Here is a 70,842-nt window from a genome sequence, read left to right as displayed (position 1 = left end):
GTAGGCAGACACAGAAGGGGGCTCTTCTGGCAGCACGTGCGTGATTCGTTTCATGTGCGAAAGCGCATTGCACCCTACGACATGCACATCATCCAACAACGCAATGTGAGATTGTTATCGTATCGATGATGCTAGGCTGGAGGCAAGGTGACCATTGCGCGTGACAGCAGAGGAGATTGTAAGTTTTGCTTCTTCTTGCTCAACTTGTTGATTGAATCATTCATTCACTCAATGTTGCTCTAGACATTGTGTAGCCCGTACGCGCTACCATGATGTACCACAAGATAGAGGAATAGTATGTGCGGGACGACATACGCTATTGTATGAAGCTCCACGGACAGTATGTGCGGCACGACATGATCCGTGTTGGGGAACGTAGTAATTTCAAAAAAATTCCTACGCACACGCAAGATCATGGTGATGCATAGCAACGAGAGGGGAGAGTGTTGTCCACGTACCCTCGTAGACCGAAAGCGGAAGCGTTAGCACAACGTGGTTAATGTAGTCGTACGTCTTCACGATCCGACCGATCAAGTACCGAACGCACGACACCTCCGAGTTCAGCACACGTTCAGCCCGATGACGTCCCTCGAACTCCGATCCAGCCGAGTGTTGAGCGAGAATTTCGTCAGCACGACGGCGTGGTGACGATGATGATGTTCTACAGACGCAGGGCTTCGCCTAAGCACCGCTACGGAATTATCTAGGTGGACTATGGTGGAGGGGGGCACCGCACACGGCTAAAAGATCAAACGATCAATTGTTGTGTCTCTAGGGTGCCCCCTGCCCCCGTATATAAAGGAGCAAGGGGGGAGGTGCGGCCGGCCAGGAGGGGCGCGCCAGGTGGAGTCCTACTCCCGAGTGGAGGGGAAAGAGGTGGAGGAGAGGAAGGAAAGGGGGTCGCCCCCCCCCCCCCTCTCCTTGTCCTATTTGGACTAGGGGGGAGGGGCACGCGGCCCTGCCCTGGTCGCCTCTCCTCATCTCCACAAAGGCCCACTATGGCCCATTAAGCCCCGGGGGGGTTCCGGTAACCCCTCGGTACTCCGGTAAAATCCCGATTTCACCCGGAACACTTCCGATATCCAAATATAGGCTTCCAATATATCAATCTTCATGTCTCGACCATTTCGAGACTCTTCGTCATGTCCGTGATCACATCCAGGACTCCGAACAACCTTCGGTACATCAAAACATATAAACTCATAATATAACTGTCATCGAAACGTTAAGCGTGCGGACCCTACGGGTTCGAGAACTATGTAGACATGACCGAGACACGTCTCCGGTCAATAACCAATAGCGGAACATGGATGCTCATATTGGCTCCCACATATTCTACGAAGATCTTTATCGGTCAGACCGCATAACAACATACGTTGTTCCCTTTGTCATCGGTATGTTACTTGCCCGAGATTCGATCGTCGGTATCTCAATACCTAGTTCAATCTCGTTACCGGCAAGTCTCTTTACTCGTTCCGTAATACATCATCCCACAACTAACTCATTAGTTGCAATGCTTGCAAGGCTTAAGTGATGTGCATTACCGAGAGGGCCCAGAGATACCTCTCCGACAATCGGAGTGACAAATCCTAATCTCGAAATACGCCAACCCAACAAGTACCTTCGGAGACACCTGTAGAGCACCTTTATAATCACCCAGTTACGTTGTGACGTTTGGTAGCACACAAAGTGTTCCTCCGGTAAACGGGAGTTGCATATCTCATAGTCATAGGAACATGTATAAGTCATGAAGAAAGCAATAGCAACATACTAAACGATCGAGTGCTCAGCTAACGGAATGGGTCAAGTCAATCACATCATTCTCCTAATGATGTGATCCCGTTAATCAAATGACAACTCATGTCTATGGCTAGGAAACATAACCATCTTTGATCAACGAGCTAGTCAAGTAGAGGCATACTAGTGACACTCTGTTTGTCTATGTATTCACACAAGTATTATGTTTCCGGTTAATACAATTCTAGCATGAATAATAAACATTTATCATGATATAAGGAAATAAATAATAACTTTATTATTGCCTCTAGGGCATATTTCCTTCAGTCTCCCACTTGCACTAGAGTCAATAATCTAGATTACACAGTAATGATTCTAACACCCATGGAGCCTTGGTGCTGATCATGTTTTGCTCGTGGAAGAGGCTTAGTCAACGGGTCTGCAACATTCAGATCCGTATGTATCTTGCAAATTTCTATGTCTCCCACCTGGACTAAATCCCGGATGGAATTGAAGCGTCTCTTGATGTGCTTGGTTCTCTTGTGAAATCTGGATTCCTTCGCCAAGGCAATTGCACCAGTATTGTCACAAAAGATTTTCATTGGACCCGATGCACTAGGTATGACACCTAGATCGGATATGAACTCCTTCATCCAGACTCCTTCATTTGCTGCTTCCGAAGCAGCTATGTACTCCGCTTCACACGTAGATCCCGCCACGACGCTTTGTTTAGAACTGCACCAACTGACAGCTCCACCGTTTAATGTAAACACGTATCCGGTTTGCGATTTAGAATCGTCCGGATCAGTGTCAAAGCTTGCATCAACGTAACCATTTACGATGAGCTCTTTGTCACCTCCATAAACGAGAAACATATCCTTAGTCCTTTTCAGGTATTTCAGGATGTTCTTGACCGCTGTCCAGTGATCCACTCCTGGATTACTTTGGTACCTCCCTGCTAGACTTATAGCAAGGCACACATCAGGTCTGGTACACAGCATTGCATACATGATAGAGCCTATGGCTGAAGCATAGGGAACATCTTTCATTTTCTCTCTATCTTCTGCAGTGGTCGGGCATTGAGTCTTACTCAACTTCACACCTTGTAACACAGGCAAGAACCCTTTCTTTGCTTGATCCATTTTGAACTTCTTCAAAACTTTGTCAAGGTATGTGCTTTGTGAAAGTCCAATTAAGTGTCTTGATCTATCTCTATAGATCTTGATGCCCAATATATACGCAGCTTCACCGAGGTCTTTCATTGAAAAACTCTTATTCAAGTATCCCTTTATGCTATTCAGAAATTCTATATCATTTCCAATCAGCAATATGTCATCCACATATAATATTAGAAATGCTACAGAGCTCCCACTCACTTTCTTGTAAATACAGGCTTCTCCAAAAGTCTGTACAAAACCAAATGCTTTGATCACACTATCAAAGCGTTTATTCCAACTCCGAGAGGCTTGCACCAGTCCATAAATGGATCGCTGGAGTTTGCACACTTTGTTAGCTCCCTTTGGATCGACAAAACCTTCTGGTTGGATCATATACAACTCTTCTTCTAGAAATCCATTCAGGAATGCAGTTTTGACATCCATTTGCCAAATTTCATAATCATAAAATGCGGCAATTGCTAACATGATTCGGACAGACTTAAGCATCGCTACGGGTGAGAAGGTCTCATCGTAGTCAATCCCTTGAACTTGTCGAAAACCTTTTGCAACAAGTCGAGCTTTATAGACAATAACATTACCGTCAGCGTCAGTATTCTTCTTGAAGATCCATTTATTCTCAATTGCTTGCCGATCATCGGGAAAGTCAACCAAAGTCCACACTTTGTTCTCATACATGGATCCCATCTCAGATTTCATGGCCTCGAGCCATTTCGCGGAATCTGGACTCACCATCGCTTCTTCATAGTTCATATGTTCGTCATGGTCTAGTAGCATAACCTCCAGAACAGGATTACCGTACCACTCTAGTGCGGATCTTACTCTGGTGGACCTACGAGGTTCAGTAACAACTTGATCTGAAGTTCCATGATCATCATCACTAACTTCCTCACTAATTGGTGTAGGCGTCGCAGAAACCGGTTTCTGCGATGAACTACTTTCCAATAAGGGAGCAGGTACAATTACCTCATCAAGTTCTACTTTCCTCCCACTCACTTCTTTCGAGAGAAACTCCTTCTCCAGAAAGATTTCGAATTTAGCAACAAAATTCCTGCCTTCGGATCTGTGATAAAAGGTGTACCCAACAGTCTCCTTTGGGTATCCTATGAAGACACATTTCTCCAATTTGGGTTCGAGCTTATCAGGTTGAAGTTTTTTCACATAAGCATCGCAGCCCCAAACTTTAAGAAACGACAACTTTGGTTTCTTGCAAAACCACAGTTCATAAGGCGTCGTCTCAACGGATTTTGATGGTGCCCTATTTAACGTGAATGCGACCGTCTCTAAAGCATAACCCCAAAACAATAGCGGTAAATTAGTAAGAGACATCATAGATCGCACCATATCTAGTAGAGTACGATTACGACGTTCGGACACACCATTACGCTGTGGTGTTCCGGGTGGCGTGAGTTGCGAAAACTATTCCGCATTGTTTCAAATGAAGACCAAACTCATAACTCAAATATTCTCCTCCACGATCAGATCGTAGAAACTTTATTTTCTTGTTACGATGATTTTCAACTTCACTCTGAAATTTTTTGAGCTTTTCAAATGTTTCAGACTTATGTTTCATTAAGTAGATATACCCATATCTGCTTAAATCATCTGTGAAGGTGAGAAAATAACGATATCCGCCACGAGCCTCAACATTCATCGGACCACATACATCTGTATGTATGATTTCCAACAAATCTGTTGCTCTCTCCATAGTTCCGGAGAACGGCGTTTTAGTCATCTTGCCCATGAGGCACGGTTCGCAAGTACCAAGTGATTCATAATCAAGTGGTTCCAAAAGTCCATCAGTATGGAGTTTCTTCATGCGCTTTACACCGATATGACCTAAACGGCAGTGCCACAAATAAGTTGCACTATCATTATCAACTCTGCATCTTTTGGCTTCAATATTATGAATATGTGTATCACTACTATCGAGATTCAACAAAAATAGACCACTCTTCAAGGGTGCATGACCATAAAAGATATTACTCATATAAATAGAACAACCATTATTCTCTGATTTAAATGAATAACCGTCTCGCATCAAACAAGATCCAGATATAATGTTCATGCTTAACGCTGGCACCAAATAACAATTATTTAGGTCTAAAACTAATCCCGAAGGTAGATGTAGAGGTAGCGTGCCGACCGCGATCACATCGACTTTGGAACCATTTCCCACGCGCATCGTCACCTCGTCCTTAGCCAATCTTCGCTTAATCCGTAGCCCCTGTTTCGAGTTGCAAATATTAGCAACAGAACCAGTATCAAATACCCAGGTGCTACTGCGAGCATTAGTAAGGTACACATCAATAACATGTATATCACATATACCTTTGTTCACCTTGCCATCCTTCTTATCCGCCAAATACTTGGGGCAGTTCCGCTTCCAGTGACCAGTCTGCTTGCAGTAGAAACACTCAGTCTCAGGCTTGGGTCCAAACTTGGGTTTCTTCTCCTGAGCAGCAACTTGCTTGCTGTTCTTCTTGAAGTTCCCCTTCTTCTTCCCTTTGCCCTTTTTCTTGAAACTGGTGGTCTTATTGACCATCAACACTTGATGCTCCTTTTTGATTTCTACCTCTGCAACCTTTAGCATTGCGAAGAGCTCGGGAATCGTCTTATCCATCCCTTGCATGTTATAGTTCATCACGAAGCTCTTGTAGCTTGGTGACAGTGATTGGAGAATTCTATTAATGACGCTATCATCCGGAAGATTAACTCCCAGTTGAATCAAGTGATTGTAGTACCCAGACATCTTGAGTATATGCTCACTGACAGAACTATTCTCCTCCATCTTGCAGCTGTAGAACTTATTGGAGACTTCATATCTCTCAATCCGGGCATTTGCTTGAAATATTAACTTCAACTCCTGGAACATCTCATATGCTCCATGACGTTCAAAACGTCGTTGAAGTCCCGGTTCTAAGCCGCAAAGCATGGCACATTGAACTATCGAGTAGTCATCAGCTTTGCTCTGCTAGACGTTCTTAACGTCGTCAGTTGCATCAGCAACAGGCCTGGCACCCAGCGGTGCTTCCAGGACGTAATTCTTCTGTGCAGCAATGAGGATAATCCTCAAGTTACGGACCCAGTCCGTGTAATTGCTACCATCATCTTGCAACTTTGCTTTCTCAAGGAACGCATTAAAATTCAACGGAACAACAGCACGGGCCATCTATCTACAATCAGCATAGACAAGCAAGATACTATCAGGTACTAAGTTCATGATAAATTTAAGTTCAATTAATCATATTACTTAAGAACTCCCACTTAGATAGACATCCCTCTAATCCTCTAAGTGATCACGTGATCCATATCAACTAAACCATGTCCGATCATCACGTGAGATGGAGTAGTTTCACGGTGAACATCACTATGTTGATCATATCTACTATATGATTCATGCTCGACCTTTCGGTCTCCGGGTTCCGAGGCCATATCTGTTATATGCTAGGCTCGTCAAGCTTAACCTGAGTATTCCGCGTGTGCAACTGTTTTGCACCCGTTGTATTTGAACGTAGAGCCTATCACACCCGATCATCACGTGGTGTCTCAGCACGAAGAACTTTCGCAACGGTGCATACTCAGGGAGAACACTTATACTTTGATAATTTAGTGAGGGATCATCTTATAATGCTACCGTCAATCAAAGCAAGATAAGATGCATAAAAGATAAACATCACATGCAATCAATATAAGTGATATGATATGGCCATCATCATCTTGTGCTTGTGATCTCCATCTCCGAAGCACCGTCATGATCACCATCGTCACCGGCGCGACACCTTGATCTTCATCGTAGCATCGTTGTCGTCTCGCCAATCTTATGCTTCTACGACTATCGCTACCGCTTAGTGATAAAGTAAAGCATTACATGGCGATTGCATTGCATACAATAAAGCGACAACCATATGGCTCCTGCCAGTTGCCGATAACTCGGTTACAAAACATGATCATCTCATACAATAAAATTTAGCATCATGTCTTGACCATATCACATCACAACATGCCCTGCAAAAACAAGTTAGACGTCCTCTACTTTGTTGTTGTAAATTTTACGTGGCTGCTACGGGCTTAGCAAGAACCGTTCTTACCTACCCATCAAAACCACAACGATAGTTTGTCAAGTTAGTGCTGTTTTAACCTTCGCAAGGACCGGACGTAGCCACACTCGGTTCAACTAAAGTTGGAGAAACTGACACCTGCCAGCCACCTGTGTGCAAAGCACGTCGGTAGAACCAGTCTCGCGTAAGCGTACGCGTAATGTCGGTCCGGGCCGCTTCATCCAACAATACCGCCGACCAAAGTATGAGATGCTGGTAAGCAGTATGACTTATATCGCCCACAACTCACTTGTGTTCTACTCGTGCATAGGACATCTACGCATAAAACCTGGCTCGGATGCCACTGTTGGGGAACGTAGTAATTTTAAAAAAAATCCTACGCACACGCAAGATCATGGTGATGCATAGCAACGAGAGGGGAGAGTGTTGTCCACGTACCCTCGTAGACCGAAAGCGGAAGCGTTAGCACAACGTGGTTGATGTAGTCGTACGTCTTCACGATCCGACCGATCAAGTACCGAACGCACGGCACCTCCGAGTTCAGCACACGTTCAGCCCGATGACGTCCCTCGAACTCCGATCCAGCCGAGTATTGAGGGAGAGTTTCGTCAGCACGACGGCGTGGTGACGATGATGATGTTCTACCGACGCAGGGCTTCGCCTAAGCACCGCTACAGTATTATCGAGGTGGACTATGGTGGAGGGGGGCAGCGCACACGGCTAAAAGATCAAACGATCAATTGTTGTGTCTCTAGGGTGCCCCCCTGCCCCCGTATATAAAGGAGCAAGGGAGGGAGGTGCGGCCGGACAGGAGGGGCGCGCCAGGTGGAGTCCTACTCCCACCCTCCTTTTCCTAGTTGGATTAGGAGTGGAGGGGAAAGAGGTGGAGGAGAGGAAGGAAAGGGGGGCGCCGCCCCCCTCTCCTTGTCCTATTCGGACTAGGGGGGAGGGGGGCGCGGCCCTGCCCTGGTCGCCTCTCCTCTTCTCCACAAAGGCCCACTATGGCCCATTAAGCCCCGGGGGGTTCCGGTAACCCCTCGGTACTCCAGTAAAATCCCGATTTCACCCGAACACTTCCGATATCCAAATATATGCTTCCAATATATCAATCTTCATGTCTCGACCATTTCAAGACTCTTCGTCATGTCCGTGATCACATCCAGGACTCCGAACAACCTTCGGTACATCAAAACATATAAACTCATAATATAACTGTCATCGAAACGTTAAGCGTGCGGACCCTACGGGTTCGAGAACTATGTAGACATGACCGAGACACATCTCTGGTCAATAACCAATAGCGGAACATGGATGCTCATATTGGCTCCCACATATTCTACGAAGATCTTTATCGGTCAGACCGCATAACAACATACGTTGTTCCCTTTGTCATCGGTATGTTACTTGCCCGAGATTCGATCGTCGGTATCTCAATACCTAGTTCAATCTCGTTACCGGCGAGTCTCTTTACTCGTTCCGTAATACATCATCCCACAACTAACTCATTAGTTGCAATGCTTGCAAGTCTTAAGTGATGTGCATTACCGAGAGGACACAGAGATACCTCTCCGACAATCGGAGTGAAAAATCCTAATCTCGAAATACGCCAACCCAACAAGTACCTTCGGAGACACCTGTAGAGCACCTTTATAATCACCCAGTTACGTTGTGACGTTTGGTAGCACACAAAGTGTTCCTTCGGTAAACGGGAGTTGCATAATCTCATAGTCATAGGAACATGTATAAGTCATGAAGAAAGCAATAGCAACATACTAAACGATCGAGTGCTAAGCTAACGGAATGAGTCAAGTCAATCACATCACATCATCCCGTTAATCAAATGAAAACTCATGTCTATGGCTAGGAAACATAACCATCTTTGATCAACGAACTAGTCAAGTAGAGGCATACTATTGACACTCTGTTTGTCTATGTATTCACACAAGTATTATGTTTCCGGTTAATACAATTTTAGCATGAATAATAAATATTTATCATGATATAAGAAAATAAATAATAACTTTATTATTGCCTCTAGGGCATATTTCCTTCAATCCGTTCATGAAAAACTTGTTGAACATCTGGTTAATATCGTTCAATTTGAACTATTGTTGTATTAGACTTATTTGCATGCTATGTATGGATGATTTGTGCTATTTTATATCCGAACTTTGATGAGTTCTGTCGGATTTGCATGAATTTTATCCGGTCTATTTAAATAAGATTTTAAATATATGCTGATAGCGTTGAATGGTCTGCTCCCGTGTCTGTGCAAACTGATCCCCTATTCGTAGATGGATGCACGGGCAAATTTACGGGTTAGGAGATTCCCTAACGGTCCACAAGCCAGAACCAATTCACTTGTGAAGTGCTGAAGAGAAGTGCGCGTCCCGTAGTCAGCACAAAACACAAAATGGCTCGTTATAATCGATCGCCCGGTCGTCATCCTCTCCTCTTCGTAACCCGCAAATTCCATGGAATCGAAGCAGGCTCCACTTTCTGGACCAGCGAGAAGCAAATCACACGCAGCTCCCTTTGGCCTTTATTAGGCTGGGCAACAGCACGCTCAGCGCAAGCATCAAACCGGGTGACAGGGCAAGCTCCCAAGGCTGCGCGTCGAAACTTACCAAAGCACGCGCCGGTGCATGCGCGGCGTCTCAATTCAATCCGAATCCATATAGGAGTAATTTTGTGTGATCCCTCGTCTGACCAACCAGCGACTGGACAGTTTCAGTTCGCCATCAATGGGCCACCCGCGGAAAAATATCTAGTGCTATCAAGGCTTAGGTGCTATAGTACTATCTTCATTTCATAATGTGATGTGTCGTGTTCTCCGAGTTCTAAATTTGACCATATATTTAATTAACGAGACCGACTGTGGCGGAAGCAAAAAATATACCATTGGATTCATATTTTTGCTCCCGCCGCAGTCGGTTTATGAATTCGATGGTATATAATTTTTGCTCCCGCTGCAGTCGGTCTCGTTGGTTAAATGTAGGGTCAAATTTAGATCTTACAAAGCGCAAGCGCACTAGTACATTGTGATATGAAGAGAGTAGGGGTTTGAGGGTTTGCTTTAGAGATGAAAGAGAGCCGAGGAGGGCCCAAAAGGGCAGCTTCTTTGCTCCTGTTGGGTACACTCGCCTAAACAAGTCTACATCGATTCCATCGGTCGCCCGAAACGCTTTGCCACCCGAGACGTAGGTAGGTGACGCCCCTACCCCTCCTTGCACTACACCGGCATTGTCCCCCGGACGCCGTTTTGTGCGTGTTTTATCTCGTCTCCGAACAATGGAAGCTGACTTAATTCCAGCACTACTTTTTCCCAGCACCACTAGCACATCAGACATCACTGTGAGTGAGCATTGGCACATTTAAAAACCTTAATTTGTTCCCCGGCGCAAGCAGAAAGGCTTGGCGAGACAGGGTCACAGGGGGCTGGTGGAGCAGTAAACTAACTGATCCTCTCATGCAGTTGCGGGCGTGCATGCTGAGCTCCATCCGCCTCCCATCTTTTTATGCCCAAGGGGAAGCTGGCAGGAAGCTTCCTCCGGCGCCGAGCTGCTGATATCCGCTCGCCGGCCGGCTCTTTCTTAGCGCAGTGGTTCAGGTGGCATAACGCACGTCTTTGTCCATTTCATTGCCAGGTTTCTGCGCGTGATGTGGAGTTGGGCTCAATTGATTATGTACTCCATCCATTCACAAATATTAATCGTTTTTAATATTTTAATATAAACTACATAAAAATTAAAAATGCTCATAAAATAAAATGAATGAACAAACACACTAAAATGTGTCTATATGTATCTAATTAAAGAAATACTAGTCACTCCGATCCATATTAATACTCGCTAATTTAGTAAAAAAAAAAGTACCACTATATATAGTGTTACATTGCGTGGGCAGTGCCATAAATAAATAAACATGTATGTACCGTCAAATAAATACTCCATGGGGTGCATGCGAATGAATTGCATGGGCGGCTTCTTATCTTGGACCTGGCTTCAAAATGAGAATGTGAGATGATGTAAGGGCATTTGTAGCCGATCCCTAAAAGTTCGGGGAGGATCCGGCGGAGTAAAATTAGTGGAGGAAAATTTTACTCCATTAACGATGGCCGCACCTAGCCGATTCCCTACACTTAGTGGAGTAAAAACAAAATTACGTAAATTTTGTGTCCTAGCCATATGAACTTCAAACACTATATATATATATATATATATATATATATATATATATATATATATATATATCTTAAAAACATTTAAATTGATGCAGGGCAATGGGCAGAAGCTAGTCTAGGCCGTTTTGTAATTCACTAGTTAGCTTTAGTTCATTGTTGGTAGTCTGGTGGACAAGATTTGGTAGGTTGTTTTGGTTTGCCATGACTTCACTGCTTTTCTGCTCTGGTTTGTTTGTAATTCTTTTGGTCTTCTACTTTCTTCCTCTCTTCAATATAATAAATGCCACTCTCCTGCATAGTTAAAAAAAGACATTTAAGTTAAAACATGCATAGCATAACCGTCATAACATATAGTTTCATCATCGCGTTTTTCAAATTAAAATACGCAAAGTTCACCCAAAAGGCATCACTTCAAACATAAAGTTTGATCCAATATCACCACAAGCATAGCATGTATATGTTGCGGATCGAGGCAACCAATGGCAGGCACCACCACGGCCTCGGTCACCTCCTCCTCTTGCTCCATGTCTTGGGCCGCATCCGAATGATGCCAAATGGAGTCGTAGTTCAGCTCATCAAGTCCCATTGTGGCCGACGACTCCAAAGACGCTCAAAACTCGGCCGTGTTCAGCTCCGCACTACGACAAGGAAACAAAGAAACTACATCACCATCGGCTACAAATAATCACCATTGTCGATGATTTTGTTTACCCTGTAGGCATTTCATCGAGCACTCGATGGACGCGACCCTTGTTGCCGGCTGCGGCCACCGCCCGCGCCGGAGCAATGGTCGTAGAGGGCGCCGGAGTAGCTACACGAGGCGCCGGTCTTGGACGAGGCGCCGCTATGGCCTTCTTCATCTTCTTCTTCGCAGCTGCCTCGGCGAGCGCTGATGCCGCCGCCGTCGGCTTTCAAGCTCGTTTTGTTCCGGCGGGAGGGCAGCGGGCCGTTGCCGGAGAGGCGGTCGCCACCCCGGAGGCCATTGCCACGATTGGAGGAGGAGCTTGAAATCGGCGGTTTTTTTCATCCCCAAACTTTTCTTCGTCGCGGGCGGCGGTGCGTGGGTGGTTTCTGGCGGCGGTGGCCGACTAGGCGAGGGAAGGGTCCGGGCTATCCATTCCGGCAGGAAGGACGGTCATCGGTGGTGGCGGCGGGAGGCAAGGCGCCGAGAGGGTGGGAGAAAGAGAGGCCACCACTTTTACTCGGCCGCGGCGGGTTGGAGTATGTTTAGGGAGATTGGATGGGATTTTCCGTGGGAGGATAAATTTGCCTTCACTATTCGGTATAGGGGGTCGGTCAGGTGCGTTGTAAGGGAGGATGTTAGAGTATGTAATGGGCCTAATGGCCTGGGCTGGCGGTATAGCCCGTTAGTTTTAGGGTTAATTAGAGATAAGGGTCGCTTGCTTAGGGGTCAAGTAAGTCTTGCTTGGGAGTCAAGTAAACCTCTCTATATAAAGAGAGGAGATGTATCAATCTAATCAAGCAAGAATTAAGAAGGAAATCCCTTCCCTCTTGCCCGGCCGTGGGCAAAAGGCCCCCGGCCGGCCCTCTCACGCCCTCCTTCTAGCAGCGCCATAACAATTTGGTATCAGCTAGCTTCGCTTGTTAGAGTATGTGATGGGCCTAATGGCCTGGGCTGGCGGTATAGCCCGTTAGTCTTAGGGTTAATTAGAGATAAGGGTCGCTTGCTTAGGAGTCAAGTAAGCCTTGCTTGGGAGTCAAGTAAACCTCTCTATATAAAGAGAGGAGATGTATCAATCTAATCAAGCAAGAATTAAGAAGGAAATCCCTTCCCTCTTGCCCGGCCGTGGGCAAAAGGCCCCCGGCCGGCCCTCTCACGCCCTCCTTCTAGCAGCGCCATAACAATTTGGTATCAGCTAGCTTCGCTTTGATCATGTCTTCACCGCCGCCCAACCCGTATCTTCCGCTGCCGGGATCCTCCGTCGCGCCCGTCCCCGCCGTCCTCACCCCGGAGGAGGTGTCCGGGGTGCTGCGGGACCTAACCCAGGCGGTACATGAGATCCACCTGTTCTTGGCTGGGTCCTACGGGCCCCACCCGGCTGCGTCGCCGTGGCTGCCGCTGCACCAAGCGGCCTCCGCCGCGCTCACCGGACGGCTGCAGCAGCCGCTGCAGCTGCCATCCACCGCCCCGCCCTGGCTGCAGTGGCAGCCACCGCTCCTGGCGGCCTCCGCCATGCCCGGCGCTCCGCCGCAGCCGCTGCCCCAGGGCGTCCCCGCCACGCTCGCCGGGCTGCTGCAGCAGCTGCCATCCACTGCCACCACCGCCCCGCCCTGGCTACCGTGGCAGCCGCCGCTCCTGGCGGCCTCCGCCGCACCCGGCGCTCCGCTGCAGCAGCCACCGCCGGTCAGCTCCGGCCCCGCATCGACCGCGCCGGCAGGAGTCCCGATCCACCAGATCAAGTTCCCGCCGTTGCCATTACCGCTTCCCCAGGGCGTCCCCATCCAGCAGATCAAGTTCCCGCCGTCGCCGTCGCCGTCACCGCTTCCGGCTTGGATCACTACCCGCCACGTGTCAGCGGCGGTGAGGCTGCAGGCTGCTGCGCGCGGCCTCCTAGCGCGTCGGCGTGTGCGGGAGATGCATGGTATGCAGCTGCCGCTCCTCCCAGCTGCGTTTCGCTGCGCAAAGGACCTCGATCTCGTCCGCTGCGTCGGGGATCTTGGGCATGTTGTTTTCCCCGCGGGCAGCGACCTCAAAGTCTGCGACATCGGCGGTTGGGGGGCGCACTCCTCCTCGTCATTCTCCATCGCAAGCCCTCCACTCTTCCCTGTGCGGTGCAGACCAACAGCCATACACATGCACTCCTTTTGTCCAGGTGGTGTCCATGGGATCCAGGTGGATGTACACGTGCACGTCCGACATGCTGATGGTGTCCACTTTTTGTTAAGGGGTCCAAAGTAAATCGTCCTAATCCATTTCAGGTTGAGAGTAATAAAACAAGCAGAGATGTAAAAGGCTTGTTTTTAGGTGTTAGGTTTGTGTTGCGTCGAATCATGGTTATAAGTTGGTTAGGCTGCAGCTCGAGGACAAGCTGCATGTCCAGGTGGGGTGTAGTGTTAGAGTATGTAATGGGCCTAATGGCCTGGGCTGGCGGTATAGCCCGTTAGTCTTAGGGTTAATTAGAGATAAGGGTCGCTTGCTTAGGGGTCAAGTAAGCCTTACTTGGGAGTCAAGTAAACCTCTCTATATAAAGAGATGAAATGTACCAATCTAATCAAGTAAGAATTAAGAAGGAAATCCCTTCCCTCTTGCCCGGCCGTGAGCAAAAGGCCCCCGGCCGGCCCTCTCGCACCCTCCTTCTAGCAGCGCCATAACAGAGGATAACTGAATTTATCCTCCCTTGCAGCCTGATATAGGAGATCAGTTAGAAATGTCCCGAAAGCATGCAGCCAAGGAAACGACAAGCAGCTAGGGGCGAAATGTTCAGTATTTAAGAACTCATAAAATTGGCATTTCGAAGGTTCTCAGAAAGAGCAGGGGACAAAATGAATGGAAAAAACACAGCCATGCTTCTGCCGTCATGGTAGCAATAGGAAACGGAGCTAGTTACCTGAAGCAGATCGATTAGAGAATTGGATCTGACACTCGATATCACTACTCGCTAGTCTCACCACTGCCATGCTGCATCTTGCATACGACGACACGTACCTATAGCTAGCTTACTCAAGGCGGTGCTATCCATGTTTTCTTTGGATATCCGATCGAATTACTTGTATGTTCTCTCCTTACTTAAGCTCACGTACGTGTATACCTATGTTTCAGTATCTGCAAGGCTTAGCTATGCCAATTTTAAACCAGTTTGAAACTGACGGCGATCTGTAAAATCACGCTAAAAATGTCACTCCTGACTCCTCCCACACAGGCTAGCGATCCGTACGTGTAAAACGCAAGTCAGCAAGCGAGCATGGAGATGGGGCATGGGTTCGACCGATCCTTCCACCAGAAAGCAAGAAGAACCACAAAAGTCGGGTGAAATTTCCCCCGCTGCAGGCCGTAAAATGCTGCCCATCGCATTGGACTGCTTCGCCTTTCTCCCCCTAATATATAGGCCCGCACCTCGAGCCTCACCCCTCTCACCGCACGCGCGCGCAGACGCAGACTTCACTAGCTTAGCTTTCGCACAGAGAATTCCAAAGCTTTCCAGCTTGGTAGCGTCGCGGGCCGACGGCGAGCATGGAGGTCGCCAAGCCAGGGTCGTCCAAGTGCATGTCCCCGATGGGGAGCTTCAAGCTGAGCCTGCTCGCCTGCGGCCAGTGCAAGGCCACCACCGTGTCGCCCCCGGACTCCCCCACCGGCGCTGGCGCGAGGTCCGGGCGGTCGCTGTCGTCCTCGGCGTCGTCCTCCGCGGGGACGTCCCGCGGCCGCGAGCGCGACCGACAGGCGGAGCTGCGGGAGATCTTCCGCCACTTCGACCGCGACATGGACGGCCGGATCTCGGGCCGGGAGCTGGGCGAGTTCTTCGCGTCCATGGGCGACGGCGGCGCAAAAGCCGCGCTGGAGCTGGACGCGGCCAGCTCCGGCGGCGGTGGCGACCTCATGCTGGGGTTCGAGGACTTCGTCAGGATCGTGGAGCGCAAGGGCGGGGAGGAGGAGGAGCGCGAGGACCTGCGCCGCGCGTTCGAGGCCTTCGAGGCCGTCAAGGGCTCCGGCCGGATCACGCCGCGCGGCCTGCAGCGCGTGCTCAGCCAGCTCGGCGACGACCCGTCCGTCGCCGAGTGCGAGGCCATGATACGCGCCTACGACGACGACGGCGACGGCGAGCTTGATTTCCACGATTTCCATCGCATGATGAGCCATGACTAGCTGCCTGTGGCGCGGCTGGGCATCACTTTGTTCCTTCATCCGTGTGTTTCCAGTTTCCAGTGCGTGAGTGTGTGTGGTTTGTGTGGCGCGCGCGCCAGTTTGAACGTGCTATGCTGTTTGGGTGTTTCTGCTTTTACAAGAGAGCTGGATAACGTTGACATATTGGAGATCACGGCCTCATGCAAATTCAGATGATATGCAAATCTGTAATCCATGCAAATTTTAATTGACCAAATAGCATCATGATTTTTTTTTATTTTGAACTATCTCGCGAGGAGGGGGGTGTTCCACCTAGATCCACTACTCAAAGTATCACGCAGTGGCAAGTGCTACAAGGCCTTGTCAGTGCAAGAGGAGTTGTTTTTCTGATGACATCGACGAGGTGGCGGCGGCGAGGGCGGAGCCAGGATTTGGACATGAGGGAGGCGAGGAAGATAATAATTGTTCAAGAGACACAACACAATAATATAGTCTCAAACGTATAATTAGCATATGTTTGTTAATACATAAAAGAAAACTGCATATCAACTGGACTGGGGTTGGAATTAGCATTTACTCCTTCCATTCCTTTTTAGTCTGCATATAAGCTTTGGTCAAAGTCAAACTTTGTAAAGTTTGACCAACTTTATAGGAGAAAATATCAACATCTAAAATACTAAAGCTATATGGTATGAAAATTAATTTCATGATGCATCTAACAATATTGATTTCATATTATGAATCTCGATATATTTTTCTACAAACTTAGTCAAAGTTAACAATGTTTGACTTTGACCAAACCTTATATGCAGACTAAAAAGAAATGGAGAGAGTACAAAGATTTGTATTTGCCATGACAATTTGAGCTAGATGCAATGGGCTTGAAAAACGAATATGTTTTAGTTGTATTCTTTCTCTTCATCCTTCAGTGATTTAGACATGAAACAAACCCTTAAATTAGATTTCTTTGTAATTCTCTTGTGTCTAATTAGTGAACTAATCACGGCCCTCGACAGAATTGTATTAATGCGAAAAGATTATTACTCCCTCCGTAAAAAATATAAGAGCATATAGATCACTATTTTAGTGATCTAAACAGTCTTATATATGTTTACAGAGGGAGTATTTGCCTGTGACGTACCTTGATCATTGAAACTGGTCTTGTGATTCATAATGTCGGCGCAGCAGACAAACAGGCATGGTCTCCATTGTAGAACCAGTCGCCGCTGGAGTGGAGTGCCCTCTGCCCTATGACGCAGAGGCGGAAGCAGCGAGAGCCGAGAGACGGCGGCGTACGGGCTTACGGTGCCAGCAGACCTAGCCGCCACGATGCCCACGAACAAAATTATGGGGAAGATAGGAAACAGATTGCCTGATCTTACGGATGCGTAATACTTTTCTCTCTGATGTGTACAACGAGCGATCGGCATCAAGCGATGCTTTCTCACGTTGGGCCATTGGGCTGGAAAAGTGTCGTGCTAGCCCATTAGCGCTGAACATATGTCTACTGGTCTGCACTTCAAGCGATGCGTAATCCTTTTCTCTCTGATGGGGGGTGTCTGACCCCTGCTCGCACCCCCCTGCCTCCGCCCCTGGCAGCGGCGATGGTGCCTTCGAATAGGCCTCTCTCTACCTCAACATCGATCGATCTGGAGCCGCTGTCGATCTGGAGCCGACGAAGGGCTTGTGAGGGTTTGTGTCGCCAGATCGGTTGTCTTTCTTTGGATCTTGACAATTGGTGTGTTTTGAGAACAATTGGTTGGCTATTGGTGTGGCGACTTTAGCATCTTCTTCCTGTTGTTCTGCGACCTGTTTCAGTTTCTCCAGCTCTCTAGACGGGTGGTAATGTACTTCATGCATGTACTGCTTTAGGCGATGCTCAAACTTATGTGTTTCAACGAATTCTAAATCTCATTTCAAGTGGCCAGTGACTATTGCGGTGTCTAAAGCCTAGTGTAGCGAGGGCATTTGCAGGTGTCCCTTTCGTTTACTATTGGTTCGGTGCAATTTTCAATCTTCGGTAGGCGGCAGTTTGTCGAAGGAAGAAGCAGGCTAGTATGATTCTCAATGCTATTGGTCAATCTGTGTCAAGTTGTCTTTCCATTGTATTGGTTGTTTTGCTTGATATTTATCAGATCTAAGATGCTCTTTTGAGTGTATTTCTTAAAAAAAGTGCTACAAGGCCGCACTAGAGCCGGAAGAGAGGTACTGTCGCCGAGACATAGTGCTAAAGGCCAAAGAGTAATATCGGAGACGGTGCTTCTAATAGTTACATAGGCTTAGTGGATTTCTTCGGAATATGAAGGCGTTGCGGGAGTCTCAAATTTTTCAAATAATGAAGAGGACTAGTGAGGTCCAGATGTCAGTTCGAGGCCCGCCACCGCGTTGATTTAGCAGATTTGACCGATGGAGATGGGAGTCGTGACTGACTGAAACTTTTGCTCCATAAATATGCCGTGAGTGTCAGCAATCATAGAAGACCAAATGATAGTTGAGTATGTGAATTTGCCTATGCATAGACTCTTTCTGATAATATGATAAAGTGAAATTGCTTCAGTGACCGAGATCATAGTTTGTTAGTTTTCAATGAAGCTTATGGTTCATACTTTATCTTGTGAATGAATTGTCACTTATTTATGAGAAGTTTTATTATGCTATATTATTGTTAAAATAATGATCATGATGCTTTCATGTCCGTATTTTGTTTTTATGGACACGTCTGTCTCTAAACATGTGGTCATGATTACCGATTTCGGCTTTCGCTTGAGGACAAGCGAGGTCTAAACTTGGGAGAGTTGATACGTCCATTTTGCATCATGTTTTCCTACTATTATTTATTATGTTTTGTGTCATTATTTAATTTTATGATATAATTCTTATGTCTTTTCTCCCTTATTTTGCATGTTTTACATAAAGACGGAGATTGCCGGGAGCTGGAATTCTAGACCGGAAAGGACTACAACAGGGATAGTTATTCTACATAACTCCAAATGACTTGAAAATTTACGGAGAATTATTTTGAAATATATAAAAATTATTAGCGGAAAAAACACCAGAAGGGGACCTTGGGCGCGCCCACCGAGCCTGTGGGGCCCTTGGCAAGCCTCCGGATCCCATCTTCTGCTATATGAAGCCATTTTCCCTAAAATATCAGGAGAACGGTTTCGGAACGAAGCGCCGCTGTCTCGAGGCGGAACCTGGGCAGGAGCACTTTTGCTCTCCGGCGGAGCGATTCCGTCGGGGAAAGTTCCCTCCGGGAGGGGGAAATCGAAGCCATCGACATCACCAACGATCATCTCATCGTGGGAGGACCAATCTTTATCAACATATTCACCAGCACCATCTCATCTCAAACCCTTGTTCATCTCTTGTGTTCAATCTTTGTCTCAAAACCTCAGATTGATACCAGTGGGTTGCTAGTAGTGTTGATTACATCTTGTAGTTGATGCTAGTTGGTTATTTGATGAAAGATTATATGTTCAGATCCTTAATGATATTCAATACCCCTCTGATTTTGCACATGAATATGATTTGTGAGTAGTTACTTTTGTTCTTGAGACGTGGGAGAAGTCTTGTTATAAGTAATCATGTGAATTTGGTATTCGTTCGATATTTTGATGATATGTATGTTGTTGCTTCCTTCAGTGGTGTCATGTGGACGTCGACTACATGACACTTCACCATACTTAGGCCTAAGGGAAGGCATTGTGAAGTAATAATTAGATGATGGGTTGCTAGAGCGACAGAAACTTAAACCCTAGTTTATGCGTTGTTCGGTAACGGGGCTGATTTGAATCCATATGTTTCATGCTATGGTTAGATTTATTTTAATTCTTCTTTCGTAGTTGTGGATGCTTGCGAGATAGGGTAATCACAAGTGGGAGGTTTGTTCAATTAAGAACAGCACCCAAACACCGGTCAACCCACATATCAAATTATCAAAGTAGTGAACGTGAATCAAATAAACATGATGAAAGTGACTAGATGATAATTCTCATGTGTCCTCAAGAACACTTTGCTTACTATAAGAAAACGTTTTGGTCTGTCCTTTCCTATAAAAGAGATTGGGCTATCTTGCTGCACTCTTGTTACTATTACTACTTGCTGCTTGTTATGAATTACCTTATTATCAAACCATTTGTTACCGATAATTTTGGTGCTTGCAGAGAATACCTTACATGTAATCTCAGTCATCAAACATGAGCAGAATAGAGCTAGTCATACTCTTGCCCAAATGGGTCGGTCTCTTTCAAAAACTGCTGTTTGGTTAAGGTGTGCACCTGTGGAGGTTCACGCCATTTGTTAAGTAATGGAGATGCTTTATTCGCAAAAAAAAAAGAATACCTTACTGAACACCACTTGCCATTTTCTTCTACTCCTTGTTGGGTTTGACACTTTTACTTATCGAAAGGACTACGATTGATCCCCTATACTTGTGGGTCAATCGAAAGGACTACGATTGATCCCCTATACTTGTGGGTCATCAGACTGTGAGCTGCGGTTACTTTCATATTGACACTTAGTGGGCATGTAGCAGTAAGTGTGTTATAATGGAAGAACTCGTCATAATATCCCTACCGATACTCTGAATGTTGGGTACTATACCAGCGATCACTGGTGGTAATAGGTTGAGATTGTGTTGTGTGGGTAAAACGTACAATCTTTATATAGTGTAAAACTATTTGAATTGTCATGTCCACACTCATAGATGACACATGAATATTTCTTAGCATACATGACCTGTCTGTCTCATTCCCTCTTGGCCCTATTCTTGGAACATATGAAGAACATGAGTTGGTCAAGGACCCTCACCTTGAAGAAAGTTATGTCGAAAATATAACAATATTTTTGTCTAAAACTCTTTTTATCCAACTACTATGATATTTCAAACAAAATTAGTTGGTAAGCAAATAAGTCATGTAGCCTTCCTAAAGGAGGTACCGTCGCCGAGACATAATCGAAGGGAGGTATGTTGAAATATAATGTACTCATGGCAATACTTTGATTGAAAAACAGAGTTCCATAAAGGCGAAGGTGATGAATACGTTGGGGTGCTACGCCGGATGCGAAAACTGTCCACAAACGCCGCCAAGAACGGTCGTCGAGTGCGGCGTGCTGCTGGAGAGAGGTATGTGGGTGCGGGCGGCGGCCTAGGCGCCGAAACTGGGCGGCGGCGGCGAGGGGGCGGCCAGTGTGTGCTGGCTGTCGATGGGAGGGAGAGGGGAATGGTCAATATGCCACCGACTAGCAGGCCAGGGGAAGGACAAGAGCGAGCGTCGCGAATCGCACGTGTCCGCTCCATGTCCGCCCGCGTTGACGCAAACCAGACCCAAATTTGGACCTGAAATGGGGTTGCGCACGGACAAAAAAGGGACAAGCGTCTATTTACGTGGCGCGTTGAACCGTAATTTGTATCCGTTTCGATTCAAATGAACGCGCAAGCAGTTTAGGTTGGGGCGTTGAAGTTACTCTACATACTAATACTAAGATATAAAGGCCCACGGAGCAAGTAAACTGCAGCTTCATGATTTTTAATTACAGCTCCGCCCGCTCCGGGAGCGGAGTCGTGGAGCGGCGCGATTCCGAACAGGTCCAAAGTCACGGTGACCGGATACAAGCGACGCAGCGCTGTGCGACACGACTTTGTCACCGAGCAATCAAAGTCTCTTTTTCTACGGATGAGCAAAATCAACGTTTGATCGAAGCCTTATTTACAGTAAGGTGAGAGCTGGTGCTACCATACGACACATGTGATAAGCAATACACACTACTTAAAAAGGTGAGAGCTGGTGCTACTAGACACTTCGCAGGATCCACGTCTCGGTAAAAGGAAAATAATAAAAAGAAAAAACGCAGGATCCAGCCAAGGAAACACGTGCCCGCCGCGCTGGCGTGCACGTGTGGAGAGCGCGTACCCGCGTAGCGTAGCCTTGCCCCAACGGTCGGTTCGGCCGATGCAGTCGGTTCGAATTTCGAAATAAATATCCCCTTCCTTCCTTCCTCCGCCTCCCCCAAATCCATTCCCCTCCCCTCCCTTTCCCGATCAGTATTTCCACGCCGCCACCGCCATGGATCCGCCCAAGCGAGCTGTCCCCCAAGGTAAACAGCGATCCTCTCCTTGATTTCCCCCAATCTTTGTCTGCTGCTTCCTTAATTGATCCGTCCGTTCTTACTCCTATTTGTTCACGCGGCCAGGTTCCCCGCGACGAAGCCCCAGGGCCATGGAGGGCGACGAGAACGCGGCCCCGAGGCACTCCGCCGCGGCGGGGCCCGCGTCCCCGCAGAGGAAGAAGGTTCTGGGGGAGCGGAACGGCGCCGGCCGCGGGCAGGAGGGCGCCGCGTCGGCCGCCAAGGCCGCCGCGCTCACCCCGCCACCTCCCACCGGGGGGACGGGGACGGGGACGTACGACCCGAAGACGAACTACACCACGCCGCGGCCGGACTTCCTGCGCTACGACCCCAAGCGGAGCCGCGAGATCATCCTCCGCCTGGGGCGCGAGGTGGAGGGCGGCGACAGCTCCAGCGCCACCTCGGGCACCGAGCACTCGGAGGTGCTGTCTTCCGGCTCGTCGGCGGCGACAGGGGGCGACTCCGAGTGCGACGACGCCGACGAGGAGGAGGTGGCGCCCGCGCAAGGGCAGGGAGGCCGCTGGGCGCGGCGACTGCTGCTGCTTCTCGTGTCCTCGGCCTGCCTCTTCTGCTACATCTACTGTATGAGTTCCGCTCCCTTCCCTGCTACCACTTCAGAAGGACCCATCAGTTTCGTCGGATTGAATGGGAGCATGTGTGATGTCGGTGTTCACGAGGCAGTTCCTCTGCTGGGGCCGATTCAGTATGAACCTGAGGCAGGTATAGGCCAATTTGTGGAGGGGGGCAGTGACGATGGTATCCCTTTGCACGGCCCAGGAGCTTCTCCTAGCAACTTCATGGCAGTTGCAATGATGGGAATGGCAGATGCCTGCCCTAATGTTGCCTTCGGAGAATTTACATGCCAAATTGGGGATGAGAGCAGCGAGATTTTGGATGTTCTGAAGGAAGATTCTGAAATAGGCGAGCTGAAATCGGAAGCGAGCATGAGGCCACTCGAGAATGCTGAAGAAAATAGTGAAGTTGTATGCTCGGGTGGAGATGTCACTGGAGTTCCCTTTGGATCCACCCACAGCGATGATTTGGATGAGGACGAGCTAGGATTAGTTCCTCAAGAGACAGGGGAAGATGATTCAGAACACTCCATGCCACCATCGGTCACCATGGATGAAATTCTGGAATCAGAAAGCGTGAAGGTGGTGAGTGATGATAAGGGTTTGGAAAGTGAGAGGTTAGATCAAGAAGAATTCGACTCGCTGGGGTACGAAAACACAGCAAAAGCTGCCAAGAAACTTGTTGATATGGTGAAAATCCTGTGGTCTGCAGTGGAACCACATTTGCTGAAGATGCTGGCATGCTTATCTGTTGCAGGCCTTGTGACTGTTATGTTCAAGTATTCCCAAAGGTCTCGCAAGGTCAAGGTGCCCGTGTCACAACGTATGCCTTCAGTTCCACCCAGGCGAGTGCCAGTATTAGCTCCACATAATGCTGTGCCACTGCCGGTGTTCCATTCAGAGCAACCTGTGCAACGGATTGTGCCCAAACAAGAGTCATCTGCCTGCTTGGAGCTTCCTGTGCAAACGTTGTTGTCAGAGTCAGATCAATCTGTGTGCCTCGATGTTCCATCAATTGGTCGTAGGGATCATGATCAGAAAGTTCAGCAAGAGGATGGTAGCGTTGAAAGGCCTTCAGATGGCAGTACTGTGGATCATAAAGATACTGACAGATCAAAGCCACCGGTGGTTCAGTTGCTCGGAGAGTTCTCATTTGTCGATGCAGATAGCTCAAGACGGAGGTCTGTCAAAGACTCAATTCAGCATGCTGGACACGTCACGGTTCAGGAATCCATGTCTTTGAGGAAGCGTGTGGTCAAGACGCAAAAGGATTCTGACAAAATGCGAACCCCTGGTCTTGAAGCAGCAACAAAGAAGGTAAATTCTAGTTTCTTTTCCAGACATCTTTTGGCATTGTATTTTTGTGTGCGAAGTGTGAGTGCGTCGTATGAGATTATCCTGTCTTTTGAGGACATCTGTTGGCAAATGCATTTTAGTTCCTTCGAAGTTGAGTTTTAGAATTATCTGAACTTACACCAAACAGGTATTTTGGCCTGATAGGTGTGTTATTTACTGCAAATTAGACAGCTACACAGAAGTAGTTACTAGCTTAGTACATTCACATTAGTGGCCACTATTATGATATATGTGAAATCATCATTGCTAGTCTTACTTATAATCTGATACAGAACACCTTACATTGCACATTTGAAAATAAATTAAATTAAAGACATCTACGCACAGTGCTTCAGATTTATCTTATCATTACCATTATCCCCCAGACATTAAGTTTGGTTTCAAGCTTTTATTCCCCCACAATGCTTCAAGCTTGCTATTAACTCGATGTGTTGTTATTCCGTTCAACAGGAGACTGCAAGAGCAGAAGAAGAGAAGGTGGGTGCTACACCGACTCCACCGAGGCGTTCAAATCGTCTCCGTAAACTGGCTTCTCCTTGAGCCAAGGCAAACACGGTGCATTTTGTTGATGTCAGGCTGATTCTTCGTGTGGTGCTGGGAGCTGTGGGAGACATCGCCTAGTTGTAACCCAACGATGCTAAGATTTGGTGCTGTAGCTGTAACAAGTTAGCTAGTGTAGAAGGCTTGCAGTGTGTTTGGTTCCACAGAAAACCTGTAAAATCTGCATTTGACATTATTGTACTGTACTCGTTTACCTGCCCCTAAAGGTGAAGCAGAGATGCTGGGTGTATTGAGCAGGTTTAGTCTTGCCCACTTTGTCCAATTGAGCCAAGTTTCTCCTGATTAGTCTTTGAATTATGTTAGTGTTGTGATTTCCCTTATGCTCTGAACATTGCGCAATGGCCGTTGTGCTGTTCTGTACCTGTTAGCCACTCCATCCGTTCGTTTTTTATAAGGAGCTGGGCGTGCTCCCTATTTTTTTTGGAGGCTGCCGGACCTGTGCCTAAACATTATAATCGTCAAACGGTAGTCTCTATAACTTCTTTTATGTTGCTTTCTCTTTAATTTGTGTAAAAAATATTGAGTTAAAACTTGTAGGGGCAATTTAAGTGACATTTAACCTATACCTATACCTGTATACTAATAACAAAGTAAGGTGCGTTTCTTCGGGTTTTTTATCCGTTCACCCATATTATAATTTTTACTATTCGAGGTGGTACTAATTTTTGTTGTTGTTTTGTCGGGCACATAACCAGCCTGTACCAGGCCACACAGCCCCACAGGCTTTCTAGAAAGTGAAAAAAAAATAGAAGTACAACGCACGGGCATGCGAATCTTTTCTCCCGTTGCAACGCACGAAAATGTTTGCTAGTCTGACTAAACACACGTACTCCTATGTATTAACACCATAACTTCAATTAACAACTATATTAATGGCCAAAATTCATGGCACCATACACATTTTGTGATTTGAAATGTTGCCATTCGACATTGCTACCTACTACTACCGTAAATCCCACACCGACACCGTCTAATTGATGATGACGCCCTCGACGGAGATCTACCGCGACGGGGGCCGTCATATCTCTCGCACCCGTCGCCGGTGAGGCGCAAACTACGGCGGGAGGAGGACACGGCGGCTGACACGGGGAAAGGCCGCAACGTCGTGTGCGGGTCTGCAATGATAGATTGGCGTCCACCAGGATGTTCAACCAGCACTCGGCATCCCGGTGAGGCGGCTATGTCGCGGCGGAGCAGAATGGAGAAGAAGACGGTGAGGTTGGCTAGAGCAGAAGGTTGCGGCTACTAGGAGACAATGAGGCGGCTAGGTTTAGGTCATGGGGACACCTCGCCATCGGGCTTTTTATGGCCAGGGATCGGCGACAAATGATGTTGCGTGGTGGCTATCCGACGGCCGCCTCGGGTATCCGAGGATCGGGCACGCCATTAGTGGGGCGGGTGGTTCGTCGCCGCCTCACTGATGATACTTTGTGCGCAATAGTTTGTGGTCAGGCGGCACGAAGCTTCAAACCCAACTGTGTTGCATGGAGGAAGAAGATGAAACTTCCCTCTCGCACAAGCAGTTTGTGATGGAGTACGCTGCAAACCGGACCTCCACGGCATCCATTTTGAAGGCTACGAGGTCGTTTTTGGAGCGAGCTCCATAAAATGGGCTTCCTCCTCCGCCTCCCCGGATCCTGGTTAATTATTAGTTTTATGTAGGGGTTTGTTATGCTGTCCCCCTGGCAAGACCTATTTATTTTTCTTGTCGCACTTGGATTGTGAGTTTGGATCTTGAACTTTGGAAGTTGTCTATTGTTAGTGCAGTTACTTTATATATAAAGCGGAGAATCATTTTTCGTTAAATTATGACGACTACGATGCATATGGCGACTCTGCTAGAGTGCATTTTTATATGATGATCGGCGTACTATGTGTATTTTTATATGATGATCGTCGTACTATCGCTAATTATGGCAATCGGCCACATATGACGCATCTCTGAGACATGGGTATTGTAAGAAGAAGTTTGGCCTTCTTTTTATGTGAATATACACTGATATGATTTTTGTGGTATATATGTAACTAGTATACTTTGTTGACCAGAGAAAAGATGTGGATCTTATGAACCCAAACAGCTTATCTTCATTCTTCAGTTCATTTCTTAAAAAGCATCCCGGGGAAAATTAAGACGCTGGTTAACCTTGATGTAAATAGGGCACAAATGTGGTTTCAGCGCCCGAGCCCAGCTGCTCCCGTTATCCTCGGCGTTGGCTCCGCTATGTGGATCCGTGAAAGGTGATTTGACTATTGTCGTGTGGGCGCTGGAAAATTGCTCGTGAGCGAGAAATACGGTACTCCCTCCGTCAGTGAATAAGTGTACATCTAGCTTTTATCCTAAGTCAAAGTTAGAAAACTTTGACCAACTTTTTAGGAAAAAGTAGCAGCATTTATGGCACTAAATTAGTATCACTAGATTCATTTTAAAATATATTTTCATAATATACCAATTTGATGTCATATATACTACTACTCTTTTCTAAAAAGTTGGTTAAAACTATAAAACTTTGATTTAGGACAAACGATAGAAGTACACTTATTCATGGACGGAGATAGTATGGCACAGTGGTCTACGGTGCGGTCCCCAGAGCGATGCGCGCTGGACGTTTAAAATTTGCTGGATGACTCCGTCAAGACCTCTATCTGCTCCGTGGCTCAGCCGGTTTGTGTGGAGAAGAGCCATAGCACAGAATATATGTACAGGTTGTTAGGATTAAAGCGAGCTGTGGCACAGAAAGAAAAACGACCTGCATGGGGCTGCAACAATATCTTGTGGATCCAGGTGCGCTGGGGTCTTTAAAAAACGTCAGAGAAAGTGGTTGTAGTCCGCGGCAGCGACGGAGAATCACCGGCGTGCGATGGCGGACAACGGGTTTGAGTTCCTGGAGGTCGGAGCATGCTCCCGTACGTGCTGGCAGCAGATTGGACATGCCAGTTTAAACAAAGATTGTAGGTGATTAATAATACTTAAGATACTAACTGAAACTGGTATCCATCGCCCGGCGACAGGTCTAGCTTCCATTGTGTGTGGGGCTCGATGATGCGTTCGTTCAATCAACCACAAGGATTAATTAATAATTGGCAGGAGTACATGACAAAATGCTCAATGACTGATTAGTACACCTAATTAGTCAAGCATCGCCGAGCAGGAGACCTCGCACGTTTGTTAACGGTGGTGCATGACAATGGGGAGGACAGAGGAGTAGCCCTGTAAGTAAAACAAAAAATGTCCCCTGAGCAGTTCTGCTTGTTTGCTAGTGCTTGTGATCCGGTTCATGCACATGCAGCAGAAGATGCACACGAAAGTTGATTGTGTTTTTGGAGAGATGGCGAGTGTTAACTGGGGAAGTTCATGTACTTGCTTGCATGGCTGATGATTATCCATCCATAATCAATGGAAACAGGGCAACAGCTCGAGGGGCACATCATTTGAAAGTAACTAAGATGCACATTTTTTTAATTGATCATTCATGGGATTAGTATCCGTAAGCCAACATGACGACGCCTCACCCAAGTCTCTGCTTGTTTGGTAGAGTGGTGATTCAGTTCATGCACGTAGCGAGGATGGTCAGCTCAAAGCCCACTGGAAACTGCAAAAAAATGTTGAGATCTTCATGCTTTGGATGTGGCATGGGTACAGACATCTCAGATAAGTGAACTTAATTGGGAAGTGCATTGTACTTGCACGGGTGCATGATTATGATTCTTAGGTGTCTCATCAGATAAACGTGGGAACATGTAGATTGTAGAACACAATCTGCTCTTTCAGGAATTCAGAAGTTTACCAAACAAAGCTACATCTTACATGAAGAACACCAGGGTTTTAACTGCAACGGATTGTACTAGTTAAGTTTCGACCAATGATTCATTCTTCAGCTTAATATCCAAGCCCGCGGTTTCTGCATACTGCTAGGAAGACAGACAGAAAGAAGAGGCAGAATGCAGCTTGAGATAGTACATCCTACGTTCTCCACCTTGTTTCACAGGGTAGCCTGGAAATTTACACATAGGTTAACAAAAATTTCTTCGTTCCATGCATACACATGAGCGTTGTATGATTAATCCCTTGCCTTCGAAATAGTTTCGACTTGCATCCGAGTAAGGCAAAAGCATTATCGTTGCATGGGAAAATCTGCTAGCGTCGCGAGGAGATCAGATGATCTCTGTGGGATTCAGGCCTTCAAGGGCCTGCAGTGCTTCCTGGAGACCTGGACAGATCTGAAACCGTCTCTTTCCAAATATTCTGCAAGCTTGGCCTATTGATATGCGTCAAATCATCATCAACATTAGAGTTCAAACAAGATTATTTTACTATACAGAATACAGAATTATAGGGCTCGTTTCTAGTGGAGAGTGATATGTTGAGATCGAAGGCAAAAAGGCTTGTGGCTGCTACAGGTTAGAAGATACTTGTCCTGGAACTCGAAGAAATTGCACAGGCTGGCCTAGAGAAAGGGAGAAGGAGGCAAGAAGATCTGGGTGCCAACGAAGGAAACGATTAACATACTAAATGACTGGTGGAGAAGATGAGCTGCTGCTCCTAATGCCGACACTTCAGTCGATTTGAAGGAACCTGGGGCGAACCAAGAAGGGAACCCTAGATGGGGAAGACTGGAGAGGCGGTCCAGCAAGGCCCAGAAACAAAGAGGAGCCGTCTCGCGTTGTTCTGGACGGGCGACTGGGACGGCTGCAACGTTACCCATATGTATTAAATGCATGGGCCCTGATCAGATTTCATCCAATACGCATAAAGTATACAGACGGAATACAAGATACTTCACAGATCTCGAAATGAATGAATGCACGTGATAATAGGACCATTTGAGCTCGGGCTCAGAAATGAGTTTTCAACAAATGTGTCGCATTAGAGGAAGGTTTAAATAGAAAGAGGTCCATTTCTACCAAAGTACTCCGTATAAGTCAAATTTCTGACCCGCAAAAAACAAATCAAATTTCTGAGAAAAGATTGGATAGTTTATCAGCCTAAATTATAAGCAACCCATCAACGTGGAACCGTCAACCGTGTGGAAGGCTCGTCTGGCAGAAGGGAAATCCGAAGCGTCCCCACCAAGGCGACGCGGCACAACACCTCGCGTCCAACGCACGCACCATTTGCCTTGCTGCACGGAGCTTCAACTACAGAGCCCAAAACCAAACCCCTCGCCGTCGCAACCAAAACCCACCCCCAGCCCACCGCACCCGCCGACCAGAGCCATGGAGCTCACGGAGGCCGCCAGGGACGAGGCCGCCTTCGCCATGCGCGTGCTCCGCCACCTCGCCTGCGGCGGCGGCAAGGCGTCGGCGTCGGGCGCCAACCTCGCCGTCTCCCCTCTCTCCATCCACGCCGCGCTGGCGCTGCTCGGCGCGGGCGCCCGCGGCGCCACGCTCGACCAGGTCGTCGCCTTCCTCGGCCCCGCCGGCGGCCCCGCGCACGCCGCGCTCGCGTCCCACGTCGCGCTGCGCCTCCTCTCCGACAGCCCCGGCGACGACGGCGGGCCCAGCGTGCGGTTCGCCAACGGCGTGTGGGTCGACGCCGCCATGCGCCTCAAGGTCGACTACGCTGCCCTCGTCTCCGAGCACTACCGCGCCCAGGCGCTCCCGGCGTCCTTCAAGGACATGGTGAGGCTGCCCGCCCTCCCTCTGCAACATTTTTCCACGAAATTCGCGCCGGAATCGCGACGAGCGACCTCACGATTTGCGTCCGTGTATGATTGTTACAGCCAGAGGAGGCGAGAACCCAGATCAACCGGTGGTTCGAGAGCGCGACGGCGGGCCGGATCAAGGGCCTCCTGCCCGAGGGCTCCGTCAACGGCGCGACGCTGGCCGTCCTCGGGAACGCGCTCTACTTCAAGGGCGCCTGGTGCCGCAAGTTCGACCCCCGGCTCACCCTCGACGACACCTTCCACCTCCCCGCCGGCGGCAGCGTCCGCGCGCCCTTCATGTCGAGCAGAGACCGCCAGCAGCACGTCGCCTGCCGCTCCGGCTACAAGGTCCTGCAGCTGCCGTACGCGCGCGGCCGCGAGCGCCGGTACTTTTCCATGTACATCTACCTCCCGGACGAGCGCGACGGCCTGCAGAGCCTGCTGCACAGGCTGGGGTCCGACCCGGCGCTGCTGGAGAGCTCCACGACGCTGACGGCCCAGGTCCCCGTGGGCGCCTTCAAGGTGCCCAAGTTCACCATCTCGTGCAAGACGAACGCGACCGAGCTGCTGCAGGACCTCGGCCTGCGCCTGCCGTTCGCGCCCCTCGCCGCGGACTTCTCGGAGATGCTGGATTCGGCGGCGCCGCTCGTCGTGTCGGCCGTCTTCCACCAGTCCTTCGTCGAGGTGAACGAGGAAGGGACGGAGGCGGCCGCGGCGACCGCCGTTGTTGCGTCCTTTGGCGCCGCGGCGGTGAGGACGCCGGTTCAGGTCGTGGACTTCGTGGCCGACCACCCGTTCATGTTCTTGATCAAGGAGGAGCTCAGCGGCGTCGTGGTTTTCTCCGGCCAAGTGGTCAATCCGTTGGTTCCATGAATCTGGATGTGCAGACACAGAACATCGTATCTTTTTGTTTTTGAGCTTTCTGGATGTTATTTTTGTTAATGTGCAGTTCTTTTAGTGAACTTTTCTGCCTGTTGATTGTTTCAGAAATTCTGATACATTACTTGCCTTTTCAAAGATGTGTCCAGTACTTCAATATGATCGGGGGAGTACTATCTTTGGCACGTGGATCCAAGATACACTTCAAAAGGGACACCAGAAATGAAGGAGCATAAGAGCAACTCCAACTGTCCGACTCAAACGGACGGCGTTTTTATCCGCTTTTTGTCCGTTTGGGTCCGCCGTCCGCCCTCTTTTAGTTTTGGGTCGGCAGTGCGTCTAACGGGCCAACCCATTTCATGACCGCGCGCGTTTTAGATCATGCCAGCGTCCATGTCGTCGCCCTGGTTTTGGCGCTCCAGCGTGCGGGAAAGGTTCGCGCGCGGGGGGGAAAGCGGCCTAGCGCGCGCTCGTTATAAAAAGGCGCTCCCTCCACACTCTGTCCGCCGCCCACTCGTCTCGCCCCCTCTCACTAGCCTCGCCGCCTCTACGCTACCATGTCGATCCGCCGCCTAGGCGCTTCGGATTTTCGCGGAGTCCGCGAGCGCCACTCCGGCGCCTTCTCCTCCGAGATCTGGTTTCGCGAGAAACGTCTCATCCTCGGCACCTTCGACACCGCAGAGGAGGCGGCCCGCGCTCACGACACGGCGGCGTGGCGCCTCCTGAGGCCTCGTCGGGATATGAATTTTCCCGACGTGTCGAGCCAGCGGGCGCAGGATCTGGCGCCTCTCCCGCGGCTTTTCACCAACGAGGATCGTCGTGTCCACCGGAGGCGGCTGCGTCGCCTCGCCATCGCCGAGATGGACGTGGAAGCCTTGATGGTGTGGCGCGAACGCTTCCCGCAGGACATCATCGATGAGCGCCAGTTCTACAAGCAAAGGAGGTTGGAGAGGGACGCGAGGAGGAGGGAGCGAGCCGCCTATCGGGAGGACAAGCGTTCGCGGAAGCAGGCAGCTCAATTGAAACTGAAGCTACGAGAAACGTCGGGTTGAGACTTTGAAGACGAGCAGCATGCTGACGCCTACATTCAGACGTCGGAGGAGGACATTACCGAGTCGGAGTCAGAAAGCGACGAGTAGTGGTCTTTTCTTTTATCTGTGTACGCTAGAACTATCTATGTATCCATTTTTATCTGAAAAAATGGCCGGTGGCGTCGGCGACGAAGCAGGCGGGCGAGGGTGTGAATCCAATGTGCCACTGCCCAGCGGGTCCGGTGAGGAAAGAGGGCGAGCGCGCGCGTCCGTCGCGTGTCCACACCGACGCAAATCAGGCTAAAAAATGGGCCGGGAATGGATCGGCAGGCGGACGAAAGCGAACGCGCGTCCGTTTGGGTCAGCGCGTTGGGCCGGCTTTTTTGTCCGCGCCGACCCAAACGGACGGCCGCAGACGAAATGGGTCGCCCCATTGGAGTTACTCTAAAACCTACGTGCAACACAAAGTTTCACACTTGCCAGCAATGGTACACATACCTGAATTTTCAAAAACAACGGCATCAGACGCATATAAACAGTAAACATTGAGCTACAGTTTGTAAATGACCTCATGCGCACATCGCAGACGAGACATATCTGCATGAAGTTACTACTGAACATAAAATTTGAATACCAGGAGCCTGTTGAGTCATGAAGAGAACTCTAGAATCTACAGTGGATCCTGTCATCGTGCAGTCCAGATTTAGCAATTCAGTTGCTAAACATAGATTGTAAGGTAGACTTATTGCCTAGATGTTCACATCAGCATGTAGTAGGACTGGAGTGCTACAACGCATGGGGAGAATGCTTAGTTTCAAAGGGCTAACATTCTAATGTAGATAAAACAGAAGGAAGCACAGCGCCACACTAATAGACGCAAGAACTGTTTACTGTGCGCAAAGCCAGCAGCGACAAGGTTTATTACATACACGTTCTACGATCAAGGTTTACGATTTACATACACGACAAACTATATCAAGACACTTCAGTGGTTGTTTCCTTTGGCAGAACCACAGCGATTAGACACTCAGTCGGTTGAGGCGGAAGGCCTAGCAGTCCAAACACCTCGGATGTGGGAGGAAGGATAAATAGCAGCCTCGACCCCATGGGCTTCACAGGAGCAATCTTTATGACCCCGGCGTACTTGTTCAGCTTCAGATAGGAGATGAAATCCCGGAACTGCGAAATGCAAAAGGTAATAATGCTTAGACAACTACTTTGTCGTCAAGTTGCAAAGAAGCAATCTCTGACTATTACATTCTGAAAGTTGAATTCACAAGTTTTGAACTTGTAAATCCACTAAAGCACACACGTGATCTGCAAATTCATAAGTTTTCAACTTGTAAAGCCACTCAAGCACTTAGATGACATCTCAGAATTCTTAGGTGATGAGCTGCAATTAATACGACAGATATGCTGCTGTTATTCTGCATACTGCAGCTTATGCAGGCCAGCAGGTCTATATCTCTTCAACGTTCATTATTTGAAATTAACTCAACTCCAGAGAAAAGGTAAAACCTAAGTCTACACATCTGAGGGCAAAACAGAGGCAGACCAGAGTTGCTTAAAGTTCTCTTTGGTGCTTATAAACAGTAAAACTTGCACAAGATCATAACATCTATGACTCAAGATTAGAAGTCATGTAGTCGTAAATGTCAAACCCCAAAATGTGTCAGGAAAGAAACTACACCTATTAGCCAAAAAAAAAAGGAAAGAAACTACACCTATTGCCTGACTGGTGCCTGAACAGTATGGAATTATCGTCCCTGTCTGATGATATCTACAGCTAAATGACACAATTTTGGCTTCTGGCAAGATGATAACTCTCTGGCTGCTCAACCACAGCTCCTAAAATGACAGGCATCGATCAAGTCATATACACATTTCCACCAAAGTTCCCCTAGATAAAAGTGCCAGTATGGATCATACAGTCACTAAAGCAATATGCAAAATCCAGCATAACAGACTGATAGCTACCCCCATTTAATGCAATCAAATAAGTCTTGAGCCTGTCGTGTTAATACATATACTTGTTAAACAGCTGTCTTATCCAAAACTGCCTCGAACAAGAGAGTAAATTCCAGGTGGTACATGAATACTTCCAGGTCATTTGCGAGAGTAAATACAGCAGCAAGAGTAGACGGGATACATTTCATCAAACCAATCTCTCTAGTCTAAATTCAATTTCCGCCTCAAGTAACTATCATGTCAGTTCACCCTGCGAGACCACACTAAAAATTCTAGGTATTCCTATCTCTTTTATACTTGGGGGAATTCACAAGTATTTAGTTTTCATAATAAATCAATTACAGAAAGTGACAATAATTCCATCTGCTGTCTGTTTAGGTAATTATATTTTTTAATAGGTTATTATGTTCAGTACATGATTGATGTAGACGCATATATACGATAAGTAAAATGGTTTGAAAAGTAAAGGGATTGAATCACATAGCAGTTGATTTTGATCATACCCCTTTCTGATCATCATTCGAACAAGGCAACAACCGACAGACTTCTTTCTGCAAAATGAAAAATAGAAGTTAATATTCTTTTATGCAAATTGAAGAGTAAAAGGTGATCATCTTTTCTCAACACACTATTTGAGCTCCTTAGCATCCTTAAAACATCTCTATTTAGTCAGAGAAACCATACAAGAGTTAAATGCCAGTATGGGTTGAAGGCGATACAGCCACAAAGTATTGTTTACAAAATACATGTTGACTGCAGCCACAGCACTTAAGCAATTAAGATGTGGCGTAAAAAATATGTCGCCAGCCATATCACCTTAGACATCAAAACATAACCACCACACTCTCTACAACTTGACTAGCACTATTGCCAACGATCAGCTGTCAACCTTCTGCTCAAAGCCTAATCACCTTGTTTTTAGTAGCAATAGCATATCCATTTATCATGATTCCCCACTTTAATAACCACTGCAAACTGAGTGAGACATCAAAATATGCTATTTGTGGCTTCAAGTGTCACTGATGAATGGCGAGCACGCATCATTGACTGAATCAGCTATGAACTAAACTTGCAAGATATGGAACGTGCTTAACATTGCATTGATCCAAAGATATCAAAAGCCTTGCAAACATCACAACTATTGGTCGCACGGCCCTCGTCAAGTCAGTTATCTCCTCCCAAGTTGTGTACTCCATCACGCCTCTCATCGTGCCACCAAGCACACTTGATAACCTAAACAAGATTGAAAGAGCTTTTCTTTGGTCCGGTACGGACAAGACGACGGGCGCCAAATGCAAGGTCAATTGGGAAACGGTTTGTAGACCGAAGGAGTATGGTGGCCTAGGGGTGCTCAATACCGACAAGTTTGCAAGTGCTTTACGGCTAAGATGGCTTTGGTATGAGTGGAAGGAACCCCGCACATTATGTGTAAGATTTGGCAACCCTTGCACGGAGGCTGATCTCAATTTCTTCTATGCCTCGGCTACCATCACCGTGGGGGACGACGCCAAAACAAGATTGAAAGAGCTTTTCTTTGGTCCGGTACGGACAAGACGACGGGCGCCAAATGCAAGGTCAGTTGGGAAATGGTTTGTAGACCGAAGGAGTATGGTGTCCTAGGGTGCTTAATACCGACAAGTTTGCATGTGCTTTACGGCTAAGATGGCTTTGGTATGAGTGGAAGGAACCCCGCAAATTATGGGTAGGATTTGGCAACCCTTGCACGGAGGACCTCAATTTCTTCTATGCCTCGGCTACCATCACCGTGGGGGACGGCGCGAAAATGCCGTTTTGGGACTCCCCTTGGCTTCTTGGGCGCAAGCCCAAGGATATTGCAACACTAATTTTTGAGGCCTTGACAAAGAACTGGAAGGTTAGGGAGGCTCTCAAGGGAATGCATGGATCTTCAAAATCAACTACAACACCGTCGTCTCCGGTGAACACATTCGGTCATTTTTCACTCTTTCGATGCTTGTAAATGGTTTCCATCTTGATGAGCACCTCGAGGATGATATTGTTTGGAAGCACTCGAATGACGGGATCTACACGGCGGCCACCGCGTATAAGGCCCAATTCCTTGGATTAACTCTTCCCCCATGGACCGCATGGTTTGGAAAGTTTAGGCTCCCCCGAAGGTCAAATTTTTTGCATGGTTGGCTCTTCAAGATAGGATTTGGACCGCCGATCGCCTGGAGAGACGGGGTTGGGCAAATTGTGGCCTTTGCCCTCTCTGCAGAAGGGAGCAACAAACGGGTGCACACCTCTTCTTTAAGTGCCACTACACGCTTAGGCTTTGGAGGTCAATCATCGCCAAGCTTGGCCTTGCACACATGGAAAACGCCGATTGGCACCTTGCCGATTCCATCCACAAATGGGGGACAAGAGAACCGGCAACCATGTCACCAACCGGAGCACTATGACCTCCCTCACCATGCTTGTTACTTGGACCATTTGAAATGAGAGAAATGCTAGGGTGTCCCGTCACAAGTGCGCGCCACCGCCCATCCTCCTTAACATCATCTTGGAGGAGGCAAAGCTTTGGGTTACCGCGGGAGCTAAAAGACTAAGGCTTATAATTTTGCTTGAGTAATTGTCATGCCGTGTATGTGGGTGATTTGTAAAACTCTAAACTCTATTCCCTCCTTATTTAATAGATGAGGGAAATCTTTTGCCTCCATTTCGGAAAAAAAATCCATGTATTCAAGCATAAAGTCTTGTAGCCCAACGCCCATTGAAGATGATCCGGTGGTCTCTTTCAGTGCATCAAGTAAAGACATATATGCACGCTAGAGTTTGTAGGAGTTGCATTGTCGGCAGTGCCTCCTGTTGCACCACAACCGACACTCTAGCGCACATGTAAGACTCATGGCACAGAAGAGATCGAAGTGCACCGGCTCTGTGGTCCTCATGGTTTTACAGTATAAACACATAACCTTTCCTTTTAGCTCCTGGATATTCTCATTCCTTTTCTGCTTGGCCTGTTCCTTGTATGCAAGCAACTTAACCTTTCCAATTTTGTCTCCTGGATGGATAGTTGGATACAAACCTGAAAGTAAACATGCCAAACTTTTCATGGCCTAATTCAACAAGATATGCAAGCATGCTTGATATGCATAACTTGCTGGACTCCTTTCCTTAAAGGACAGTAGATGGCAAACTCAGACAAAAATTTGCAATTGTGTGAGCCCTGAATCTCTCCCGCAGAATTGGGCATCTCTCAAGTTTTGGACTCTGTCCATTTGTAGGCCTCTCTTCCAAGGGAACATAATCAAAGCTCAATCCAAGTTCCCTTGTTTTGTTCAAAAAATCAGACCAGTCCGGTTGTCTGACTGGAAATAATGGGAACCAGTGACCTGTCCGGTTTCATAGGACTAAAAGAATGTTTTAGAAGAAAATACGAAAAAATATTAAAATGAGTTGTTTCATGTGGGGATCGAACACCATGGTGGCTTCGTTTTGTGATATATTGGTGGGCTACGCCCTTTATTATGTGTATCCATGGGATCTGAGGTCCTATTTTCTCATGTAAGCTTAAATATTAATTAAATATGACTTTTTTTGCCGCCATTGAACCGGATGAACCAGTGAACCAGTCGCTCGACCGGTTCACTAACCATCTGGATTTTGAAACTATGGTTTTGGTGCATGAAATTATCTTTCCAATTTGACCTCGTGCTCTTTCCTATTCTGTCTTAGCTGTCAAACGCACCGAATAAAACCCATACTTCCTTTAATGGTTTTGGTTTTCTTCCTTAAAAGTTGCTCGAGTCCTCGACTATCTCCTGGATCGATTAAGAATCTATGTGCACCTGGGTGTGATTGATTCTTGCAGCCTGCCACACATGAATCTTGCTCCAATTCTTCTTGTCAACATTGCTTTCTTTCCTTCCTCAGCAGCTCGCCCTCCTTGCTAGCTTCCTTCCTGACCTGCACCACACGACGCCTGCACATCCCCATTGCATGCAATCACGTGCTTCAGCTGCTACCACAACTTGATGCTTCGCCTTCACTACTGAAACGGGTCCCTCCGCTGTGTGGCTGCACTGGCTTTGCATCTTGTTGGTCCTCCTTTCTTGGCTGCGTCTGTTGCACCTCTGCTGCTTCTTGCGATGACTCTGCTGCTGCTTCTTGCGACCGTGCCGCTGCCACCGCTGCATCATGTTTTGTCACCACCATTGACTTGGCAATGTCTAGTGCCGGATGATATAGGGAGTGACTCGGTACCAGGATATTGCAATCCTGTAAATTCGTGAAAGCTCGTGCTGCATCATGGTCTAAACCGTATATTCAATGAAGGCCACGATCCATGCCCTTGCTAGAAAATTTCTGATCGCCTCCACTACTCCATAAGGATCAAAGACCTGATGAAGCACACTGTCAGCGGTAGGGTAGAGACATGAAGGATCCTTCACGATATCGTCTTGGCAGCAAAAGCCATGGTGGTCTGGTCGGCTCTGATACCAAATGTTGTGCACCTAGATCCACAACAGGATAACTACTGTGCTGAATATAACCAGGCGACGTGGCTGCAAGGGATTGGGTAGACATAGGTTGAGACTAGAGAATAACGGGAAGATCAGATTGATTGCTCTTGCTTGATTGCAAAGCAGATGCACTCCATCCTTATCCTTATATAATGGATGCTCGGGTCTCTGACCTCTCCTAGTATGATTGGACTTATTAGCTCGTTCCTAATGCAATTGGACGCTTTCATAATGCTACGCTTTCCCAATGGACTTTCATTCTTCTCTCACATGGACTCCTCCCATGCTGCTGCCCCTGCCTTGATACAGTGGACCCATGTTTTTCAGACAATCGGTGGAATGATCAGTTTCTGACAGAGACCGACATGCACGGGGCCTACATCTGTTGGGGCTATAAACGCTTGCCCCCTCCCACCTCCTACCTTTGTATCCAGAAGTGGCGCTGTTGTCAAGGACAAGGATAGCAAAAAATTTAAAGAACTGTCGAACTCAACTTCCTAAATGTTATACAAGATATTTTTCACAATTCATCAACTTCCAGAGGTCTGGATTCAAAACTTTCAACATTGAATCAAATGAATGAACACGTATTCTCAATTAGATGAGAACCAACTTTCATTCAGATGAGCCAACTTTCAGTTCATTACATGCCAACTTTGTAATCAACACAATGCAGGCTTTCAAAATCTACAAAATCAACTTTCAGCCCAAACAACTGGAGCTTTAACATTATAGAACTTTGCCTTGAATAAAACAAAACTGGCATACAAAAATACTAAGAAACAGACATTCCCACACCTTTTACGGCGCCGGAAGCAAGAAAAGAAAGTCAGACAGCGATGAAGACAAGTGAGGCACCTACAGCAGCGGAGTGTGGGGCCAGAGGAGGTGGAAGCCAGCAGCGCTGAGGAGGTGCCCGACGGCAACGCAAGATCCTCGCTAAACCTAGAGTATCGGCAGACGTTGAGGGACATAGCACCGCCACCAAAGGAGGCAAACTCCGACAGTCCGCAAGCTCTTGAATTTACAAAATAGTAGAAAACTGAAGAACAAGGAAGAAAAGAGGAGGTTGGGAAACAAAAGGGAGAAAGTGACCAAGGAATAGAAGAAATGAGAAAAGGTGGGCCTTCACAGTATAAAGAACAAGTCATTTGTTGGGAACATCACCCATCAAATAGTGCTTTCGTATCTTCCAGGTAACAGACCCAAACAAAGAATGTTCTATGGAGCAGTGTCACAGTTTATATGTAAGTTTGCAGATTAAAAGCATATTTAGTGAAAAACATGGCAATTAGTCAGAAAAAATTACGTGTTATGTACAAGAAAATGACACCATTTATCACTGCAACAACTTAAGAATCTTAAAAATTTAAAGTACAAGTAGGTTAGATATATTTCTGAGTACATGACCTCAGAATCTTACTTTATTAGGTGGAGCATTGGAGATGATTGTCTTTGCGTGCTGGAAAGCTGTGCGCTTTAGAACATCTAATCTTGAGGGCCATCTGAAATGTGCAAACAAGGTTAACATATAATGTAACAAATTAGCAATGCGCAAATAAGAGTAAATTTATGCAAGCCTTACTCTGCTGGTTCAGAAACAGTACTTCCGTATCTACAGGCATCCAACTCTATTCTACTTGCATATATTGTGCAGTAGTGTATGCCACTTTTTGTAAGAGAACCCTGCCATTGAGGATGAGGGCATGGCTTCTGTGAATTACAAGGATCAGTTGAAGGTTGTGCCGGAGGAGAACTTGGGGGCGGTGGAACAGAAGGTGGCTCGGAAACAGGTAATGGTGGTGGAGATAGTGGTGGAGGTGGCATATCTAGAGGTGTAAATGGTGAGGGAGCTACATTTGGTATAGGTGTACGAGGGGTGACACAAGACGGTATGAAAGGAGGAGCAGACGGAATACGGAAGCTACTTCCGGGCATCATGCGAGGAGAAACAATGCGAGGAGAAACACGGCCGAAGGGTGGATTTGGTGTAGTGTTTTCCCATGGACTGCCCGGACCAGGATATACAGGACGAACAAAAGAAGTTTGGATAGGAGGTGGTGGTGGTGGCATTACAGAAGAACGATGTGCAGAAACAGGTGGGCAGGGAGGCATTCCTTGTGGAGCCCTGTTTGACTCTAGATCCTTGTACTGCCATAATTGTTGTGTATTGGGAGGTGGTGGACCTGCACACCAAGCAACGGATTGTTACATTGGAACTATATTATGCACAAGCTTGCAAAGTTTCTGTTTCGTTAAACAATACTGACCATATATTGGCCGATCCCCTTGTACTGTGTAACCTGTATGATAAGCTGAAACCCTTGGATTCCTGCATATGTTCCCATCACTGAAATAAGTATAATTGTCATGCAACATGGCAAATTTTCCCTTGTGGTGTGTAAACATCATAAATAATATACATAAATTGGTATTGGTAAGCTAGAAAATTATGTCTGCATGTTATATAAATTAAATAAGGGGGCACCGCGTTCTGATGCTTTCGAGGCACCATATATTTCTGATTTATTTGACATAAGAGGAAGGCATGGTAATGAGTGTTCCAAGTATGTGTTTAAGTAAATCCTAGATGCAACTTCCGTGATCGCAATTGCAAGCTGGTATTAAGAATCATGAGTTGTGAATTATAATTTCCGCTACTCATGTTTGTTTGTTTGTTGTTTCCATATGCACTGCGTGATTGCAGTATGCCAATATCAGCTATAACCTATATGTATGTAGCATATTTTGAACATGTAACCAGATCCAATGATACAATACCCCAAGAGGCACGAGCATGTACTAGTGGTGGTAACACTTCAGAGTACCCCGCTACTCTCCTCATAGGATACTTATCAAAAGCTCAATTTTGTACTGGATCGGGAGCAGAGTGAATCTGATGCACTCTGTACTTAAGGACTGACAAATAAATAAATAGTGCATATGAAAAAACATAAGGCAGTAACAATATATGTGTAGTGCTAACAATAACATATGCGTAGGCTCACAACCGTAGTGCCACAAAACACACCAATTTCCCATGTAACAATCACATTCACAAAAAAGAGGTAAAATCAAGAAGTATCTTCCATGGTATATTTAAATTCAAATGTTGCATCTTCATAAAATTCTAGTTAGATGACCAGAAATAGCATGCTAAAAATAGGCAGACAAAACATGCCCAGTTGCATATCTAAAGTTGACATGTTTATAAATATCATGGGATGGTCCCACAATCACGTTAATCTGACTGAGAAGTCGTCCAAAGAAGAGACATGGTCATAAAGCATGTTTTGGGATCTATGTTCTAATCAAATTAACCACTAGTGACTTCTATGCTTTGGTTTAGCTTGTCGATAACCGTCCATGTGTGATCTTACCTATTATGTTTCTGTTATGGTCTCGTAGTATGGTAGTTTATCTATTTAGAAAATCTATGTGAACACCAAATAACAACAGGTCCAACCAAGAAACTATCCATGTAAGAACTAGAAAAAAGGTTAACCTGATCTCATGGTGACTGCTGCTGTCCGGAAGGTTCTGGGCTGGCATTCGAATAACAGGTGAAAATGTTTTATCGTGAACAGCTCCTACGCTGCATGTCCTAGATTCAACACTAATCAACTTCAAGCCAAACCTTGCACCATGCATCTGCGACTTTGCACAGGCAGCAGCACTGTGTGATTCATAATCTATCAAGCAGCTCCCATCAATCCGATTAAACTGCCACCTACTGACCTCACCAAATCGTGAGAAAGCATTGATAAATTCCGTCTCAGGGATTGACTTGTCCATGTTATGTACCAAAAGTTGATGAACAGATGTATTCTTATCCTGGGAACAAACATCTGAATGAGCTTGGCGCCTAATATGGGCTTTTGCAACAGCTGCATCAACTGATGTCTCAAATTCAAGAATGAAAGCATTTTCGCCCGAGATATCGATACAGCCACATGGCCTCTTCAGGCCTGCTGACTTCAATTCATCGAACACCTCATCTTTTTCTTTCTGATTCTTGACTTTACCAACATAAATATGGCAACTTTCACCAACAGCTATACCACCAACAAATCCCTTGCTACCTATAAGTCTATCTAAATACCTTATTTGAAGATCACCACCCCAAATAGAGGAGCCCCGCATATATCCACATGCCCGAACAGCGTGCACTATGTTTCCATATTCAATCAAGGCAAATTCTTTGGAAGGATAAAATAAAAAGTTCGTTAATGGGCCAAACTCCTCGAATTTAGATCGAACTAGTGCCTCTGCAGCACTATTCCCCAGTGAACCAACCCAAAGTTCCTTTGAGACCGAAATTACATCGCTCGAGACAGAAGCAACATAAAGATCAGGTCTTGCACTCTTGCGGCCACCAGTTTTCGCATCTGCTAGCTTCTCAGTTTTCACATCATCTGTCTGCACAGACTTTAATACATGGGTATCAATATTGACAGTTTTTTCTCCTGCACTTTTGTCAGGCTTCTCCAGCACTGATGGTTCACAGTCCATGGAACTTTTATCCTCGTCAAGTTCTGATAAAGAGCCCAAAACTTTTAAACAAGATGATACCTCTGAAAGCACAGTAGATCCACAGGAATCGCATAACTTTTTGTACCTCCGCAGTAGCCAACCTCTCAAAGATGGATGTCTAGATATTGCCTGCGTGAATAAAAAAAATAAAAATAAAAAGGTCACTGCAACGTGAAGCAAAGCTAGAGGACAGGATTTTACCACATAATTAAGTGGAAGATTGCAACGAAGACCCAAGAGATCACCAACTCATTATCTACTCCTAAGTGACCGTGCACTTTTTCCTCCCCTCATATTTTCTTATTTTTTATTACAAAAAAGAAACCATTCCATTAATACTTGTTCACAAGAGAATAGTGACTGTTGGAAGGGCAAAATCAGTTCATCCCTATCCACACAGAAACATGAACTAACCAAGGGTCTACGTCAACACCCAACCATAAAAAAAAGGGCAGGAAGTAACATAGGTACTCACACGGCCATTAGGAAATTGCGAGTTGCTGAGTCATAATTTTATAGTAACGCTAGCTTAAGTCAACATAAATAATCAATCTCTAAAAGGCATGCATAATATATCCTTTTCCCATAGCAAATCTGGCTAATAAATTTCTGACTTAACCTTAAATGTCTGCAGACCATCATTATAAACAGGAAATGAAAAAATAGTGCTTGATTCAACTATCCATAACCAAACCAATGTATGAGCCAAAGTAGATGGGTAACCAAATTAATCAGTTCTGTTCTCTGGTAGTTACCATGGTACGCTACAACCCATTATTGTTTCTATTGTGCAAAATTCAAATGTACATAACAAAAAGGTGAAAATGCTTCATCAGCCAAAAATGTACATACCATTGTGATGTAACACTCATTTGATTCTACCATAGACCTTCCTGAAACGCCAGACGCATCAGAAGAAGGCTTTGAATCAACAATCTCTTTGGTGCCAGACAGATCTATTTCCATCTCAGTACACTGTGAGGCCACATCAGCGTTATTGTCCAGAGCAAGATCTGAGATACCATTGCTCATATTGCAGGTCAGCTGATTTAAAAAGTACAGTCCTCTTATATGGTCAGTTTCTGCAGAAGCAATCAACGCAAAACATGCTTCTAATAGGTTCTCTGGGGATAAAAGAAATATGCATAGCAAGGATTGTGCCCTCAGTTCAAACAAACAATCATGCGCCAGTTGGCTATCATCCCCTGACTCCTGCTTTAAAATCTCTAATAACTCCATGGGGTCCTGAAGCTTTGAAAGTCTTCTGGAGCCTATATGATGGATATCCTTCCCATCAAATGTTGAAATGAAGAAAGTGAGAACAGTCATATAGACTGCAGAGCAGATTCCTGTGATAACAGATGACTTGGGAGCTTCAAGAGATGCTGTGGAGCATATGTCAACTAAGCCAACAATACAAGCCCTAGCAGTCCGATATGCCACACCATCTGCATCCTCCCCTCTTGTTACAATGGCCAAGTTCCAATTGTACATCTTGATGGAGACTTTAGCAGCTGCCTCAAGTGCAGTAGGACAATACGAGGCATATTGAGGAATCAGCTTAGCTAAGATACGTTGTACACTTGTGCAACCTGTATGGGTGGACGAGGAAAAGAATGAAAACGGTTTCTGAACATGGTAGGAGACAAGCGCTTTCACTATAAAATATTTCAGTCTTGTAACCAAGTACATATGCACTCCAAAATAAAAGGTAATAATGTGAGAATACAGAGAGAGCTTGACAAAGGTTTGGCCTAAATAAAAAAGTAGAGCAACTTGGAAACAAGGTTAATACAATGCATATCTGCCCGTCCAAGCTGTCAGGGTGCCATAGATAAAACTGGTTACAAAAGAGTACTTAAACATGAAGCTACCAAAAGAAAATTTGGGCATCTGCAATTAGGCTAGGAAATATTACTATTTTAGTATTATGTTCTCCAGTCCCAAAGATATTACAGGTCCTGCTGGCTTCATTCTGGTTAATGGAACCGCGCGCGGGGGGGGGGGGGGGGGGGGGAGGCTATATGCCTTCCTGATCAGCTAAAAAAGATAATACAGCATTTCCTCCTAAATATTGCTCCTTTTGATCTTAGGATTGGTGTGCCTAACCCTGGCAAGTCGAGGGCAAAACTCTGTACCCTGCCTCAGGGGTGACTTGGCAACACCATGACACACAGAATAATTCAAATAGAAACTTCAATGGGATTACTCCAACTTTACATCAAAGATGGATCCACTCTTGCTTCCAACATTAGTTAAGAATGACGCAGAAATTTAAGTTGTGTATTTGTTAGACTTTCATAAATAAATTATGATTCACGACTTAACGGAGGCATATCGAACAACCAGTGCATCCGAGAACCAAGACACTGACGTTGATAGTGTCAGGTGTCAGCAGCGCATCTAAAGCGCGTATCCAGCGGCGAACCCTGTATCAGATCGATGCGGTGCCGATTTCTTTTTCTTTACTTTTTTTTATCTATGCAGTGCCGATCTCACATTCTCAGCCTGGGGTATGTTTTGTTCGTGTCCAGAACGAATCCTACCAATTTAATGTTGGTCATGGCCAAAGTTTTGGTCCTTGTTTGGATGATTGCCAAAGCTTTGGCATGTCCATGGCACCTTACCAATCTAGTTAAAAATATTATCAGCATTTGTCAAATCATGGGCAAGGAAAACCATGACATTTCGCTATGCAAGTGTTTGGTAGGGTAGGCATGGGCTCAAACCAAACACAGCCTAACAATCAAACACTTGTTGATCTACCAAAGCGTACTAGAGTTTTGAGGTACATAAGGACAGGTTAACCAAGTGATGTTTAGCAAAAACATTTTCCCATGGAATGAAGGGCTGACGATACTGCCATCCACTGGGACTGATCCAATACAAAATCTAGCTTCGAATATGAAGTGGTTTCAAGCATGCCCACCTCACGATTCACTAAATCGGCTACTTGCAGATGTAATTTCTAAAAACAGCATCTAACGCAAAGGGGGTTGTAAGGTTGGAGGAGGATTTTAGGTACCTCGGGACGCGGTGATGAGGGCGAGGTAGACCTGCTCGAGCTCGGGCATGAGACGCGCGTCCTTGCGCTCCACGCAGAGGCGGATGCGGCGGTAGCACTCGAAGAGTTTGCGCAGCTCCTCCCGGTTGCTGCGCTTGCGGTGGAGTTCCTCCGGTGTCGGCGGCGGCGACTGAGGGGGAGGTGGTGGGGCGGAGGGCGCCGCCGCTGCTAGGGTTTCGGGGGGCGGCGGGGTAGGGGGGAGGCCTGGGGGCAGAGGCGGGGGCGGCCGCGGAGTGCCTGAGGGGCTCGGGGTCTGGGCCTCTACGAGCTTCCGCTTCTTCGGCGGCGGCTCCGCCGACGACGCCATGATCGAGCGATGTCGGGAAGAGGTGGGCAGCTCTCCGGCCTGGCGGCCTGTCATGCGCACTCTCCCAAACAGTTCTCTGAAGCAAACCGCACACAATGGAAAGTGGGAACGGAGGCTACATAACCCCCTCACTCAACTCTCGAAAAAAAAAAACTCTTTCTCGAATATGAAAAGAAATGAATCAGAAAAAAAAAACTCACTCAAAAGAAAAAGTCTACGTAATCCCCGGGGTCTCGCGAACCCTGAAAAATCGAACTAACGCCCTGTTCAGTAGCTCTCCGCTCCGCAGCTCCGCGCCGGAGTGGAGCGGGCCGCGGCCTATTTTCTCGAAGTGGTCGAAGGGTTGCTCCGTGTGCTCCACGGAGCTGGATGACTGCCGAACAGGGCTTAAATCAAATATTTCACGCGCCGAGAGACCTTGATAAATACTATTACTAACTAGTAAAACACCAGTGCGTTGCTAAGGGCTACAGTGCATATAAATGAATCAAGAAAATGATTACGATTGACTTGAAACTCATTTCTCCTCATACGCTCGAACGTGTTCGGACATCAAACGGGCGCCCAACAGACTTCGAAAATTCAATCTTCTGGACAGTCCGGACCCCCCAACCCATATGTGAAGAAGAAATGTTGTTGTCCGGACTATCCGCCATGTTATCTTCAACATGCGGCACCAAACAAAAACCCCACTCCACGATGCAACCTCCCTTCTCCTGCCGCCCTCCCTTTCCCGCTCGGTTTTCCGCCGTAGCAGGACATTTCTAGCTGGAGCCCTTCCCTTTAAAACTGGATGGCGACAACCACACATTCGCCATGACACCCTCTCTCATTTACACCATACCCCCCCCCCCACAAACCACCAAGGAGGAGTCCCTCGCCAACCGTCCCGCTCTCCACCATGATCCCCTTCCCAGTGTTTGTGCCGATCCGCCACCGCGATCAGGAGGGAGGAGGCGTGTGCCACCCGTGATGCCCCCAACTCCCGAGCCAAGAAGGTGGATCCGATGTCTCCTGAGCCATTGCTACATTGTAATATATAGTTGAATGTTGTGCATTAACACGAAACAAAATATGATGTCCATTATTGGATATGCAACTGATACGCCACTGTGTATGTTATTAACTCTTGCAGCAACCAACCAATGCATTTGCCGTCCTATCCTAACAAAAATAATTGTACGACTTGATGAAAAAAATGAACCGCTCACTCGTGCAATTTGCTGTCAAGCCATCTCCATAAGGAATGCAATTTGCCACATTCTCTAAAGTAGGGAAATTATCCGCTTAGACCAACCCCAACCCCCATCCACATCCACATCCACATCCACACATGGTGCATAATATAAGTGGAAGGCCCACACGTGTCCACATAATTTTTGACGGGGCAAGTGGGCATACCACAGCCCACATAATCTCACATCAATGATCGAATCAGTTAAACTATTGTACAGAAACAATAATGATGTTGTACACTCTAGTAGCCTACTACGAATGTATTGTAGTTCTTACCGAGCAATTATATATAACTTTAAAACATTAATCTTAGTTTTAATACCACAGTTGCGTCCAAAAATCAGTTCATCTCGATGCACATATGAAGAACAATCCACTGTTTGATTCCTAATTCTTTCATGTTTATGCCCGATCACACTTTCATACACAAAAAATCAGGAACTGTGATTGGATTGATGGTATTGATACAATCGCACATGGAAGTCAATTATATGATGCCATATCTTCGTAGCAAGAAAAATTAAGGTTTCACCTCAGAATTTTAAACCTGCTTCAGGTCAACAGGGAATAAGCTAATAATAAAGAGAGTATGATGTTAGATGCTGCTTTTTCGTGATCACCATGCGGAATTAGATCAATCATCATTACAAACAAGCATTACAATGAAGAATGACATAGTTTATTGTTTAGTACACCAAATCACTGGAACATGGCAGGATACAAATGAATGAGAAGTTGGAAGGTGAATATTCTTCACTGTAAGGATTAGTGAAATGGACAAATGCATGACTGAAATTCAGAACTGTAGCAACATGAGAAGCCAGAAAAAGCCTAGTAGTACATCAAAAGATATGTGTGCACAACGAGGCATTTAAAAATAACGGAGGATTGGTTGTTGAACCTAGTGAACATGTAGAGATAATATGTGGTAGACACAGTTGACATTGCCTAGCTGCTCGACAGCCACACCCTCGACACCTTGCAGCCCAACAAGGGTGCAAGCCTCTCCCTAATAGAAGAGATTGGTGACAATGTAAGCTTATAAATCAGTGAATACCTCCCAGACATAAATTGAAGATCAATGAATTACAACAAAAATTTGTAGTGGTGTATATAAAAAGATGTTTACAGTTGCAACATATGGGGAAAAATTAAAGATTAAAAAACGCCACGAACCAAAAGAGGTTTAATCAAAGTAATACCTTCTCTCAACACAAAGAATTTGTTGTGATGCACCGAGGAGCGAAGGAAGGAGGGAAGTCGAAGAGGAACGATGAAGGAGCCTGGGATCCTAATAGTGACGATACTTATGACCTTGAGAACTCGAGGAACCAATTGCAGGAGCTGCTTGGTGTCCATGGGGTCAATAACCCTTGTTATGGTATGATGCCCAATAGGAATCTTTCACTCCGCGGTTGATTTATTCATTGTCTCACTGAAAACGTAGATTGCGGCATTTTGGAAAAAGAGTGGTAGTTTCTTTTGTTTCGTACCGCGTCTTTTTTTAGGAACACTGAATGATAATTTTCATTCGATATGTGCACTTTCAGCAGATTAGCTATGTAGGTAGGGGCCACTTCTCTCTAATCACAGTGACTATCTTTAGGGTGAGTCCAATACCGAGTCGAAATGGAGTGGTGCCAGCTAAGAAGTGTTGGAAATATGCCCTAGAGGCAATAATAAAATGGTTATTATTATATTTCCTTGTTCATGGTAATTGTCTATTGTTCATGCTATAATTGTGTTATCCGGAAATCGTAATACATGTGTGAATACATAGACCACAACGTGTCCCTAGTAAGCCTCTAGTTGACTAGCTCGTTGATCAACAGATAGTCATGGTTTCCTAACTATGGACATTGGATGTCATTGATAACGGGATCACATCATTAGGAGAATGATGTGATGGACAAGACCCAATCCTAAGCATAGTGCAAAGATCGTGTAGTTCGTTTGCTAGAGCTTTTCCAATGTCAAGTATCTTTTCCTTAGACCATGAGATCGTGTAACTCCCGGATGCCGTAGGAGTGCTTTGGGTGTACCAAACGTCACAACGTAACTGGGTGACTATAAAGGTACACTACATGTATCTCTGAAAGTGTCTGTTGGGTTGACACAGATCGAGACTGGGATTTGTCACTCCGTATGACGGAGAGGTATCTCTGGGCCCACTCGGTAATGCATCATCATAATGAGCTCAAAGTGACCAAGTGGTTGGTCACGGGATCATGCATTACGGTACGAGTAAAGTGACTTGCCGGTAACGAGATTGAACGAGGTATTGGGATACCGATGATCGAATCTCGGGCAAGTAACGTACCGATTGACAAAGGGAATTGTATACGGGATTGATTGAATCCTCGACATCGTGGTTCATCCGATGAGATCATCATGGAACATGTGGGAGCCAACATGGGTATCCAGATCTCGCTGTTGGTTATTGACCGGAGAGTCGTCTCGGTCATGTCTGCGTGTCTCCCGAACCCGTAGGGTCTACACACTTAAGGTTCGGTGACGCTAGGGTTCTAGAGATATTAGTATGCGGAAACCCGAAAGTTGTTCGGAGTCCCGGATGAGATCCCGGACGTCACGAGGAGTTCCGGAATGGTCCGGAGGTGAAGAATTATATATAGGAAGTCCAGTTTCGGCCACCGGGAAAGTTTCGGGGGTTATCGGTATTGTACCGGGACCACCGGAAGGGTCCCGGGGGTCCACCGAGTGGGGCCACCTATCCCGGAGGGCCCCATGGGCTGAAGTGGGGAGGGGAACCAGCCACTAGTGGGCTGGTGCGCCTAGGGTTGGAAACCCTGGGGGTGGGGGGCGCCCCACTTGGCTTGGGGGGCAAGCCACCCCCTTGGCCGCCGCCCCCCCTGGAGATTGCATCTCCCAGGGCCGGAGCCCCCCCAGGGACCCTATATATAGTGGGGGAAGGGAGGGCAGCAGTACCCTAGCCCCTGGCGCCTCCCTCTCCCTCCCGTGACACCTCTCCCTCCCGCTTGCGCTTGGCGAAGCCCTGCCGGGATCCCCGCTACTTCCACCACCACGCCGTCGTGCTGCTGGATCTCCATCAACCTCTCCTTCCCCCTTGATGGATCAAGAAGGAGGAGACGTCGCTGCTCCGTACGTGTGTTGAACGCGGAGGTGCCGTCCGTTCGGCGCTCGGTCATCGGTGATTTGGATCACGACGAGTACGAATCCATCAACCCCGTTCACTTGAACGCTTCCGCTCGCGATCTACAAGGGTATGTAGATGCACTCCTTCCCTCTCGTTGCTAGTAAACTCCATAGATTGATCTTGGTGATGCGTAGAAAATTTTAAATTTCTACTATGATCACCAACAGTGGCATCATGAGCTAGGTCTATGCGTAGTTTCTATGCACGAGTAGAACACAAACTTATTGTGGGCGTAGATGTTGTCAATTTCCTTGCCACTACTAGTCTTATCTTGTTTCGGCGGCATTGTGGGATGAAGCGGCCCGGACCGACCTTACACGTACGCTTACGTGAGACAGGTTCCACCGACTGACATGCACTAGTTGCATAAGGTGGCTAGCGGGTGTCTGTCTCTCCCACTTTAGTCGGAACTGATTCGATGAAAAGGGTCCTTATGAAGGGTAAATAGACATTGGCATATCACGTTGTGGTTTTACGTAGGTAAGAAACGTTCTTGCTAGAAACCTATAGAAGCCACGTAAAAACTTGCAACAACAATTAGAGGACGTCTAACTTGTTTTTGCAGCATATGCCTTGTGATGTGATATGGCCAAAAGGATGTGATGAATGAGATATATGTGATGTATGAGATTGATCATGTTCTTGTAATAGGAATCACGACTTGCATGTCGATGAGTATGACAACCGGCAGGAGCCATAGGAGTTGTCTTTATTTTTTGTATGACCTGCGTGTCATTGAATAACGCCATGTAAATTACTTTACTTTATTGCTGAACACGTTAGCCATAGAAGTAGAAGTAATCGTTGGCGTGACAACTTCATGAAGACGCGATGATGGAGATCATGATGATGGAGATCATGGTGTCATGCCGGTGACGAAGATGATCATGGCGCCCCGAAGATGGAGATCAAAAGGAGCAAAATGATATTGGCCATATCATGTCACTATTTGATTGCATGTGATGTTTATCATGTTTTACATCTTATTTGCTTAGAACGACGGTAGTAAGTAAGATGATCCCTTATAATAATTTCAAGAAAGTGTTCCCCCTAACTGTGCACCGTTGCGAAGGTTCGTTGTTTCGAAGCACCACGTGATGATCGGGTGTGATAGATTCTAACGTTCGCATACAACAGGTGTTGACGAGCCTGGCATGTACAGACATGGCCTCGGAACACACGCAATACACTTAGGTTGACTTGACGAGCCTAGCATGTACAGACATGTCGGGTGGTTGGTGCGACATATGCCAACGGATGGCTTATCATTGTGGGTGCCAATAAAACATCGCCGGTGCCTGGAAACGGGATGAGGCGAAGACATGCAAGCCGGCGGATCTTACCCAGGTTCGGGGCTCTCCGAGGAGATAACACCCCTAGTCCTGCTCTGCGGGGTCTCCGCATGATCACTAGATCAAGGAAAGGTAGCCACAATCGCTCCTAGAGTTGTTGGGTTCAAGGGAGAAGAAGAACAAGGCTACCTCTTGCTTCTCTCTATCTCTACGGTGTGTGTGCTGTGTTCAGAAGCACCCCACCCTTTGCATGGGTGCTCCGGGGGGTTTATATAGGCCTACCCCCCGGGGGTACAATTATAATCCGGCTGGGCTCTGGTCCCAGCCGTCAGTGTCTACACTCGCCGGCTTCTCCGCCGGCTGTTGGGGCCCGCCGACTGGTGGGTCCCGCCGGCTGCCGGCCTCTTGGCCGATAGGCCGGCCCCACCGCCTAGGGTCTTGCCGGCGGCTGCTTACTGTAGCCTCGCCTCTGATGACGAGGGCTTTGTCGAGGTAAGCGTGGCTACAGTGGGCCGCCTCGGGGGCTCTCACTGTAGCCTTACCTCGTCTTGTCTCCTTAATGGGGCTCCTGCTTCGAGGAAGGGGGTAGCCGGCTTCTGGGGGCCGGCTACGCCCTTGGCCGACTAGGGGAGGCCGGGCCGCCTCCGCGCCTCTCTCTGGCGGAAGGGGCCCGCCGCCCGCGGGCCGTACAGGAGTCGGTCGTGGATGACATTGAGGCTGGCATGGCTACAGTGCCGAGCCGAACAGGAGACGGTCATCCCGTACGGCCTCATGTGGACATGCCTGCCTCGGGCCTCGGGGGTAGTTGGCCGCACTGCGGCCATGCCCCGTCTTGTCACCGTTATGTGGGTGTAGCTTTGGTGGTTGTGGTCTCGGCCGACTGCTTGGAGTCGGCGCTCTTCTTGGCCGGCTCCCTGGAGTCGGCCACCCCGTGGTTGTCCTGGGGGGAGGTCGTTGAGGCCGGGTCGCCTTCCGGGAGTCGGCTTCAGAGGTAGCCGGCCAGGGAAGGCGGCCCAATGCTTGGAGTGCTTGGAGGCCCAAAGGCCTGATAATTTTTTCAGAAGAACCAGGGGCAGTCGGTTAGGCTACCCGTGGCCATTTACTCCGATAGTAGTCCCCGAAGCTGATTGGGCTTCGAGGTGGAATAGGGGTTGAGAAGCTCGACCAACTTCCTATTTTGACAAGTCGGCAGCTGGGAGCCGGCTTTGGTTAGGCGTGCCGCCTTGGTCGAAAACTCCGGAGTCGGAGGGCGGGAGCTCGCTAGTGTGTGCACCGGGCCGCGGGCCGGCCACTTGCCGTCTGCGAACCACGTGGCCTCCCTTGGCCAGAAAGCCTGCCAGCCCACGCGCGTGACGGGACGTCGCCGCAGGGCGGGGGCCCGCCACGTCCGCGCCCGGGCCCAGGCGCGGATTCTTTGCATCCCGAAACCGCCCGCACGTCTCCTTGCGGCAGTTTCGGCCCGCCTTTAGGGCGCAATAATCGCGGTGCGTGGGGGGAATGGGTGCAGTTAATCCCACGCCCCCCCACGTCCGGCCTCCCCGGCCTCGCCTCGCGGAGCTATAAGTAGGGGGAGGTGGAGGGCGGCAGGCCCTCGCACGCTCCTCCTACTTCCACCATCTTCTTCGCTCGCCGTTTCTCGCGACAGCGCCTCGCCACCGCGCTCTTCCACTACTCGCTCCTCCGTCGCCGCACTTGTTCTCACCATGCCTCCCGCCACGGAGCAGTATGGCGGGGATTGGGACGGCTCCGCGGGATCACGTCGAGTTCCTCCGCCAGACGCGACGGCTGCCCGGCGCGGACAAGGTGGAGGTCCGCCTCGCACCGGCGAGGGAAATTACGCCGGAGCCGCAGGAGGGCGAGCGGGTGGTCTTCCGCTCGCACTTCTTGCGCGGCATCGGCCTGCCAGTGAGCGCCTTCTTCCGCTCCTGGCTCGATTTCTACCAGCTCCAGTCGCACCACCTCACCCCAAACGCGGTGGTGCTGCTATCAGCCTTCGTCACCCTGTGCGAGGGCTACCTCGGCGTCCTCCCCACCCTCGAGCTCTGGGGGGGTTCTTCCAGTCCAAGCTGGGCACGCGCATGCAGGGCGTGCCGGCTCAGACTGGCGCCTTTATCGCGTCGCGGAGGTCGGTCGCCGACAACCCCTTCCCCGTCATCACGCTGATCCAATCGGTGAAGAAGTGGCAAAAATCGTACTTCTACGTGCGGAACATCGCCCCGCGGGGTGACTACATCAACCTGCCGGCTTACGTAGCCGGCCCACCGGCGGGCAGGCGGCCCCAGCGGTCCTTCCGGGCCGTGACTCTGACGCCGGCCGGGTCCGCCGCCGTCGCCCGAGTGCGAGAGCTTACCCAGTCGGAGGGCTTAACGGGGCCCGACCTGCTGGCCGCATTTGTCACGCGCCGGGTTCTTCCGCTCCAGAGCCGGCCTCATCTGATCTGTCAGATGAGCGGCCAGCTCGATCTGAGCCGAATGTGCACCAAGGAGATGCCGCGCGAGGAGGCCGCCTATATGGTGAACTACCTTGCGAACTGCAAACTCACCAAAGAGTGGCAGTTCGGCAAGGAGCCATATAGCCGAGCCAATCCGCCGCCTACGGTATGTTCTCCTTGTCTCTTTTTCTTTCTCTTTGCTTTGTTGCCGAGTTCCTCTTGGCCGACTCTAACTTAGTCGGTTTGTTTTTCGACAGAGCCCTCTTCTTCGGCCGGCCGGCGGGTCAGACGCGGAGCGTCGAATCGTCCCAGACCGGACCGAACACGATCTGGAGGACCCCGACTTGGGGGCGGCCGGTATGGACGACAACATCGAGCCGGGCGGTGGCCAAGCCGGCGGCGAAGCAGGCGGCTCCGGGCTCGGAGTCACCTTCGACGACTGGCCGGACGACGATGAGGCCGAAGTCGCCCCGCGCCGCCAGCCGGCATCTGGACGCGGCGCGAGTTCCTCCGCTACACCGCCTGCTCGGGGCGGAGGTCAAAAGCGTCGCGTCGCCCAGGGTTTGTTCGGCAGCCGGACGAAGAAACCCAGGGGCGGGGCGGCAGCCACCAGGCGGGAGGAGGCGGCCGCGAAGGCGGCTTGCTTCCGCAAGACGGTGAAGCAACCGCAGACCGTGTCGGCGTAAGTTCACTTTCTTTCGTATACTCTTTTTTCTTTCTTTTCTCTGGTGGTTCCTGAGCCCTTGTCTTTTTCTTCAATGATCAGAGCTCCGTTGTCGCTTGAGCGGGCGGCTGCTGCCTCCGTCGTCGAGTCACCGAGGGGGTCTGGGAGCACCACCCGCCGTGTGGACCCCCGCGCCGAGCTTCAGGCGGTGACGGAACGGAACGCGCGGGAGGAACAGGAGGCGCGGGAGGCGGAGGCATGGAAGGCGGCCGCCGCCCAGGCGGCACCGGAGGAGGAGGCGGCGAAGGCGCTCGCCGATGCCGTAGCCAGGGCCCAAGCAGAGGCTGCGGCGGCGGCGGCGGCGGGGGAGGTTTTGATGGTCACCCCGCTGCGAGTCATGGCGCCTGGGGACGTGGAGCCCTCGCCAGAGGGAGCCAGCGGCGACCAGCCAGGGCTGGGGAGAGACGACGACGTCATCATCCTGGAGAGAGCGCCGGTGCCGACCCCGCCAACTGGGGCGGCTCAAGGCGGCCGGCCTAATCAGCCGCCTACGCAGTCGGCGGGGGGCGAGCCGGCCGCGAGGACTGAGATGGCGGTCCGGATGCCGCCAAGCCGGCGCGCGGGGAAGGCTGCATCGGAGCCACAGAAAGCCGCGTCGGAGCCGCAGCCGGCCGTGGGCTCCAGCTCGTCAGCCCAGGATGCGGAGGCGGCCAGCGCTACCTCGGGATGGACGCCAGGCGGAGGGACGGCCGTGATGAACGTGGCTGCGCAGGACGTCTGGACCCGGCTCCAGGGCCAAGCTGCGGCGCTGAGGCAGTTCACCGACGAGTTCCTCGCGACGCGGGCGGCCATCCGGGTTAGTCTTCCCCTCTTGCTTCTTCTTGACTTTGATTTCTTCTTGATCTTGATTTCTTCCGTGGGGGCGCGTCAGCGCACCCACTGGGTGTAGTCCCCGAGTTCCGAGTCGGCTGCTGAGCAGGCGGCTTGGAACTTCTTGGTGGATTTGTCTTTGCTATTCTTGCTCTTACTTCGAACTTCTGTCTATCTTGCAGGACTACCACAATCTTCGTGCGGCCGCCTTCAACTCCCAGGCTCGGGAGCTGACCCAGAAGACCGCCGACCTTACTGAGAGCCGAGGCACGTGCTTTGTTCTTTATCTCATGTGGGGGCGCGTCAGCGCACCCACTGGGTGTAGTCCCCGAGATTCGGGCCGACTGCTGAGCAGTCGGGTCGGATCTTCCTTGACGACTTCTTCTTACTGTTCTTTCTTTTTCTGTCGTCTCTGCAGCGGCCAACGCCAGTCTGAGGGCACAGCTGGGAGAGTCTCAGACTGCCCTTCGTGCCAAGGATGCCGAGCTCGCTGCCCTGGTGCAGGAACGCGACCGCCTGGCCAAGAAGTTGGCCGACCAGGAGGAAGGCCACAAGGCGGCACTGAAGGCTGTGCAGGACCGCGAAGCCGCTCTCCAGGCCGAGTACGAGACGGAGGCGGCTGGTTGGGCTGAGGCCAGGCAGACTCTGATCTCTGGCTATGGCCAGATCGAAGATCTGGTTGACGGTAAACCGCCTACCTCTTCGTCCTTTCTTGCCATCTGCCACTTTGGCTCTTTTTCTGATTTGGTGCTCTTTTCTTCTTTTCTTCTTCTTTCTTCCGCAGAATATTTCCCTGGCTATTCTACTGCCGCCAACCAGACCATCGAGGCCCGTCGCCAAGCGCGAAGGCAGGCTGGCTTTGAGATCTCGCCAACCGCCGGCCGTTCGCTGGAGGAGCAGCTCTTGGCGATCCAGGCCCGCATCCAGCCGGCTCACCGACTGCTCCGTTGGCTTCAGCGTGCCGGGGCGCAAGTCTTGGCCGCCCTCTGGCCCGGCCAAGTGGTTCCTCGCACCCCCAGTCGGACTGCCGACTGGCTGGAGGTGGCAGTCGGCCGCTTCGAGGCTTGGAAGGCCTCGGCGGCTCGCTCCGGCGCCAGGCGGGCGCTGGAGTTCATCAAGGCCTGGTATCCCGGCCTGAGCCTGGATCAACTGGCTACCTGGCGGCAGCAAGCCGACACGGAGCAGGAGCCGGCGCGGCCGGCTATCATCCGGCGGGCTTCGGCGATCGCCGACTACACCGACACCAGCGTCTTCGCCCCCGAGGTAGACGACAACGGAGTCGCCCAGCCGGAGGAGTGGTTCGGGCTGAACCCGGCAGACGGTGAAGACTCGGCGGAGGAGATCGACTCCAGCGATGAGGGTGAAGAGGAGGAGGATGAGGGTGAAGACGTCGAGCCGGCTGGTGGAGCAGCCGACCAGCCTCAGCCTGACCGCACCTCCAGCACTACGTCGCGTGCGAGTGCATCGCCTGGCGCTGGTGGTGGCCAAGCCGAGACCCGCTAGGCGGCCGCTCCTTCAGCCGGCTGGGCCGTCTCCACCGACCAGCTCGGCCTCCGTGCCGCGCCCTAGTCTTTCATCTTTTGTTTTCCTGTCTTGTTACTTTTGGAACAATGTTTGGTTAAATCTGCGCAATTCCACCCACTGGGTGTGTATGCCAAGCTCTTTGGCTAGCCGGAGCCCATGTACGAGCGCCTCGTACTCGGCCACGTTGTTGGAGGCGGCGAAGTGGATCTGCAGCGTGTACTTGAGCTTGTCGCCTTTGGGAGAGGTGAGGACGATGCCGGCTCCCAAGCCGGTGCGCATCTTGGACCCGTCAAAGTGCATCCGCCAATGGGTAGAGTCGGGAGCCGGCGGTAAGTACTGGGTCTCGGCCCAGTCGACGAGGAAGTCGGCCAGTGCTTGGGACTTGATGGCGGTGCGGGGTTGGTAGAAGATCGTGTAGGGCGCCAGCGCAATGGCCCATTTGGCCACCCGGCCGGATGCATCCCGGCTGCCTATGATCTCGGCGAGCGGGGCAGTGCACACGACCGTGATGGGGTGCTCTTGGAAGTAGGGCTTCAGTTTCTTGGCGGCGAAGTATACCCCATAGCACATTTTCTGGTAGTGCGGGTAGTTCTGCTTTGAGCTGGACAGCACTTCGCTGAGATAGTACACCGGCCTCTGGACTGGCTGGGCTCGGCATTCTTCCGGGCGCTGGACCACAACAACAGTGCTGACGACTCGGCTAGTCGCGGCGATGTAGAGGAGCATGGGCTCCTTTTCAGTCGGCGCTGCCAGGACAGGCCGAGTGGTCAGCATTTTCTTCAACTCATGGAAGGCTTGGTCGGCTTGGTCGTTCCACTCGAAGTGAGTGGACTTCTTCATGAGTCGGTACAAGGGGAGAGCCTTCTCTCCTAGTCGGCTAATAAAACGGTTCAGGGAGGCTAAGCAAGCCGGTGAACTTCTGCACATCTCGCAGCTTGGTGGGAATCTCCATCCTCTCGATGGCCTTGATCTTGACGGGGTTGCATTCGATGCCGCGTTCGGAGACCAGGAAGCCTAGCAGCTGGCCGGCTGGCACTCCGAACACGCACTTCTCGGGGTTGAGCTTGATTTGGAATCGGCGCAAGTTGGCGAATGTTTCTTTCAGGTCTTCCAGCAGGGTGCCGCGCTTCTCTGTCTTCACCACAATGTCGTCTACATAGACGTGGGCATTTCTGCCGAGTTGTTTCAAGAGGCATTTCTGCATGCAACGCTGAAAAGTGGCACCGGCATTTCTCAAGCCGAATGTCATAGTCAGGTAGCAGAAAGCTCCAAAGGGTGTGATGAAGGCAGTCTTCAGGCGGTCAGCTGGGTCCAACTTGATCTGATGGTACCCTGAGTACGCATCCAAAAAACTTAACAGCTCACATCCGGCTGTGGAGTCTATCACTTGGTCAATCCATGGCAGAGCAAATGGCTCCTTTGGGCAGGCCTTGTTCAGACTGGTGTAGTCTATACACATAGGCCACTTGTTATTCTTCTTCAAAACCAGAACTGGGTTGGCAAGCCATTCTGGAAAGAACACTTCCATGATAAAGCCGGCGGCAAGGAGTCGGGCTATCTCTTCTCCCACAATTCTTCGCTTCTCTTCTGACAGTCGGCGGAGCGGTTGCTTGACCGGCTTCGCATCAGCTCGGACATGTAGCTTGTGCTCGGCAAAATCCTTCGGGACACCCGGCATGTCCTTTGGGGACCATGCGAAAATGTCTCGATTCTCACGGAGGAAGTCGACGAGCTCGCCTTCCTATTTACTGTCCAAGTTCGCCCCGATGACAGCGAACCTCTCCGGGTTCTCCGGGTCCAGAGGTATCTTCTTCGTCTCTTTGGCAGGCTGGAAGGAGCCCTGCGCATCACAATCCTTGGGGTTGGGGGACAAGGCCGGCTGCTTGCCGGCCATGGCCACAACCCGTTCCAACATCTTCTCTTCTGCCACCACGAGGGACTCGGCCAGCCGACTACTGGCCATGGCGCACTCGATGGACTTCTTGTAGTCGCCGGCTGCCGTGATGATCCCCTTCGAGCTCGGCATCTTCATCTTTAGGTAGGCGTAGTGGGGCACAGCCATGAACTTGGCCAGAGCGGGTCGGCCAAGCAGTGCATGATAGGGGCTCTCCAAATCCACTACCTCGAACCATATTGCTTCTCGGCGGAAATGATCTTTGTCTCCGAAGAGAACATCCATTTTGATCTTGCCGATTGGGGAGCAAGACAGGCCGGGGATGATACCATGGAAGACGGTGCGGCTCGGCATGAGCTGCTTCGCTTTGATGTTCAGTTTTTCCATGGTATCGCGGTACAGTATGTTGATACTGCTTCCGCCGTCTATCAGGACGCGGGATAATCTGGCAGCTCGCCTCTCCGTTGCGAGGGTGACGTCCAAGACCATTGCATAGGAGCCAGGAGAGGGCATCACCTCTGGGTGGTCGGCCTGGCTCCAGCTGATTGGCTTCTCTGACCAGTGCATGAACTCGGGGGTGCTAGTGGCGACTGCATTAACTTCTTGATGCTGTCTGCGCCGACTACGCTTGTTGTCGGCTTGACTGGTGAAGATGACGTAGGCGGCATGCTCTTCGGGGAATTCGTCTTGGATGGCGCCGACTGCCGGCCGGGCCGCCCGCTGCTGGGGGGCTGGAGGCGGCGGACCGGGAGGCGGAGGCGGCAACATCCCCTCGCCCTTGGTGATGCGGGTGAGCCAATGGCATTTCCGGGTTGTGTGGTTGGACGGCTTCGCGCCGCTGTGGAACTTGCAAGGGGCGTCGAGAGCTTGCTCGTAGGAGAAAGACGGCTGCCAAGCCGGCCTGCCACCCTTCTTCTTGGGAGCGGGCCGTTCTTCGGGCTGCTCGTCTTCAACTGTGGCCACCTGCCGACTGGTGGAAGTTGGCATGGGGGCCTTGCGCTTGTGATCGTTCTGGTAAGGGCGCGGATTGGGGTCGCCAGCCGGCGTCTTGGGAGCCGGAGCAATCACCTTCCCAGAGGCGTCTACTCGCAGCTCGGTCTTCATTGAGGAGTCGGCTGTGGCGTATTTGTCCGCGGTGATCAGCAACTCGTCGAGGGTAGCCGGCTCATCGCAAAGGAGTCGGTGCTTGAGGAGGGTGCCCTCTCGGCACCCGGCGGTGAAGTACTCGATGGCCTGGACCTCATGCACCCCCTCGCAGGAGTTGCGGAGCTCGGCCCACCGCGTGAGGTAGTCGCGGGTTGACTCCTTGGGCCCTTGGACGCAGAGGGAGAGCTGGCGAGGCTTGGGAGGCCGCTTGTAGGTAATGGTGAAGTTGCGGACGAAGACTTCTGTGAAGTCCAGCCAACTGTTGATGCTGTAGGGCTTGAGGCTATTGAGCCATGTGCGCGCCGTGCCTTGCAGCATGAGGGGGACGTACTTCACGGCGATGCGCCGATTGCCGTTGGCTATGCTGACGGCCGTGGAGTAGTCAATGAGCCAATCCTCCGGCTTCACTGAGCCGTTGTACTTGGGCGTGTCTCTGGGGAGCGAGAACCCTTTGGGGAAGGGCTCGTCGCGGATGCGGGGGCCAAAGCATGGCGGACCGACATCGTCTTCTTCTTCTAACGCCAAGGATCGAGCAAGGCGGTCGGTCCTGTTGGAAATATGCCCTAGAGGCAATAATAAATAGGTTATTATTATATTTCCGTGTTCATGATAATCGTTTATTATCCATGCTAGAATTGTATTGATAGGAAACTCAGATACATGTGTGGATACATAGACAACACCATGTCCCTAGTAAGCCCCTAGTTGACTAGCTCGTTGATCAATAGTTGGTTACGGTTTCCTGACCATGGACATTGGATGTTGTTGATAACGGGATCACATCATTAGGAGAATGATGTGATGGACAAGACCCAATCCTAAGCCTAGCACAAGATCGTGTAGTTCGTTTGCTCAGAGCTTTTCTAATATCAAGTATCATTTCCTTAGACCATGAGATTGTGCAACTCCCGGATACCGTAGGAATGCTTTGGGTGTACCAAACGTCACAACGTAACTGGGTGGCTATAAAGGTGCACTACAGGTATCTCCGAAAGTGTCTGTTGGGTTGGCACGAATCGAGATTGGGATTTGTCACTCCGTGTAAACGGAGAGGTATCTCTGGGCCCACTCGGTAGGACATCATCATAATGTGCACAATGTGACCAAGGAGTTGATCACGGGATGATGTGAGTTACGGAACGAGTAAAGAGACTTGCCGGTAACGAGATTGAACAAGGTATCGGGATACCGACGATCGAATCTCGGGCAAGTAACATACCGATAGACAAAGGGAATTGTATACGGGATTGATTGAATCCTCGACATCGTGGTTCATCCGATGAGATCATCGAGGAGCATGTGGGAGCCAACATGGGTATCCAGATCCCGCTGTTGGTTATTGACCGGAGAGTCGTCTCGGTCATGTCTGCATGTCTCCCGAACCCGTAGGGTCTACACACTTAAGGTTCGGTGACGCTAGGGTTATAGAGATATTAGTATGCGGTAACCCGAAAGTTGTTCGGAGTCCCGGATGAGATCCCGGACGTCACGAGAAGTTCCGGAATGGTCCGGAGGTAAAGATTTATATATGGGAAGTCTTATTTTGGTCGCCGGAAAAGTATCGCACTTTATCGGTATTGTACCGGGAGTGCGGAAAGGGGTCCGGGGGTCCACCAGCCCCGGGGGGCCACATGGGCTGTAGGGGGTGCGCCTTGGCCTATATGGGCCAAGGGCACCAGCCCCAAGAGGCCCATGCGCCAAGAGATAAGGAAAAGGGAGAGTCCTAAAGGGGGAAGGCACCTCCGAGGTGCCTTGGGGGGAAGGACTCCTCCCTGGCCGCACCCTTCCTTGGAGGAAGGGCCAAGGCTGCGCCCCCCTCCCTTCGCCCTATATATAGTGGGGGGAAGGGAGGGCAGCAATACCTAAGCCCTGGCGCCTCCCTCTCCCTCCCGTGACACCTCTTCCTCCCCGCTTGCGCTTGGTGAAGCCCTGCCGGGATCCCGCTACTTCCACCACCACGCCGTCGTGCTGCTGGATCTCCATCAACCTCTCCTCCCCCCTTGCTGGATCAAGAAGGAGGAGACGTCGCTGCTCCGTACGTGTCTTGAATGCGGAGGTGCCGTCCGTTCGACGCTAGGATCATCGGTGATTTGGATCACGACGAGTACGACTCCATCAACCCCGTTCTCTTGAACGCTTCCGCTCGCGATCTACAAGGGTATGTAGATGCACTCCCCTTCCCCTCGTTGCTAGATTACTCCATAGATTGATCTTGGTGATGCGTAGAAAATTTTGAATTTCTGCTACGTTCCCCAACAGTGGTATCAGAGCTAGGTCTATGCGTAGTTTCTATGCACGAGTAGAACACAAAGCAGTTGTGGGCGTAGATGTTGCCAATTCTTCTTGCCGTTACTAGTCTTATCTTGATTCGGCGGCATCGTGGGATGAAGCGGCCCGGACCGACCTTACACGTACTCTTACGTGAGACAGGTTCCACCGACAGACATGCATTAGTTGCATAAGGTGGCTAGCGGGTGTCTGTCTCTCCCACTTTAGTCGGATCGGATTCGATGAAAAGGGTCCTTATGAAGGGTAAATAGAAATTGGCATATCACGTTGTGGCTTTTGCGTAGGTAAGAAACGTTCTTGCTAGAAACCCATAGCAGCCACGTAAAACATGCAACAACAATTAGAGGACGTCTAACTTGTTTTTGCAGGGTATGCTATGTGATGTGATATGGCCAAAAGGATGTGATGAATGATATATGTGATGTATGAGATTGATCATGTTCTTGTAATAGGAATCACGACTTGCATATCGATGAATATGACAACCGGCAGGAGCCATAGGAGTTGTCTTAATTTATTGTATGACCTGCGTGTCAATGAAAACGCCATGTAATTACTTTACTTTATTGCTAACCGTTAGCCATAGTAGTAGAAGTAATAGTTGGCAAGACAACTTCATGAAGACACAATGATGGAGATCATGATGATGGAGATCATGGTGTCATGCCGGTGACGAAGGTGATCATGCCGCGCCTCGAAGATGGAGATCAAAAGGCGCAAGATGATATTGGCCATATCACGTCACTTTATGATTTGCATGTGATGTTTATCATGTTTACATCTTATTTGCTTAGAACGACGGTAGCATAAATAAGATGATCCCTCACTAAAATTTCAAGAAAGTGTTCCCCCTAACTGTGCACCGTTGCGAAGGTTCGTTGTTTCGAAGCACCACGTGATGATCGGGTGTGATAGATTCTAACGTTCGCATACAACGGGTGTTGACGAGCCTAGCATGTACAGACATGGCCTCAGAACACAAGCAATACACTTAGGTTGACTTGACGAGCCTAGCATGTACAGACATGGCCTCGGAACACGGAAGACCGAAGGGTCGAGCATGAGTCGTATAGAAGATACGATCAACATGGAGATGTTCACCGATGATGACTAGTTCGTCTCACGTGATGATCAGACACGGCCTAGTTTGACTCGGATCATGTATCACTTAGATGACTAGAGGGATGTCTATCTGAGTGGGAGTTCAATAATCAGATGAACTTCATTATCATGAACATAGTCAAAAGGTCTTTGCAAATTATGTCATAGCTTACGCTTTAATTATACTGTTTAAGATATGTTCCTAGAGAAAATTTAGTTGAAAGTTAATAGTAGCAATTATGCGGACTGGGTCCGTAAACTGCGGATTGTCCTCATTGCTGCAGAGAAGGCTAATGTCCTTAATGCACCGCTCGGTGTGCTGAACCTCGAGCGTCGTCTGTAGATGTTATGAAACATCTGACATACACGTTTTGATGACTGCGTGATAGTTCAATGCGTAATGCTAACGGGTTAGAATTGTGGCACCAGGACGGTTTTGAAACGTCGCAGAACATATGAGATGTTCCGAAGACTAGAATTGGGATTTCAGACTAGTGCCCACGTCAAGAGGTATGAGACCTCTGACAAGTTTCTTAAGCCTGCAGACTAAGGGAGAAAAGCTCAATCGTTGAGCATGTGCTCAGATTGTCTGAGTGCCACAATCGCTTGAATCGAGTGGAAGTTAATCTTCCAGATGAGATAGTGATGGTTCTCCAAAGTCACTGCCACCAAGCTACTGGAGCTTCGTGATGAACTATAACATATCAGGGATAGATATGATGATCCTTGAGCAACTCGCGATGTTTGACACCGCGAAAGTAGAAATCAAGAAGGAGCATCAATTGTTGATGGTTAGTAAAACCACTAGTTTCTAGAAGGGCAAGGGCAAAAGGGATACTTCATGAAACAACAAATCAGTTGCTGCTCTAGTGAAGAATCCCAAGGTTGAACCCAAACCCGAGACTGAGTGCTTCTGTAATGAGGGAAACGGTCACTGAAGCAGAACTACCCTAGATAGATGAGAAGACAGGCAAGGTCGACAGATGTATATTGGATATACATTATATGAATGTGTACTTTACTAGTACTCCTAGTAGCACCAGGGTATTAGATACCGGTTCGGTTGCTAAGTGTTAGTAACACGAAATAAAAGCTGCGGAATAAACGGAGACTAGCTAAAGGTGAGATGACGATATGTGTTGGAAGTGTTTCCAAGGTTGATGTGATCAAGCATCGCATGCTCCCTCTACCATCGAGTTTGGTGTTTGCGTTGAGCATGAACATGATTGGATTATGTTTATCGCAATACGGTTATTCATTTAAAGAGAATAATGGTTACTCTTTTTATTTGAATAATACCTTCAATGGTCTTGCACCTAAAATAAATGGTTTATTGAATCTCGATCGTAGTGATACACATGTTCATGCCAAAAGTAATGATAGTACCACATACTTGTGGCACTGCTATTTGAGTCATATTGGGATAAAACGCATGAAGAAGCTCCATGTAGATGGATCTTTGGACTCACTCGTTTTTGCAAGGATTGAGACATGCGAACCATGTCTATTGGTATATATATATGCATGAAGAAACTCCATGCAGATGGATCGTTTGGACTCACTTGATTTTGAATCACTTGAGACATGCAAGTCATACCACATGGGCAAGATGACTGAAAGGCCTCGTTTTCAGTAAGATGGAACAAGAGAGCAACTTGTTGGAAGTAATACATTTGATGTGTGCAGTCCAATGAAGTGCTGAGGCACGCAGTGGATATCGATATGTTCTTACTTCACAGATGATTTGAGTAGATGCTGAGAATATTTACTTGATGAAACACAAGTCTGAATTATTGAAAGGTTCAAGTAATTTCAGAGTGAAGTTGAAGATCGTCGTGATAAGAGGATAAAATGCCTATGATATGATCATAGAGATATCTGAGTTACGAGTTTGGCACACAATTAAGACATTGTGGAAAGTGTTTCACAATTGATACCGCCTGGAACACCACAGTGTGATGGTGTGTCCGAACATCATAACTGCACCCTATTGGATATGGTGCATACCATGATGTCTCTTATCGAATTACAACTATCGTTTATGGGTTAGGCATTATAGACAACCGCATTCACTTTAAATAGGGCACCACGCAATTCCGTTGAGACGACACCGTTTAGAGAAACCTAAGTTGTCGTTTCTTAAAAGTTTGGGGCTGCGATGCTTATGTGAAAAGTTTCAGGCTGATAAGCTCGAACCCAAAGCGGATAAATGCATCTTCATAGAATACCCAAAACAGTTGGGTATACCTCCTATTTCAGATCCGGAAGCAAAGTGATTGTTTCTAGAAACGAGTCCTTTCTCGAGGAAAAGTTTCTCTCGAAAGAATTGAGTGGGAGGATGGTGGAGGCTTGATAAGGTTATTGAACCGTCACTTCAACTAGTGTGTAGCAGGGCACAGGAAGTTGTTCCTGTGGCACCTACACCAATAGAAGTGGAAGCTCATGAAAGTGATCATGAAACTTCGGATCAAGTCACTACCAAACCTCGTAGGACGACGAGGATGCGTACTACTTCAGAGTAGTACGTGATCCTGTCTTGGAAGTCATGTTGCTAGACAACAATGAACCTACGAGCTATGGGGAAGCGATGGTGGGCCCGGATTCTGACGAATGGCTCGAGGCCATAAAATCCGAGAGAGGATCCATGTACTTGATGGTCGTAAGGCTGTTGGGTGCAGATGGATTTTAAAAGGAAGACAGACAATAATGGTAAGTGTCACCATTAAGAAAGCTCGGCTTGTCGTTAAGATGTTTTCCGACAAGTTCAAGGAGTTGACTACGATGAGACTTTCTCACTCGTAGCGATGCTAAGAGTCTGTTGGAGTTGTATTAGCAGTCTTGCAGATAGGATGTCAAAACATTGTTTCCTCGAAGATTTTCTTGAGGAAAGGTTGTATGTGATACAACTAGAAGGTTTTTGTCAATCCTGAAAGATGCTAACAAGTGTGCAAAGCTCCAGCAATCCTTCTAAGGACTGGAGTAAGCATCTCGGAGTTGGAATGTACGCTTTGATGAGATGATCAAAGATTTTGGGTTTATATACAAAGTTTATGAGGAACTTGTATTTCCAAAGAAGTGAGTGGGAGCAATACAACATTTCTGATAAGTATATGTGAATGACATATTGTTGATCCGAAATGATGTAAATATTTTTCTTTCTGGAAAGCATAAAGGGTTGTTTGAAAGGAGTTTTTCAAAGGAAGACCTGGATAAAGCTGCTTACATATTGGGCATCTAGATCCATGAAGATAGATCAAGACGCCCGATGATACTTTCAAAGAACGCACACCTTGACATGATTTTGAAAGAGTTCAAAATAGATCAGCAAAGAAGGAGTTCTTGGCTGTGTTACAAGGTGTGAGTATTGAGTAAGACTCAAGACCTGGCCACAACAGAAGAGAGAGAAAGGACGAAGGTCGTCCCCTATGCTTTAGACGTAGGCTCTACAGTATGGTATGCTGTGTACCGCACATGAAGTGTGCCTTGCCATGAGTTGGTCAAGGGGTACAATAGTGATCCGGGAATGGATCACATGACAGCGGTCGAACTTATCCTTAGTATCTAGTGGACTAAGGAATTTTCTCGATTATGGAGGTGAAAAGGAGTTCGTCGTAAAGGGTTACGTCGATGCGAACTTTGACACTAATCCGGATGACTCTGAGTAGTAAACCGGATTCGTATAATAGAGCAGATACTTGAAATGGCTCCAAGTAGCGCGTGGTAGCATCCACAAGATGACATAGATATTCGTAAAGCACACACGAATCTGAAAGGTTCAGACCCGTTGACTAATAACCTCTCTCACAAGCATAACATGATCAAACCAGAACTCATTGAGTGTTAATCACATAATGATGTGAACTAGATTGTTGACTCTAGTAAACTCTTGGATGTTGGTCACATGGTGATGTGACCTATGAGTGTTAATCACATGGTGATGTGGACTAGATTATTGACTCTAGTGCAAGTGGGAGACTGTTGGAAATATGCCCTAGAGGCAATAATAAATAGGTTATTATTATATTTCCTTGTTCATGATAATCATTTATTATCCATTCTAGAATTGTATTGATAGGAAACTCAGATACATGTGTGGATACATAGACAACACCATGTCCCTAGTAAGCCTCTAGTTGACTAGCTCGTTGATCAATAGATGGTTACGGTTTCCTGACCATGGACATTGGATGTTGTTGATAACGGGATCACATCATTAGGAGAATGATGTGATGGACAAGACCCAATCCTAAGCCTAGCACAAGATCGTGTAGTTCGTTTGCTCAGAGCTTTTCTAATATCAAGTATCATTTCCTTAGACCATGAGATTGTGCAACTCCCGGATACCGTAGGAATGCTTTGGGTGTACCAAACGTCACAACGTAACTGGGTGGCTATAAAGGTGCACTACAGGTATCTTCGAAAGTGTCTGTTGGGTTGGCACGAATCGAGACTGGGATTTGTCACTCCGTGTAAACGGAGAGGTATCTCCGGGCCCACTCGGTAGGACATCATCATAATGTGCACAATGTGACCAAGGAGTTGATCACGGGATGATGTGAGTTACGGAACGAGTAAAGAGACTTGCCGGTAACGAGATTGAACAAGGTATCGGGATACCGACGATCGAATCTCGGGCAAGTAACATACCGATAGACAAAGGGACTTGTATATGGGATTGATTGAATCCTTGACATCGTGGTTCATCCGATGAGATCATCGAGGAGCATGTGGGAGCCAACATGGGTATCCAGATCCCGCTGTTGGTTATTGACCGGAGAGTCGTCTCGGTCATGTCTGCATGTCTCCCGAACCCGTAGGGTCTACACACTTAAGGTTCGGTGATGCTAGGGTTATAGAGATATTAGTATGCGGTAACCCGAAAGTTGTTCGGAGTCCCGGATGAGATCCCGGACGTCACGAGGAGTTCCGGAATGGTCCGGAGGTAAAGATTTATATATGGGAAGTCTTATTTTGGTCGCCGGAAAAGTATCGCACTTTATCGATATTGTACCGGGAGTGCGGAAAGGGGTCCGGGGGTCCACCAGCCCCGGGGGGCCACATGGGCTGTAGGGGGTGCGCCTTGGCCTATATGGGCCAAGGGCACCAGCCCCAAGAGGCCCATGCGCCAAGAGATAAGGAAAAGGGAGAGTCCTAAAGGGGGAAGGCACCTCCGAGGTGCCTTGGGGGGAAGGACTCCTCCCTGGCCGCACCCTTCCTTGGAGGAAGGGCCAAGGCTGCGCCCCCCCTCTCCCTTAGCCCTATATATAGTGGGGGGAAGGGAGGGCAGCAATACCTAAGCCCTGGCGCCTCCCTCTCCCTCCCGTGACACCTCTTCCTCCCCGCTTGCGCTTGGTGAAGCCCTGCCGGGATCCCGCTACTTCCACCACCACGCCGTCGTGCTGCTGGATCTCCATCAACCTCTCCTCCCCCCTTGCTGTATCAAGAAGGAGGAGACGTCGCTGCTCCGTACGTGTCTTGAACGCGGAGGTGCCGTCCGTTCGGCGCTAGGATCATCGGTGATTTGGATCATGACGAGTACGACTCCATCAACCCCGTTCTCTTGAACGCTTCCGCTCGCGATCTACAAGGGTATGTAGATGCTCTCCCCTTCCCCTCGTTGCTAGATTACTCCATAGATTGATCTTGGTGATGCGTAGAAAATTTTGAATTTCTGCTACGTTCCCCAACAGATCCTGTGGCGGGCGTCGTTCTCGCCGACTCCTTCTCGGCGGCCGAGTCGGTCGCCAAGAGTCGGGTGTGTGATAGGCGGCGGAGTGAGGCGTCTTTCTCTTCGAGGCGGGGGAGGAGGCAGATTTCCTTGGTGCTCTACTGCTCGAGGGCGGCCCTCCGCGTCGCGCTCGATGGTGATGCGAGTCCGGCTGCGGCTGGCAGCCGGCTCCTTGTCTTTCTTCTGGCGTGCGCCGCTCGCAGTCGGCGAGCGGGACGTTGCGGCGTGCTCTCGGCGCGGGGGATGACTATCAGCACGAGCGCCGGCTTCGTGCCGTTCTGCAGCCGCGTCGATCAGCTGTTGGATCCGTCTTGTCATGTAGGGGAGCTCATCGGCTCCCAGCCCATTGAGCTCTTCTTCAGCCGCCTGAGCGGCTCGCAGATTCTCGAGTGGGGTAGCGTAGACGGGGTGATCTGCCCCCAGCATGCTGGCGACGGCCGCGCCGCGCTTCTGGACGAAGCCGGCTCGGCTCGGGCCGCTAGGCGGCGGCATACCGAAGGCAGCGCGGTCGACTTCGCGCCGGTGGGCCTCGGTGAGGCGTCTCATGGAGGCTATCTTCTGGCCCTCCGCGATGAGGTCGAGGCGACGTGCCTCCAGGGTCTCGGCGTCGGCATCGGCTGGGATGGGGACGGAGAGGTCGTGCATCGCCGCTTGCAGGGCGTCGTGGGCGTTCTCGCCCGAGTTGGCGACGTGGCTGATGACCAGCACTTCGGTGACAGCGCTGCTGCCGCTGTCAGCTTGAGGGAGAGGGTCGTCGAAGACCACCACGTCAGAGGGGTAGGCGTCAAGCATGCTGTGTCGGAGTTGACAAGCATCGGGTCGGTGGAGCCGACCGACTCCACATCTGCAGCAGGCTCGCTGGAGACGTGAAGCTGGTCGAGGAGGCTGACGAGGCGGCTCTCGGGGTAGTCTGTGCCTGCGTCGGATGCAGGCTCGTCGGAGATGCGAGTCTCGCCGAGCAGATCGGCGAGGCAACTCGCTGCGCAGGCGTCGTCGACGCCTTGCAGCG

The 70,842-nt window shown here is 48.9% G+C and overlaps 4 protein-coding genes across 6 annotated transcripts; 3 read left to right on the top strand and 1 right to left on the bottom strand.

The window, feature by feature from the left end:
* The first annotated feature begins 15,254 nt into the window (after positions 1 to 15,254).
* Positions 15,255 to 16,206, top strand: LOC123074789 (probable calcium-binding protein CML41). Its single transcript, XM_044497539.1, has one exon. It carries the CDS (start codon positions 15,349 to 15,351, stop codon positions 15,976 to 15,978), a length of 630 nt encoding a protein of 209 aa, XP_044353474.1. The 5' UTR covers positions 15,255 to 15,348; the 3' UTR covers positions 15,979 to 16,206.
* A 5,709-nt stretch (positions 16,207 to 21,915) lies between these two features.
* Positions 21,916 to 24,860, top strand: LOC123079277 (uncharacterized). The gene is made up of 3 exons (XM_044502012.1): positions 21,916 to 22,056; positions 22,153 to 23,975; positions 24,465 to 24,860. Exons 1-3 carry the CDS (start codon positions 22,026 to 22,028, stop codon positions 24,552 to 24,554), a joined length of 1,944 nt encoding a protein of 647 aa, XP_044357947.1. The 5' UTR covers positions 21,916 to 22,025; the 3' UTR covers positions 24,555 to 24,860.
* Positions 24,861 to 29,669: 4,809 nt separating this feature from the next.
* Positions 29,670 to 31,269, top strand: LOC123074788 (serpin-Z1). Its single transcript, XM_044497538.1, has 2 exons — positions 29,670 to 30,194; positions 30,296 to 31,269. Exons 1-2 carry the CDS (start codon positions 29,790 to 29,792, stop codon positions 31,088 to 31,090), a joined length of 1,200 nt encoding a protein of 399 aa, XP_044353473.1. The 5' UTR covers positions 29,670 to 29,789; the 3' UTR covers positions 31,091 to 31,269.
* Positions 31,270 to 32,974: 1,705 nt separating this feature from the next.
* On the bottom strand, positions 32,975 to 46,569 carry LOC123079276 (uncharacterized). Of its 3 annotated transcripts, XR_006437915.1 has the most exons (9): positions 46,138 to 46,569; positions 43,965 to 44,704; positions 42,085 to 43,241; positions 40,850 to 40,929; positions 40,165 to 40,765; positions 40,003 to 40,084; positions 39,442 to 39,621; positions 34,599 to 34,646; positions 33,131 to 33,306 (listed from the first exon to the last, which is right to left on the bottom strand). XR_006437915.1 is itself a non-coding variant. In XM_044502010.1 (8 exons), the coding sequence occupies exons 1-8, from the start codon at positions 46,535 to 46,537 to the stop codon at positions 33,103 to 33,105; spliced, it is 3,312 nt and encodes a 1,103-aa protein (XP_044357945.1). In that variant the 5' UTR covers positions 46,538 to 46,569; the 3' UTR covers positions 32,975 to 33,102. The 3 variants fall into 3 exon arrangements, 2 of the variants coding, with proteins under 2 accessions (XP_044357945.1, XP_044357946.1); XM_044502010.1 differs by lacking the exon at positions 39,442 to 39,621 and having other exon boundaries at positions 32,975 to 33,306; XM_044502011.1 differs by lacking the exon at positions 39,442 to 39,621 and having other exon boundaries at positions 32,975 to 33,306; positions 40,850 to 40,911.
* Positions 46,570 to 70,842: the final 24,273 nt, after the last annotated feature.

Source organism: Triticum aestivum, chromosome 3D (assembly GCF_018294505.1).
Source record: "Triticum aestivum cultivar Chinese Spring chromosome 3D, IWGSC CS RefSeq v2.1, whole genome shotgun sequence".
Lineage (NCBI taxonomy): Eukaryota > Viridiplantae > Streptophyta > Magnoliopsida > Poales > Poaceae > Triticum > Triticum aestivum.
Note: the sequence above shows the minus strand (reverse complement) of the source record. Positions and strands in the feature narration are given on the sequence as shown.

Excerpts from the sequence above, each read along its gene's own strand:
- LOC123074789 (XM_044497539.1), top strand. The coding sequence starts at position 15,349 with ATGGAGGTCGCCAAGCCAGGGTCGTCCAAGTGCATGTCCCCGATGGGG.
- LOC123074788 (XM_044497538.1), top strand. The coding sequence starts at position 29,790 with ATGGAGCTCACGGAGGCCGCCAGGGACGAGGCCGCCTTCGCCATGCGC. Across the intron at positions 30,195-30,295 it reads CGGCGTCCTTCAAGGACATG|CCAGAGGAGGCGAGAACCCA; the intron begins GTGAGGCTGCCC and ends TGATTGTTACAG.
- LOC123079277 (XM_044502012.1), top strand. The coding sequence starts at position 22,026 with ATGGATCCGCCCAAGCGAGCTGTCCCCCAAG. Across the intron at positions 22,057-22,152 it reads CAAGCGAGCTGTCCCCCAAG|GTTCCCCGCGACGAAGCCCC; the intron begins GTAAACAGCGAT and ends TCACGCGGCCAG. Across the intron at positions 23,976-24,464 it reads TTGAAGCAGCAACAAAGAAG|GAGACTGCAAGAGCAGAAGA; the intron begins GTAAATTCTAGT and ends TCCGTTCAACAG.
- LOC123079276 (XM_044502010.1), bottom strand. The coding sequence starts at position 46,537 with ATGACAGGCCGCCAGGCCGGAGAGCTGCCCACCTCTTCCCGACATCGC. Across the intron at positions 43,242-43,964 it reads ATGAGTGTTACATCACAATG|GCAATATCTAGACATCCATC; the intron begins GTATGTACATTT and ends TTATTCACGCAG. Across the intron at positions 40,930-42,084 it reads AGCAGTCACCATGAGATCAG|TGATGGGAACATATGCAGGA; the intron begins GTTAACCTTTTT and ends TACTTATTTCAG.